The 72,089-nt window shown below is 45.9% G+C and overlaps 1 long non-coding RNA gene across 1 annotated transcript; it reads left to right on the top strand.

Annotated features, from left to right (window-relative positions):
* Positions 1–41,893: 41,893 nt before the first annotated feature.
* LOC142028759 (uncharacterized) lies at positions 41,894–69,507 on the top strand. Its single transcript, XR_012649686.1, has 3 exons — positions 41,894–42,040; positions 47,993–48,106; positions 69,450–69,507. It is a non-coding gene; the product is annotated as an uncharacterized LOC142028759 (long non-coding RNA).
* Positions 69,508–72,089: the final 2,582 nt, after the last annotated feature.

The following is a 72,089-nucleotide window of genomic DNA, read 5'->3' as shown; positions in this document are numbered from 1 at the left end:
CTCCTACAAGTTCACATCCCATCCAAGGGGACCTTCTTGGCTTAGCTCCCTGCCTAGCCCTAACCTTATTGCTGAATATTTAGCCAGAAACAAAGCAAAACAAAAAATTAATCCATGCCATGCCTTGATTAGGGATTAGAAATGTTAACCGGCCAGTGCCTTTTTCTGCAGGGGTATGCAGCCCCTATACCTTTAATTAGAGTAGCCTGTGGTACTTGCCATAAAGCTGATAAGTAATAAATAGCTGCCTTTGTCACATGCAAGTTCAGCATTGTGAAACGGCACACGGACGGCTTTAAAAAGCCTTTGATTAAACCCAGCACTACAGTAAATCTACAAACACAGAGGAAAGAAAAGAAGCTATTTAGTCTGTGCCAGTTCCCGGCATTAAGTATGCAAATTTCTCGGTGTCTTCAGCTCCCAAGAACAGCAGGCACTGAATGCAGCAGCAGCAGCAAGCGGCACGACATCATTCATTTCAATCATTAAAACAAAAGCGGGATAAATCGCTACCTAATTTGTAAAATATGCTTATCATATAGGCTCTTTGGTCTTTAAGAAAAGCACCAGCTGAATGAGAATCACTGAATTATTTTGGAAAAAAAAATGCTTGAATCAATTCTGGTTTTCCCCCTTCTCCCAATGATTGTTCTTTTCTTTCTTTTTCCTTTCTTTTTCCTTTCTTTTTCCTTTCTTTTCCTTTCTTTTCCTTTCTTTTCCTTTCTTTTTCCTTTCTTTCTCCTTCCCTTCCCTTCCCTTCCCTTCCCTTCCCTTCCACTTTGCCTTTTTTCCTTTTCCCTTTCCCTTCCCCTTCCCAGTTTCAGGTGAAACCTATCTGTAGCCTTCCCTCAAGCTCACACCCCAAGCCACAGGAATACCAGAATCTTTTTTCCAAACATGCACAACTCAACATTCCCAGGTCTTTCTTCTCTCTCTGTCTTTCAAAAAAAAAGCAGGGTAACACCAACCAAAGCCCAGCCAGGGGCTCCCTGCTGAGCATCACCCATCACCCCACTTCCACCGTGCCGGCCAGCAGCCCCCGCTGCCCTCCTTGTGCAGTCGATCAGCAATCTCCATTCCTCCCTGCATGGCGAAATACATATCCAAATAGCCTGATCCTGCAACCTGCCGAGGGAGCCCAGCTGGGTGGTGTTTGTCACCCCTGCACAGAGAGATGAGGCACCATCACTCTTTTTACAAACAGCGGCAGTGAAGGTTATTGCTACACAGGGAGCATCATCACTGGATCCCTGAACAGGTTAAATTCTACCCCATCTGAATGCATGGGGGCCTGCAGCTAACTTATTTTTCCAGTTAGACTGTTCTTTTCACATGAACCAATTCGCCAGCTTCTCGTCAGCTCGTGGCTACTTGGGGTGCAGAGGACGCGAACGCTCTCGCTGAGGCTGTCCCTATAACATGTCGTCGCCTACGTGGTCCCTCTGCCTCCGCTTCACGATGCGTGTGCGACGAGAAGCCGGGCCAACAGCCCTGCTCTTCTATGAAAAGTGTCCTTCGATGATTTACCAGCTGTTCAGCCATTCAGCTGTTAAAGGATAGTGCCTCTGGCAGTACAGCTCCCCACTGTTGTTATGCTGGGGCGTCAGCAGATGGAGCATATCATGGTTATTGAAGTTGGATACAGTGACTGTCAGAAGCCTTACATTGCCTGGCATATGCAAATAGATCCCAGGCATCTGGTTCTGTCTTGGGCTGGCCACATTAAGAAATATTAAAAGAAACCTATTGGTTAGGGAGACCCACTGGCCGTAGCTTGGATGTTACCGTGCAATAGTTCCCATCCAGTTCGTGACGTGGTAGATAAGCCAGGGAAGGAGGAGTTTTCAAAAGTAGTAGGTGAATGACTGGCCATGCAAAATGCACACCCGATGGCAGGCCTGGGTGTTGCTGGGACTGGATGGGTGCGATAGCACAGCCACGGCTGGGTCCAGCACCCACAAGCTGCCGCAGTGCCTGGGGGTTGTTATCAGCATAGGGGTTCGAATTAAATACTTGAGGCACCTCGGATGTTTGTGCCACCTTTTACTTCACTTTGGTTTTGATTTATTTCATCGTTGGCAGAACACTCAAGAAAGGGGAATTAAATGTTAGCTTATCTCCAGCGTTCTTCACCCACTCGGTTAGCAGGTGAACAAGCCAAGTGCATGAAAAATCCAGCCCAAATTGGCGTAGTTTGCTTCTAAGAGTAAACTCCACACCTCTGTACATGGACCTCTTAGTCCTGCCACAATTTCTACCAATTTCATGTGTTCTTCTACATCCAGGCCTTATAACTCTCCAGTTGAGTCTGAGAAAAGATTTTCAGCCTCAGTGCCTGTAGGATGGTGACTCTTAACATTGCTGTGTTGAACAGCATTGGAGATGTCCTTGCATTAAACAGCATCATTGCAAACCGCCTACAAACCACGGCTTGTCGCTAGAGTGTTGCACTCGGATATATGATAAGGGACCACTGAGATCAAATATTGTGATGGACAGGTATCCCCGGTGTCAGTACCCCAGAGCTATCCCATGACCTGGCAGATGCAGCAGAGTATAACCCCACTCTTCTTCCATTGGGGCGAGTTGAGAAAATGATGTTTTCTTTCCATCCCCAGCAAAGCCTGGCATTACAGAACAGCTACCCAGAGAGTTTTCTTTGCTTCTCTTCTGGAGATGAAACATGTTCTCCTCTCCTCCTGCCTGCTCTGCTTTGTCCTGGCTCTGCGGAGGGTGTGAGTGGAACCAGAGTGTCCCAGCGTGCGGTGCAGCGAAGGGATGTCTCGGGCTCTGGTGTGGCACATCAAATCTCCTCTTCTTGGCCCGGCAGTCTCCTGGCACTTTTTACCGTGCAAATGCCTCTCCTAGCTCCTGTGCTCCATCCTTGGCTCCTTTCACAACATCAGAGGAACATAAAATTGAGGAGGGGAGAGAAAGGACATCCTGAATATCGTGCCTTCTAATTAGGCTGGCGGTGATCAAACTTTTGATCAAAAAAGCTTTTCAGGAGCGCACCATGTTAGGCTGGCTGGGACAGGGCTTTCCAGCCATGTGGGTTATTTCTAGGGGAAAAACAAGCTCCATCCTCGTGGAAGCACCCATGATCTTCTGGGGTCACAGAACAGCTTTAACTGATCTAGAAAAACCCGGAGAAAGAAGTTGAAATCCAGTTTCTTTCTCTGTCTTTGGTTACGGTGTCCTTACTGTAAAGGGACTTGTAGAAACTTCAGCAGCACAAGCTGTTCCTGCTATGTTGTTGTATAAATATGTTTTATGTATAAATATGCATTTGAATCCATGTTTGGACTCAAACCTGTCTGTTCATCCAGCTGTCGAGTAACCTCTGCAAACAGCAGGGTCCTTCGTGACAGATTGAAACCAAGAAAACCACTGCCTGTTCTGCAAAACATATTTAATTTGTTAAAGAGATGGGAACTTTGTTGAATTAATAAGATGTGCTAGAGAAGGGAGCCACTCTCTGAAGAGCTGAATCCTGGTTACAAGTGCAGTTTGCAGCTTGCTGGTAATCCTGCAATTAAAGCTACAGTACCAGTGTATCACAAAAATGGGATTTGCATAATTTGAAATTTGAGGAAAATCTCTAAATACTTTAATTTTGATAGAAACTGTTTCCACTGCTGACATGTGTCTACACCTATAATTTCAGTTGATAAATTGCTGTAATTTCTCCTCCATTTCATGTTCTTTCTAACATTAATTGTCAGTTGTAGAGTAAAACAGTAGGAAGAGAGAGAGAGGGAGAGAATAATGTCATTGTGCTTTTGTGGTGTGAATAGCCTTCTGAGGAATGATTATCTTCCACACAGATGCAAATAAAAAAAAAGAGAGAGAGAGAGAGACCTCTTGGCTTGCACAAAACTACCGCGATGGGCATCAATGTCCCACTGCGAGATAGGGAAGCAAGGGGTTAAAGCTACAGAAAGGTAGCCGGGAGTGAATGTGGCTATTTCCCAGGCTGCTGGAAGGAAAGACGGACTTTCCACTGGGATGTGGAGCTGTGGAGGATGCATGGTGATGCACAGCCGGGCAGGAGGAGGCCTGAGCTGCAGGGTCCCAGGGGCTGAATCCTCTGGTCCTGTCGTCTCCTGCCCCAAGCAAGACCCTCGCAGAGCCACCAGCAGTGATGGACTCACCTGGTCGGGTTCCCCCGGCCAGGTGGTGAGAAGGAGGTTGCCCAAATCGAGGGGGATAAAGGCAGGCGGAGAGTCCCTGCATGGTGCAGCCTTGCAGTGCCTCCTCCACCCTGGGTCTGCTCCCCGCCCCACCTCCCCAAACGCCACTTTTCAAGCTACTTTTAAATAAAATACCCTTTCAAACAGAGGGCTAGTCGTACTAAATTATTCTATTAATTTATTATTCATGATGAAAAATTATTCTAATAAACGGTGAAAAATTATTCTAATAACATTCTATCCTATTAATATTCTGCAGCCGAGCAGTTAAACTCACTTCCTGTGACTGCTCCCCTCCTTAGCGCTGATCTATTTCTTACAGAGTTTATTGAAATTAAAATCTGCTTCTTTGGAAATGTGCTGCATTTAACAAAACCAGTGGGGGGAGATGAGCTGTGAGCGAGGAGAGAACCAGGCACTGATTTTTTCCCTGCTGCTGATAGAGCAAGGGGTTGCACGGGGCGGTGCGAGCAGAGCGAATCCGTACAGCAGCAGGCAGGAGACAGTCCAGCCTGGGTCATTTGGGTGCTGTCACCCTGTAGACCATCAACTTTTAGCCCCTGGTATTGCTAATCCAGCATCTCCCTGCATTTCCCAGTGCAGGGAGATGGCTCCTTGCTTGTCCCTTTCCCTTGGCCAGTGTCCTGCAAGCTCCACTCCTGCACCTACCTCGAAACCCGCAGCTCGCATCTCTTCTCACGCCTGTTTCTCGCTGTGCAGAAACCTCCCTAAAAGCCCAAGGACCTGCACCACGTAGCCTGAACATCAACCTCCACAGGAACGAGCGGAGCTTGTAGCCAAATCAAGGATGAGGCTGGGGACCCTGCTGTCACCCAGACCTCGGGGCCGGTCCCGGCAGCATCTTGCCGCCCCTCCTCCCCGCAGCCTCCCCGTGCACTGGCACCACACGCTTGCCAGGCTTGGTGCCAGAGATATTTTCCTAATGGTTCCTCTGCCTGCTTTGCTTGCCGCTCTCCTCGCCTGCCAGCTGGCTGGTGTGGTCCTGCGCCGTTGCAGGCAGCTGGGGAGGGGTTTCATGGGTATGCGGGGCGCGGGAGCCCTGCGTACAGGTGGCAGAGCATCCTCGGCACCCACCGCAAGGTCCCTCGGGAGCCCACTGCTCCCCAGCAGGACCCAGAGCACTTTTTGGGTCCCCACTCAGGGCAAAGGGATGTGGGAGGCTGTGACAGGGGAATTCCTGGTCCCCAGAGCTTGCACAGCCGTCAGAGATGCGTCGAGGAAGCGTCCTACAGGCGCGTTGCAGAGAGGTGTCTCGAGGGCGGTAGATGACTCAGGGTTTCTCTTGCAACCGGGTGCACTGTTTGAATTATTTTGGAGGGTGGCCAGCAGATGAGCAGGTACCTCTGGGCACTTCTGAACCTGCCTGACCAGTCACTAAGGTGCCGTATCATCTGGCTTTGCTCTCCCAGTCATCTGTACGACTTAGAGGAAACAAATCTCTAACTTTGCAAAGGAGCAGCACATCCACGACTCTGGGTCTGTTGGCCATAGGTGTTGCTTTCCCCAAAGCTTCTCTGATCATCCTTGATTCTGTCTGCACAATATCTACTCCATGCCAGAGCCAGATCCTCTTCTGACCTGTTCTTTTTCCCATCTTTTTTCTGATTGCCTCTACAAACCTAATAATTCCTTGCACAAATACATCAACTTTTACCTGCCCCTCCCCAACTGGCACAGGTAGTTATGCCAATTGCATGGCAAATTAGATGCACAAGTGTGTGTTAAATGTTCCTGTGACTCTAAGTCCTAATATAAAAGCTAACCTCCAGGTGACATTATTACAGCTTTAACAAGTAAAGTACCTTAGTAAAAGGACTTCATCTTAAAGGACTTTCACTGAAGCCATCTTCTTCTTTGTGTGTTCCTCCCTCGCAGCGTGGGTAATTAAAGGACCAGCCACAGCTCAGAAGATTCCTTAGCTTTTGTGTTTGAGGATATCTTTCACTCTATTTCTTCCCTCTTCTCTGATGGCATATTAGATCAAGCCATTAAGCAACATCCTCTGTTTCTCCTGAGAATATTCATCAATAATAATGAATAGTACCTGCTCCAGGGCTGCCCCCTCCTTGCCCAGGAATACGGCTGGTACATGATACAATGCTGTTGAAATAACTCTGGCATTTGTTTTTATTTCTGAGATGCATTTAACGTGTGATTTTTTTTTTTTTCTCTCCGGGACTGTGGAGGCCCCGCTTTGTTCTGGGTTTGGAAGCAGACAGTCGGCTGAAGCTGAGATTTTATCTGATCCAGTGGGGAAAAGGGTTTACATCAAAGTAATGCACAAGTGGAAACTCCTTAATACCAATTGACTGCACGGCTGTACAACTGCCTTACCCTAGTTACACATGGACTCAGCTGTATCGATGCATTTCTCTTTTTGCCCCAGAACTATATACTTACTTAGCAGGCTTGCATGACAGCAGAACGAAACCAAAATATTTTAAACAGTATCTTGATATTGGGTTATTTGTCTGAAACCCAGATGGCAATCTGAGAGCCACGCACTGCGCAGCCTGTAAAGGGGCTTCTCTGAGTAACTGTCCTGCTCCTGTTCAACAGATGATGGATGAAACCTCGAAATAATAATTCAGTGAGTAAAATAAAGGTTTGGATTCAGGAGATGTGGACAGTGCTCCAGAATTCGGAACAGGAGCACATGTCTAGAGCCTCTTTGAGCACCAGAGAAGCTTGTGCTGGTCTAAATCTCTGCACACCAATCTTCTTTGCCCTGGTGATTTTCTAGATTCAGTCAGACTATGAGCAACGTAAAACTTGCTTTGCGCCCTTCCAGCTTGCCTGTTGCATAAGGGAATTTCAGGGAAGTAACTATATCAACTAAATAAAGGAAAATTATTGTAGACAGTACCTTAAGCACCATTCGCCTCATACCGCTTATTTCTTCCTTCTCCGAGAAGTTAATCAAGAGGTTTAATTCATTCACATTGGTAAAGGTTTTCAGCCGACCTAGAACGTGTGCAGCCGCCCAGTCCTGCCCCACTCCATCACCGGGACGGTCCCCGTTACTCATGGACTTGAAGGCATGAGGGGTGCAACCACCGCGTCAACCCCAGTAGAAACCTGCTTGCGCACGTAACTGAGAAATTCTTGTTCGTGAGCTCCCGCGTTCATCCCGGTCCCTGTTTGCCCATGGTATTGTATGAGCTGCTGCTTTGCAACCCTCCGCGCTCGTTGCAAACAAGTGACTCCACCGCTCCCAGCCTTGTTCGCTAACTGGGATCAGGCACTTCAGGGCTCTCTGGGTTTTCTTTAGGTTGTTCTTTTGGCATTATGTTTTTTTCAAGTGTGATTTTAACTTTGGCAAGGTGAGCACTTGTTGCCGAGATGATTATCGCAGCGGTGAAGGGCAGAAGGCCCCTTTGGTGCCGGAGACTCCCTCGCTGCTCTCGAGAGCCTTTGCACATCCCTCCTTGCTGTACCGCTTTCATGCAGCACGCTGCCTCTTGATGTGGGGATGTTTATCTTCTCTCAGTTCTTACCCATTGGTGCGTCTCTCAGCAGAAGTGCTTTTACTCAGATTGTGAAACCCACTGTAGTCCTGTCTTTGTTAAGAAAATAAGCTACAGCAGGAAAGCAGCAGCAGCAAAAAAAAAAAAAAAAAATTCCTCTGGCGTGTTATATCTTTTTCTCCCAAGGAATATCACACAACTTGGACAGCTACTGTAATGCTAATATACAAATCAAAACTCTGAGGAGCAAAATAGAAACATCTAACCATATTAAATAAGTTCTTTTGTGTGTTTGAAAACTTACAAAAAATCTGGATATTAAATTGGTGTCCTGGCACTTGTGCAGTGTAACGGGCAGATTCAATTAAAAGAAGAAAATATGTCCATCCTGTAGTGTGGGCTAAGCAGCAATAAAAAGGCAAATCAATTTTTCAGGAGTTTCAAAGCCTGGTGCAGATTTCCAGAAGGCAGAAGCCAAAAATATATTTATTAAAAAAGACCCTAGGGGCTCAACAGTGTCATTTTAACCAAACTACTGCACCTTCAATATGATGAACTGTCACGATATTTTGAGATATACTTTGAAAATAATCCATTTATATGTATAGATAGAACATGTTATATATGTATAAATAAGTGCATATGCTTATGTTGCATATATTCAATGTCGTTGACTATTTGGTAGAGGTGCAATGGTTTATTTGATAGAGGTGCAATGGTCTACTGCAAAAAACCCACAGATCAAGCTAAGCTATAGTCATTTGTGTTTGCAGATACCCAGTGTAACAGTAGCATGTGGTTTTCTACATAGCATTAAATTAGAGAACTGTATATGTATATATATACACGTATATACATGTGAGTGTGTATATATAGTGTGTGTATATATATGTATATGTATGTATGCACGCACATACATTTAGATACATGTGTGGATGGATTATCTGCAGAATATTCCAGATGTAACTATACCAAAACTCCTGCTTTGGGGTTCTTAGTTTTGTCGTCATCGTTTCTGTAATTGAAAGCTGCATACGGTGCTGCTCAATGTGCAGGACTGAAATCAGAGTTTATTTAGCCAGTCCAGTGCAGAACCAGGAACGGCAGATCAAACTTCTTTACTTTCCTCCAGTCACACACAGCAACCTTTAGAAATCAAAGGGTGGCGGAGTCCCCACCTCGTTTTTACTTTTTAATACTATTCTAGCAAGAAATTGTCAGCAGCCAAAGCACAGTTGTGGCCTCATTGAAATCAACTGCAAAACTCCTGGGTGAATAGAAGAAGGGTTTCCGCCAAAAAAAATATTTTAAGGGATTCATTTGAGCTTTTGGTCACTAGTTAGCTGGATCAAATCTAGAAATCAGGAATAGCAAATCCTGCTGCCAGCCATGGACTCAACCTGCTTGTGGTTAATCCCTAACAACTTCTTCTGCATGCTCGTCTTTCCGTTGCGACAACAGGGAGGCTCTGCCATCCAGCCAGCTTCTAACACTTGCATGAGGGATTTTTAGTGTCTCTTTTCTCTCCCCCTTTGTTTTTGTCACCGTTGTTGCTAGAAACAGGTGATCATAATATGTTTCACTGTGTTCAGGCAGCAAACTGAGAAAAAATAATTTTCTCTTGTTACACTGAGCCACAGATTTATTTCCCTGAAGAAACCCAAGTGTGACTGCAAAGATAACAAAAAAAAAGAGGGGTAAGCAGCACGGTGGTGATGATTAAGGTGCCCTTCCAAGAAATAAATAAATAACCCCAACCTCCTGGCACCTTTGCATAGGTCTGCATTGCACCCTCTGTCAACACTGGCTCTTTGCATAATCAAGACGGGAAAGAGCTCAGCAGAGTGAGGACCTCCCATTTCAGACCCTCAGTGCTAGAGACAATATATACCCAGCTGGCAGGATGGATGTGTTTTTTATTTAAAACACAGACAAACATGCACACAGAGGGAAAGAAACCCTGCAAAGCCAAATTTGCTTCTAAATCTATTTACGTTTTGCGAGACTCAAGATCACCTTGAACCATCTTTGCTGTTTCCTTTCCTTTTTCCTTTGAAGTTGCGAGTTCTACATAAGCCCTTCAGAAAAAAAAGGGAAGAAAAAAACAACAGAGAAGGAAAGGGAAAAGAAGGAAGTATATACAGCAGCTATTTGTGATATGTATTTTTTAATACTGACATTTTAAAAGGTTGAAATGTTATGGCGTCTTTTGCAAAGTTATGCCATTTAAACAAGATAACATGGCATTTTACCATTAAAGAAAAGACCCTCTTTTTTACTTGTACCTTTGAACAGTTTATCATTTTGCAATAATATCCTTCAGCTATGTAGCTCTCTGTTCTTTTTCAAATGGAGGAGGGCATCTCTTCTAATTGTGCTTATGATACCAACTAGCATTGGGGTTTTCTGCTTTTATTAATAAACAGCCTTTCTAAGAGCACCATGGCTATCCTAAATATTTTTTCTCCTTTATGGGATTCAGAAGAAATCGTAATTAATTCCTCTTTCAGTGAAAAAGCAAAGCTATTTTTAAATTGCGTGCCTGATCGAATTAACAAAGTGTTAGACAATTAACAGTCTTTCTTTTTATTTTTATGTTCTTTAAAATGCAGATTCAGTTTAATACTGTTTTTCCCTTCATCCTTTTCATGTGTCCTAATTGTTAGCTAAGTAGTGTCAGGACTGCGTGTTATCGGCCAAGGCAGGTGTCAGGTTTAATATTATTAAAGATGCAATTACTCCTTTCTCAAGCGCAGCTTGTCAGTTTAGCTCATCAATGTATATATCAATATATTTTTAAATGAAAAAAAAAAAATCTCTGTTTCCCATCCATAATTATCTCCTTGGTATCTTGCCCCTTGTTTTGGAAATGTCGCTCTAACCTTAGTGCGCAGGAGTCCTGGGGAGTATAATGAGGTCTGACAGTCTGAAGGAGCTGCACAGCCAAATCCTCCAACTTAGAATCATAGAATCATTTAGGTTGGAAAAGACCCATAAGATCATCCCAGAACCCAGCCTGCGAGACTCCGAGGATGCTCTCTTCTGCGTCATCTCCCGAGGCTGCCGCTTTGAACGAGGGCACCTGGGAAAGCTTGGGGGGAAAAACCAGTAACTGAGGAGCTGACTGATCTCTTGCCATTGCACCTGCGTCACGTAAGGGTGACGCTAGGGCAGTTGTAAGGGAAAATGGTGGGTGATGGTGCCAACACCCATAAAAGAGACAAGAACGAAGGGCTGGGAGTTCGCGTGCTGCCGAGCAGAGCTCCGAGTGTCTGCTCTGGAAGCATCGCAGGGGAAACCCTCCGAGTTACGTGGAGCCAGGAGCTGAATTCCTCCTCCTCTGTCCTTGGAAAGCCGGTGAGTTCGAAATGCCACCATCCCCGACTGCCACTTCTGGATTCGGGGTTTTCCCCAACCACCATTGCAACTGACTGTCCCAGAGAATGTGCTGGCTGGATGGTTTAGTCGCTAAAAGTAGGGTTCAGCATTAATCAAAACTGTTCACTAAATATGGCTTGAATTCATAAATTATTTTAACTAGCAAAGGTGAAAACATTGTAATAGGTTTCTTTTAGAAATTTCCTTAATTATATGCTTCCAAAATTTCAAACTCCTGTTTCCTTTTCAGCTCTGGCTAAATTTTATTTTAAAGGTTTAGGAATCAGACATTTCGCTTTGGGTTGAACAACATGCTCCGTTTGACCCAAAATGAAGTACAGATGCACACATCTCTGCAATTTGGCCACCACTCAAAAAATCAATTATTCTCAAAGCTTACACTGTGCCCCTTGAGGGAAATTGTTCTCTGACCATTCCTGGTCAGATGAACCATGTCCTGAAGGGTATATAAGCCATGAACAGATAACAGTTTAACAGATCAAGTTATGGTTTATTCACACATCTTCCAGCATCAGCACACCAAAGGTATTTTCTCTCTGACAATTGCCTTTCCTATTAGTCTACAGCAAGTTCTTTTCGAGATGGGTGCCCAGAAAATCCACAGTCCATATTTATTACCCTCCCAGCCTGTATCTTGCAGACCGGTCATTTCAGCATAAGGATGATGCACATTGCCAAACCAGCTTCCATTTACTCTGGAACTTTGCAGATATTCTTTGCTGCGGGACCTAATCTGCGGCCAAAGAGCTTCTGAGCTGAGAGGTCTCCAGTTTAGAAAAATATATAAAATGCAATGGGCTGTTTTACTGAAATCTAAATGTTTGTGGGAAATATACGCTCCTTCACTGTTTTCTCTCAGGATGTCATGATCAAAAAGCATTTTCAGCAAAGGAAACTTTGAAAATAATTGGCTAAATGTGTGAAAAAATAGCTAATGCCCCTCTCCTCTGCCAATTCCTCCTGCTTTCCATGGATGAAAACTAAAATGCAAAAGCCTCCCCTGGCACGACGCTGCTTCAGCACGTGCCGTTCCCTCCAGCCCGGCAATGCCGCGACAAGTTTCGGTGCCGCGGCTGGAAATCAGTTCATCCGCTTGGCCGTGTTGTGCATCAGCCGGCTGCTTTTGGGCTGGAAGCAGAGCAGGAAAAGCTGAGGTTTGGGATCGTTACTCGGTTATTTCCAGGTATCCTTGATAAATGACAGTGGTTCCTTGCTCCGGTGGGTCACACGTGTCCTCGCGTGGGCTCTCCACGCTCCTGCGAGCATGCCGGTGGCTGCACGGGAGCCAGGTCACTCTCGGAGCGGCCGTGGGATCCTCCGGCTGCTGGCTCGGCGGTGCACGGCTGGAGACTGACAACTAATGGTTAGTTTGCAAATAGCTGCATAAAAGATCAGAGCATAATGTGCGAGGGGCAGGGAAAGGAGAAGGAAGGAAGGGGAATGACTGGTAGTACTTAAAGAAAATTGATTCCCGTTTACTTTTTAGTTAGTTCGATATTAATTCTCTACAATAGGGCTCTTAATGCAGAATTTCGTCCAGCTTTCACGCAGTTTCAGGATCTGGTGGGGTGGTAGAAACTGACTGTAATTAAGAGGGCCACATATTCATCTCAAACTCAACTTTGCCAGGCTTAATTCTCTTCTCAACCCAGGACAGATCAGAAATAATTTCATTTCCATTAGTACATTTCCCAGGTGTGTGAATCTGATGGAACAGCATGGGCCTTCAAGTCCTCCATCCCCTGTTAAAGGGAAGACATTACGTGTGCCACAGCATTACTGAGAATTGGAAATATGAGATCATGAGATCAAAGTGATGGAGCTTTGTGTTTTAAGTTTTTGAGAGAGAAAAAGTAAAAAAGAGAGCGAGTGAGACCCTTTTAATGAGAGGCTTTTAAAGACAGGGCAACTTGGGAAAACTTACCTTTGTGCAAGTAGAAACTCTGATCGGTTCTCATATTGTTATAGACAAGAAGGGAAGAAAAGGGAAGAGCAGGAGGTCTCCAAGGGGAGGTCTCCATTGCTCCTTGCATGCTGCCCGGGATGTGAGAGCACCTGTGTGCCCTCACAGGTTGGCCAGAGCCTTCAAGCCTGTCACCTCCAACCTCTTCCCCAGAGATGCTGCAGGAAAAGCTCCTGGATGTACCACGGCTCGGCCATCTCCCAGGAGGTCACATCTGACCACCTGCATCTGCAGGTGGCACTGGGGAGAGGGTGGGGAGTCTCCAGTGGAAAAGCCTGTAAAGTGACATTTTGGGGAGAGCGTAGGTCATATTTGGGGAGATGGGGCAGGAGGAACAAGAGGTCCTGTGTCCGTGGGCTGGTAACAGAGACTCCGTGTCCAGGGAGGGTAATGGAGAGGGTAGAAAAGGGGGGACCTGCTGCCTGGAGACCCTCCGAGCTTCTGCACCTGAGGCTGAGAACAACAGCCCTGTGAGTGCTGCGAGGAGGAACGTGGAGAACGAGGCTCCGAGACACCGAAAGCGTTCAATTCCATGAGACCTACCTGGCTACGCCCTTTTCTCACCTTTGCAACTCAGCCCTTGTGAATTTTAGCTCTGAAATCTGCTGTCACGAGGCAGTCGTGTTACTACTCTGCTATAAGACCCTTTGCGTTATATTGGCAATAGCATTTGATTGTTGCACTTTGATATAACTGAATAGGTAATCAGACCACTCTTTATTTTAGCCTGAGGATATGCCTTTGATTTGTAGAGGTTGGCCATTTCTTATCTGAGTTTGAAAATGGGTTTATTTAAATGTGTATTGATGTTTTTCATGTGGTCTAACTGTGCAGTTCAACATGGTAATTCAACTCATAGCTATACCAGATTGTTATCTAATCTGATAAGATATGAACAGCACAAAGCCGAGATGATGAAACAATCAGGATTGTTGACTCACTGGGGTCCTGCTAAATCCAGTCTGCTTTCATACTTAATTATCCTGTCAAGTTCCTCGAATCTTAGCTCCTCCAGCACTGCGATGGCAAGAACGGTGGTAGTGACACCACTTGGTGAATACATAAGTTGATCAAAATAATTTCAGCAGATACAATGGCTATTTATGCCTTAACCGCAATATGAAAAGCTACTGATTCAAATACCCTAGACTGCAAAATTGGCCCTCTTAGCATTTCTAGGATCACCGAAGGCCGTTATTAAAGGCCTCTGGAAGTTAATGTTTTGCTAACATGAGCTGCCACCTGACTATCTCATACCAGAAGGGGAAAAAGAGCAAGTGAAAATTCAGCCTTCCTAATTTTCTTCCTAAGCTGGTCTTTTCTAGCTGCCTGCACCAGGCACTTTACCCGAGCCTGAAAACTTTGCTGGAAATCTACAGCCCATTCCTCCTGATGCTGCTTACATCATATTTTATTCTTATTGTGACTGCCACTTTTATTAAAAGGTAATTAAGCTGTATTAATTAGATCTAAAAGATAAATTTTAAAGGCTCTCCCCACCGCTTGCAAATAGCTCATATTTTCAGTCTTTTTTCTTGATCATCTATGGGAGTAATCACAAGAGTAAGTGTTGTATCACAAGAGGTGATGGCAGAGGTAATGGTGTCTATAGAGGTGAAAACAGGTATTTCAGGGATTCAAGAAAACGAGCATTAAGGATCAAGCAGAAGGAGTGGAAATATTTTAATGGTCTGAATTGAAATCATACTCCTGCAAGTTTTACAGGGGTCTTTGCTGTTAATCCGAGGTCAGCTTTTTGCTATCGGGCAGGATTTCGTTGTAGAGTAATTTGGGTATGAAGGAGACCCATTGATGGTGATGTTTTAAATGGTCAGAGAAGGAAAAAAGGGCCCATAAGTGTTCACACGAATCCCAAAGATCAAAATATCACTGGGTCAAGCATCTTTTGCTGATTAACTCACTGGCAGGTTCACCTGTGGATGTATCTGGAACAATTGTTAAGAGCTTTGTTATGGTATAGAGCAGCCAGTCAAGCATCCTTGTATTTAAAATTGACACTAAAAAATATTCAGATATTGAAAGATGCTGCTTTATCTATCTAGTAGGTGTGTTTTAAAGGGAAAACCACTGCTTCAGTTAAAAGCATTATCAGCTGTTGAGACTGAGTGATTTAGATCAAAGCTGTTAGTGTTCCCTTCGAGAGGCAGGACCAGGTAAAAATACCTGATTTTCAGAGAGCTGAGCCATGAAGATTGGTACTACCACGCTTCTCAGCATCTAGACCGTGGAAACTTCTGGCCACAAATGGTACGGAAGCCTTGATCCACTAGACTTTCATGTTGGTCCTCTTGAAAATTGTAGCTATTATGTTTAAATTAATCATGCTATTTTCTGTTGAAATTGCAGAGTGCTGTGTGAGAGAACCTTGCCCAGCCCCAGTACACACGGGGTGACAGGAGACCCTGCCCTGGTCTTTCAGAAAGGCTGTAATTAGCATGGAAAGGAAAGACCAACTGTTGTTTGAAAATGTTAATGCTAAAGGTCTCATTTAAGCCAGCGTCTCTCGTATAACCCATGTCCCTCATAAAAGATGATGAAAAAAAAAGGTTACTTTTCTGCCCTGGCTTTTTCCTTCCCCGCTGTGGGGAACTGTGCCTTTCAGGTGCTCTCAGAGGTGGGTTAGAGCATACCCTTCCACTCAGCCTCCTCCCCTGCTCCATCCGTACCATTTCTCCAGCTTTCCCAGCCCATTTCCATGCAGCCGCAATGCCAGGAGCCTTTCCGAACCCTTGCTGCTGACCATCTCTCTTCCATCCCCTCCTCAGTCCCGCTTCGTCCTTCCACCAAGACACCCCACCAGTGAAGGATGCAGCTTAAAGCCAAGCTAATCTCATGGCAAAAATCAGTGGGGATTGATCAATAGTTGCTCTGTAAAAAAAATAAGACGATGGGAAACCTCCCTGCCTGGGCACATACTGAAGCTGTGTGCCACCCCTCCGCTTGAGACTGGCACCGCTGATGGGATCCCAACCTTATGTTTGTCCATAAAGTTATAAACACGCGTTCAACACCGCAGACAGACAGACAGCAGAGCAGACTGATGCCGCGGCTGCAGAAGAGTGTGTTTCCTCCATGCTGTCTCTGGGGATTACAGCCTAGGAAACGCAGTTACGTGCACGTATATGACAAGGTTTCTGAACTGGATGAGAGAAGGTGTGTGAGAGGACAGGGTTAGAGACATGCTTTTTTCCGCTTGTTCATATTCTTTGCCTTTGAAAGCTTGGGGTTGTTCAGTGCAGGACCCAGGTCCTTAAGTATATTTTGATGTAACAGAACTATGCAAGCTCATAACCCTTGAGCATCCATCCCTTACACCTTCCTGACTTGCAGATAGGCGCAGAGCATCAGACCTCGGGGTCCCCATTAGTGTCCCGGCTGACCAAACCTTGCTCATTTGGGAAAGCACCGAGTATTTCTTTTCCTTTTTGTAAATATAAGCCTTCTCCTCATTGGACTCATCTTCCACCCAAAGAGCTCCTTTGTGTGGCTGCCGCCTCGCAGGGCTGCTGTCACGTTCCCCCCGTGCACGTGGACCTGGTGGTGACCCTCATTCCCAAGCACACCTGGGCTTGCTGATGAGGTTCAGAATGCCTTAAAATAGGTTAATTTGTAGGAAAGTGACAGAAATAAATTGCTGGCACTTTTGTGTGCTGATAAGTTTAACCTTTTTTTTTCCCCGAGCAGCTAAATTGCCAATCATCCGGAAACACACTGGAGTTCACCCATTACATAAAGGAAGCTGTTAGTCTCATTTAAAACAATATTGACCTTTTTCCCATCCTTTCCATTTTGACTAAATTACAGGGTACATTTTTTGAAATGTGGCTTTTGTCTGACTGTAACCAGGTGACCCTGATTTTTCCTCTTTTTTTTTTTCTCACTTACAGCTTTCAACCTTTCCTTTCTACTTCTAACTCAGTTCTTAGTTTAACCGCTGAGATTTTCCAATCCAGAGATATTTAAAAAAGAGTTTGCATGATACATATATTTTCCAGTTACAAATATCTACACCTGGAAACTAAAGAAAGCTTAGCTGGTGCACACTGAAATACATGGTGTGGGAGTAGCAGGGGGCATTTTAAAAACGACTGAGAAGTGTCTCCGTTCTTCCAAATTCAGATCAGTGAGTGTGTATGAGTTTTCAGTTTCATTCAAAATTAATTTCAGATGCAACATTAACAACAGGTTATCTTCTGGGAGGTGAAATATTCCTGCTAGCAAAGAATAGTTTTTTTCCTTGTTTTTATCTTTAAATCGGACTGTGAGTACATATGGCTCCATGTAAAACCAATATAACTCATTCTGAGAGATTTTTTCCTGCACAGAAACATTCTTTAGTTCATCTGGGGCCTTGGGCTGAGCCTCCGATGTCAGCTTCTGAGGACATTACAACACAAGAGTGAAGCTTGAGTTGTTTTTCTTGTACCCAAGCCCTCTGACAACAGCGTGGCCTTACAGATATATTCTACTTATGTTTCCTTCTTTATTTCCTGAAGAAATACAAAGAGATGAAGTCTCCCTGCTCCGGCTTCCTTCCTTCCTTCCTTCCTTCCTTCCTTCCTTCCTTCCCTCCTTCCTTCCTTCCTTCCTTCCTTCCTTCCTTCCTTTCTTCCTTCCCAGTTAGTGCCTAGTGGCCACTTGGCATCAATAGTATTTCCATAGGCTGAGCTGAAGCCTCAGCTGGGGTAAATCCCTGTATCTCCATTGCAACAAATGGTGGAGGCTTAGTTCCATCAGCTGAGGATCTGAACCATCCTCCTCTACATTCATGAATGTGCTTATGGCATGTGTTTCTTGTATTAACTTTTCTGGATAAAAAACCTAAAAATATTCCCTTGTACGTTCTGCTAGCTCTTGGCTCGTATAGAAATGTGTCTTCTAATGCCAAACTTAAATTAATACAAGCAATTTTTAATTCAGACGTATGTTGGTTCTTTATATTATTTTTTCTAACTCACTGAAGTGTGTTTTTTTTCCCCAGTCCATCCTATTTTAGTAGTTCCAGTGCTTTTTGCAGGTATCCTGAGATGTAGGAAGCTTTAGGAAGCTTTAGGATTCCCTGGCAAGGGAATCATTCACACTGCCATTAAACTTACAAAATACAGGCCTCTTCCATGGGAGTGTTTATCCCACAGGTTCGATGCCACAATACTGAAAGCCCAAAGAGAACATGGTATCTTCCAGCTTTAACCCTGTCTCTTCAATATTTGATTAATCTGAATCAGTGACATTGAAAATGGCTTGAAATGTTTAATTGTCGTCTCTAGGAAAGAGATACCCAGAAGCTAAAGGCCCTTTCAAATCAAACTGCCAGCAGAGAAAATCATTTCTTCAAATTGCTTACTGGTACAATGTTCAACCCATCTGTGAAAATATTTGGGTCGCATTGCTGGGATTTGATTGACTCTCCTGCCAACACCAAAATTTTAATAAGCTATGAAGGGGACAAATTATTCCAACCACCCTATCTACATTTTGTGACCAGGCTTTGGGAGGAGAATGAAACGCTTGCACTTGATTGCAGGTGCAACTCCGTGGCTGCGACGGCTACGTGGGCTGCAGGCAAACCAGTTCCCGGGTTAAGTAGCGTGTGCTCCTGCGGTGCGTCCGTCCCTCCGCTTCTCCTCCTCTTTCTCCTTCCTAGGAGAGGAGCAGCCCAAATCCTCCTCCTTCCTCCGCGGGTCAGAAGCATCACATTTTCCCTTTGGGCTGGCAGAGCTGCAAGGCTGCTGCCTTGCCAAAGGTTTCAGGGTTTGTGTTTAGTTCTAGGAATGCTGGTAGAGCGATTTCTTGTCTTTTGGTTCTACTTTAGAGCATAGGATCCAAACATCCTTTTAGAAGTGCACGATGCAATGATGTGCACACTGGGTTTATACAGTGATAGGAATAAAATAATCCTACCTGCTGTACGCAGCCTTTAGATTATCTGGTTTTACTCAGCATTAGTATGTGCCTGCATGTAAAATTGCCCCGCACAATTATTCAATCTCATGACAACTATGCAGTTTGCAAAGCAAAAATAATCATGTGATTACCCTGTAATTAGCTGATAGTTACTAATCAATTACATCTGCAGAGTTTGCCTTCCATCGAGGAGGTGCGTTGTGGTGATTTACGGGGAAGGCACGGTGCCTGCCCCGAGCGGCTTACAGACAATCCCGCTTGGCTTTACTTAACGGCTGAGCAGTTGCTGTGGCTGGAGGAAGAAATACGGGACCGAACTCTTCATCGGAGCTGAACGGCAGGAGCCAGGCATCTCACGTACCGGCCACAGTGTCAGCAGGGTCTGGGTAGGACGTGCGTAATCTCGTTATGGGGGGATTAACGCTGCACAGGTTGGCTGCAAAAGTGTGTTTGAATGAGACCTGAGCGAAGAAAGCAAATACGTTCCCAAAACATCTGGATATTCCTGTTGTCACTTGTCTTCTGCAGGTTTAGCACAGCCAGGGCTGCTTCTTTCACTGGGGCAGTTTGGCACCCCTGCAGTAAAAAAAAGCACAAAGTAATGTGTATTCTACAGGAATTTCTTTATTTTGATATTCCTCCTTTCCTGAAGGGATGAGCGTTACAGTCTACACATGGGCAAAAAGTAAATTTTAGTATATACGTTGGCAGTGCGGGTTTGCTCTTCTGGTGTGCAGCTAGAAATAAGGCTCACCTGTCCCTTCCCCACTCAGCAACGGTGTCCGAGTCTGGAATATTTGCAATTAGTGAAAAAATGGGATTAGCAAATCTGGTAGAGTCCCTAATCTCTGAACATGGACTCACAAAACTCTCCCAGAACATCCTTGGGTCGAGCTTGAATGTTCATTCGGCACACGGAGGAAGGGATGATTTTGCAATATAAGAAGCAGTGCTGGGAAAACTGAAGGGAGAAGTGAAGCTACCAGCAGGTTTGAAGAACAGTTTGATAAATATTTCTGCTGTGAAAGAAGGGAGGAAGACATGACAAGAATAGAGATGTGTCTGTGAGAAGTTAGGCAGGAGTTTAAAGGGAAGGCTGAAAAGCTTGAGCTTGATGCTGCAGGGAGAAGCTTATTTTTGAGAGAGATGGGGGAAAAGGGTGAAAATATGATGGAAGAGGGAGAGGGACAAACCCTGAGGCTACAAATCAGAAAGAGCCATGCTTGAGGGAGCAAGAGGGGGGAGGCTTGAGGACCTTGGGGCAGAAAAATGTGTAGTCGGGTGCAAAAACTTGTCACCTGCCCAGCCAGTCATGAAGCCTGGCAGGACCGTGCCGTGGTCCTGCCGCTCTGATCCCGGGCGGCTGCTTCCAGCGAGGACCGCGGTCCGGCCGGGAAGAACCTCGCTGCCGGGAACCGTCCCCTCGCACCTGCACGGCGTTGGGGAAATTCATCGTCCTCACCCGCGCTTTTCTCCCTCCCTTTCTATCATCCGAACCTCCTATTAAGAAAGATCCCGACAACACCATTAAAATGTCTTGCGTGGCTTGAAAATTCATTGTTCGCTAAAAGCTAATCAAAGCGCGGGTAAACACAATGGCCCCCTTTTCCCCCAGCCTGACGTTTCATTTACACAAGAGCTCAAGCCGTCGCACCGGCGTTCTGCCATGCAGCCGTCAAGCATTGATTGTGCTATTCAGCAGGATGGCTCAATAATTACAGCCCCCGATCTCCAAACCACACCAAAGAGCAGGCTTACCACTGCTAGCCTTTGTTACTAATTGTCCTTCAGGATACTTGAGATGAATTACCGTGGCTTACATTTTCCTGTTTTTCCTTTCTCTTCTATTGGGTTAAAAAAAAAAACGAGAAATCTTTCCACTTAGCGGAGCTGGACGGATCAGACAAGTGTAGCGTTGACTGTTGACAGCACTTCATAAGAAAACCCTCTGACTGCAAACTGTCTTATTGATATGTTCAGCTTGACACATGGGATTGATTTTTGATTGTTTTACAAAGCTCGCTTGTGCATGTTTTCATTATCAAGGCTGGGCAGTTTTCATACTAACACTTACAAAATGTTAGAGCTATTAATATAAATTGATATCATCTATACTGCATCTAATTGTAGCAAGTAATCCAACAAATTAAGCCTCTTTCACCAAAGCTCTCCAGAATGGATTGCACTTCTGATTATTCTTTTAGTTTGTTTTGTTTTGGGGGCGCTTGAAACAGTAGCAAAATTATTTTACTTTTAACTTTTTAATCCTGCTAGTCATGAAGACAGAATTAGAGCTGAAAAGTTTTAAATTCAAGACAGGTGAATGCGATCAGCACCAAATCCGTGCTTATTCCCAGCAACTTCATCGGGAACTGGAGCGGCTCCCATGCAAACTGTGCCGGGCTCCGGTTTGGGAGGTGGTGGCACGCTCAGGGAAAGGACGTTGTCGAACGTTCCCCACACACGTGGACGGGTTGGATCGATGCTTGTCCTTCATTTTTTAAATCTGTGGTCCCCAACCATCCCTGCACTCACCCCCACAATGCCATTGCCCATGCCCAGCCTCCAGGCTCTGATCCACCCTTCCCCTTGCTCTTTCTCATCTTTCTTGGACAATCCTAGTTCATCGTAAGCCGCTCTGACCCTCCAGAAATCCCAGAAATGAGGTGTGAGGTTGCTTGATCTTTCCCATACAATCACTGTGCTCCTGCTGCTGACCCCAATGAGAGTTTTTGCGCAGAGAGCCGATCCGAACTCCCCCAGAAATTTAGGAGGAACTTTCCTTCCTCCTAAGACAGATTGAAGACACGGGTTATGGTTGAGTAACATGACTGCTGTGGGTAGCTGGCCCACACAGAGAATAAGCTCCTTCTGCTAGTCCTGTTTAGCAGTTACCCCTTGGAAAAAATACTGCCTGCGCTGCCTTTGCCTTTTTTTAAATGCGGTATGTAAAAAGGAGGAAGGAAACCATCTAAGCTGAATTTTAGAAGAAGGAGGCCCACAGTCCATATGCGAAGCTGTAGCTGGTTTTGCTCCCGCGTTTCCTTCATCTGTGCACGCAGCCGGCACGATCACCCACTCGGGGAGCTGAGCAGCGCACAGTGACCAGGCGTCCTATATTTCACAAGATTGTCCTTTTTTTCTCCAACCACAGGAGAAAAAAAAAATAATTTCCCATCACTTTTCCCCCCTTTTTTTCCCCAAGAAATGAGAATTTAATATTCCTTGGTGCCACACGTCATTTTTCTGAACCCGAGATACGATTACCCCAGTTTCCATCAGCTGAGCAGGGTCTGGGAATTTCCACTCATGAACAAATGCCCGTCTTGGTTTTCTTTTTATAAAAAAGCATGGCCCTAAATAGTGTGTAAGCACTCTCCTGCGACTGTACACCCTCTTCATAACCCTTCCACTCGAACAAAGTGATTGTCTGAACTGAAATCGCTTCACTGAGATGATTAAATTAGTTCCTACATGCCAGAGATGTACAGAGGTCTTGACATTTATATTTGGGTACTAGAGTCTGACATTCAAATGTATTCATGTTTGAAAACAGCGTAATTTAAAAAGTAGCATAAAATCCATTAATATAATAGGAAGAGAGGGCGACGCTTTAATTTGTTTGGGGCTGAGCAAAATGATCATTTCCAGGGGCTGCAGCGAGGGCAGACCGGCGCTGGCTGCGTTGGTGCAGGCAGGGGAGACGTGCTCTCCCCAGCGTCCCCCAGACCCACCAACACCCCGTGTGCGGGGTGAATTATTAAACCCAGGGAAGCCGGGGTAAAATCAGCCTTGGTCTGCACACGGCTGAGATGCCTCTCATCGCAATAGGATTATTTTGACGTTATACAATCCACTTTTTCTTCCTGCAGCTTGAAGTACACCTGTGGCTGGGCTGTCAAACCAACAAGCACACACGGACTAGATCTCCAAAAAAAGCAAACCAAACAACTAATGACATTCTCAGTGATCCCAGCAAGTGAAAAGCATCAAAACATATGCAAGCAGCTTATTCCAAATTTACCCGACACCCCTACAAAGAGAATCTGACCCGACGTTAAGTTCTGTATTATGTGACGAGGATGCTGTGGACTGTTGGTTGGCATTATTTAGAAACCAGAATCCTGTGGGTTTTGAAATTATTTTTGGCCCAATGGTACACTTATTTAACATGTATATTAAATACCTCTATCAGAATCCAATTCCCATTGTTTTATCATGGCTTGGATACCCAAGCAGACGCTCTTTTTTGCCTGGAAATATGATTTTTTACTTTAACACAGAGCAGCATCACCACTTTTCAATGTTATTTTGAATGAGTGAATGCAAATGACATGATTCAATTTGCAGAAGCGGTTTCATTCATGATGTGACATTAGCATCTGGTACCTAAAGGAAACACTCTTCACCAACTAAAATAAAAAAAGTCTGATTGATAAATTCCTGAGAACAAATTCCCTGCTATGTCAGCAGTGAAGCAACCCAGTAGTTTCATTCTTTTGCATCAAAACATAACTCTCGGTTGGGATATTCGTGGTTTTCCCAGGATGTCCCTCGAACGTGGGGAAAAAAAACTTTAAAGATCTGGGCTGGAGCACACGAATGCGCACGACCCAGTGGAAAGGAAGAAGGAGCCGGTGATAAACATGCGTGCCCACATTTTGCTGGTGTGTGTCTGCACATATTTATTATTCTCATCTGCAATATTGATGACCAAGGACCGATCTCACTGCACATGCGTCTTTCTCCCCGCATCCCTTTTCCTCGACTTGCACAGCTGAAAAACGCTTGGATTTTTTTGTTGCTGTTTTGTTTTTAAGCAGTGAACGAAATGCCCTGATGTTAATGCCAATTCATTTTCCCAGGTGAAAAAAAAAAAAAAAAGAAAGAAAAGAAACAAATCAAACCAGCAAATAGAGGAATGGGGGCAGGCCATTGCAATCAATAGCGAACAGGGCTGGGAGACGTTGTTTCAGCCGTTGGGAGCAGGTCAGTAGAGAGGAATATATTGTGAGAGCTAAATATGAGGATTTTATTATGCAGGGGAACCCTCATTTTAAAGGAGCAGGATAAAACCGCATTCAGGATCAAGATCAGTCTTCAAAATAGTGAAAATCACTCGCATGGCTAAGACGACTGGTATCTCTTTTTTGGAAAAACAACTCTTAATTAATTGGGAAAAAATTGGCACAAGAATAAGTGCGAATATACATATGTATACATGGGTGTGTGTACATATACATAATACACTTATTTATTATGCACGTGCTGGAGTGCGTATATGAGTGTGTGTACGTATGATAAGAATAATGAGCTATAACAAAAATGAGGGGACAATTATTCTGATCTTTTGTAACCCATCTCGGCTGTGCAAATTATCATTTTGAGCAGTCTGAAAACAGAAAACTAAGCATAATAGACTACAGGGAGGCATATTTAAAAAATAAATTAAGGAATAAAATGCACAGAGACAGAATGCCATGTTTTGTTATGTCATTCCCTGCCTGCCTTTCTTCAGGAGAGAGATTTCAAATTAAATTCAAAGACTCTACTTTTAAATAAACAATGAAAATTGAAAATAGGCTTCCTTGTTAAAATATATATCTCTCTATTTCCTCTCTTTTTTTTTTTAAAGTAACACAGTACTGTGCAACGGTACAAAAAAAAAAAAAAAAAAAAAGGAGGGCATTAGGTATTAGGATTCCAAACGGGATAGTACATCTTTAATGATACATATGATAATTAAAGAATACAATAAACACAATTAGCATATGTTTTAAACAGTTTATTAGTGAAGCTTACCATAAAATCAGAATATATAGAGCTCCAGGGTTTGTTGGGATAACAGCTTCTAATCCTTAGAGTCATAAAATCCCTGGCTTGGAAGAAATGGGCATCTTTAAAATGATTGAATCAGCAGGCCTCGAGTGAAAACACACAAATTAGCAAACTCCAGCAGTTGGGCACTGTGGAATGCTGCAATGCACGGAGGTGAAGTCATCGCTGACACTGCCCCAGCAGCTCTGATAGAGCACAGCGGGGATGTGGTGCTGCTGTGGACATCCGAGGAGATAATTACTTTAACTCCTTCCAGACCAGGGATACCCAAAAAAAATAAAATAATAATAAATAAAAATAAACAAATGCGGCCTTTATTTTGCAAATAGCCGTCACGAGGAGAAACGAATGCCTGAATAAGCGATGGGTATAAAGGCGATCGCGGACTTCAAAAGAGAAGGGGGGCTTGCTGGGTTTGGTCTGTCCTCCCTCCCTCCCAGCCCTCCGAGGACACGGCGGCATTTCTGCAAGGCAGAGCGCAGCGCCGTGGAGGGGGCCCGCGGGTGGGTGGCCTCCCCCCAGGTGTGGGAGCCCAGGGGACTCGCCGCAGGAATTACTGGGAGTTTAAAAGTTGAATCGTCTAGTTAACCAGTCCGGACAGGGCTCTAACAGCGCTCTTGCCCAGCGGACAAATAATACTCTTGGCGGCGGCACTTTGTATTTCTTGCTCTTGCCTCTTTTCTTTGCCCGATGTCCATATTCTTCCTTTATCTCTCCCTTTCTTTCCTTCTGGCTTCAGGGCGGTGTGAGCAGTTGGGATTTTTTTTTTTTTTTTCTGCTAATGATTAACATATAAGCTCTTTACATTCATCGCTCCACCGTAGAGATAATTTCTTCCTTCTTTTGTTATTTGTTTGTTTGTTTGGAGGGGGCGAGGATGGGTTTAATCCTGCAGTTCAGATATTTTAGGTTTCTTAAAAGCAGCAGGGAAGGCTTCGGATGAGAGTCGGTGTGGGCTGAAAGGAACGAAGCTCTGCTGAGTTTTTTTGAAGGGAAGGGGCAAATTGTCAACTTTATAATGAATCCTCATCAGACGTGATGACTTCCCAGCTCTGCATCAAGGGAGAAGAATAGCAGTCAAGCGGTGTTTGAACACATTCTTATGGGGAAATTGGAGTGTTTGGATCCTGAAATTAGATCTGAAGACAGCCAAACATCTCCATAAAAATGGGAGCTTCACTCAAATGAAGGCATTTCAAGTTTGCTCAGCTCCTGGTCTAATCTGAACAAATTCAATCACAGCTCAGCACAGAGCGAGCGTTTTGCTTTTCCTGCTGTATGGCAGAATTGGTGGGCACGGCGCTGCTTTGCATGAAAGAGGCTGCCTGCTAATTTGGGTGGTTGGGAACAAATTCTTCTGAGTCATCTTAAACATGCAAGGAATACTGAAAACACACGGCATATGTGCATGCATGAAGACAGTACGTTGCTTTAGATTTATCCCATAGCTGGAAATTTGTGCCGACACTATTTTCCTTAACTTCTGCCTGAGCCCTCAAGTCCAGGAGATGGATGCACTACGTAGTAGCAACTCAAATGCACAGCCTAAGCCTCGTTTTGCCCCATAGATATTAGTCTGGGTTTGCCCCATATTAGTCTAAATACAAAAGAAATGAGCTGGAGGAGAAATGAAGGTCCAAAAAGATGAAGTGACTTCCCCAAGGTCAAACAGCAGGACGGTGGCAAAGGCAGGAATATAAACATGAATTATATTGTCACTCTGCTAGAGGAAAAGGTTGAAAAGCAGCTCATTTTTTTTCCTGTGCTTTAGACCCAGCTTGACATATTTGACCTCTATTCAGCTGGCCAAGGTCCAGGGAAAGAAATATGAAAAGTAGGATTCTCTGTCTACTCTGGGGAAAGGGATGAAGGTAAACTGACGTGTATTATGGGTTAACTCAACGGCATTGCCTGGTTTAAGCAAGCCAAGGGGTGAGTCAGGGTCTAGTCAACTGGTTTTTCTATTGACTTCATTGGGTTTGAGTTACATTTGGAGAGAGAAAGAAATTTGGTCCAGCAAGCTGGGTAGAGGGGAGGGAATGTGACTGCACCCATTTTTTATTGTAATGTTTCACTATTGACATTCCCACGCTGATTCATAGCCGGCGGTGCTCGCCAGACACGAGAGTCAGCGCAGTACAAGGAGGTTTGATCGCAAGACCTGATTTTTAGCTCCATCTCCAGTTTTTAGCAGAGGAATTCAGCATCTAGTGGAGCATTCACAGCAAATTGGCAGGGAAGCGCAGAGCAAAAGCAGCTTGGTGTTCTGCTTAGGGTGGTTATTTCAGCCTGTAAAACCCTCACCCAGGGCTCGCCCTTACCTGGAAGAAGGTTCTGCAGACCTCCATCCCTGCCGTGGCTTTACACGCTCCTTTTGGGGAAGATTTTATCATCTCGGAGGTGTAACGTCGTATGCCGTTGTCTGATTACGGCACGTAAAGCCTGCTGGCACACAAGTGTTAAAGAATAATAAATATAGGTGCCAGACGTAACTCAACCGGAGCTGGGTGCGCTGGAGGGTACCAGTCGCTGCTCCCTCGTGCCAGTTGCCCACCGACATCCCCTGCGATGGGTAAAGGGGCACTGGGGTAAATTTGCAATACTCGGGAGCAGAAGATCCTTCAGAAATGAGGAGTTGTTACATCAGTAGGAATTCCTCTCGATCAAAATCAGAAACAAAATTTAGTGTCAGCTAGCCCCCTCTGTTCTCACCGTTACGGAGAAGGCCACAACATTTTCTAAACCTGAGATTTTAAAGAAAACATTTTAAATAACAATGTGTGCACTGTTCACTTTTTCATTCAGGTGTAAGCATTAACGCACTTTATTTTTTTAACCAACTAAACACATGGCACAAGCATTTGTGCACTTTGAATATAAGGTGAATTTACCATACGCAGAATATTTTCCTGTTCATTTGCCATTAGCATTTTCTATTTATTAGTGAGAAACTCAGAAATGGTGGATACTGAATTCAGCTAAAAACTAATTCTGCACTGAATATTTGACTAAGATATTTAAACTGTGTTAGTTATTTTTATAGGTATTCTAAAAATAATACCACAGGGTTTATTACCTAACCCATATCACACATAATTTGACATTTGAACGTTGAGGTCTCATATGTGTGTTCAAACAGTGAGAAAATATGCACAGAAATTTTTCAAGACCTCTTTAAAATAAAAATTAAAAAATCAGATATCTATTACGTGCCCCAACTACATTGCAAACTGAAAAATTGACAGTAGTGGGTAGCCTATACACCGACATTTATCAGCTCGGTTCCTCTGCACAGACTTTTAGGATGCTCTATCACGGATTAATGTCTCTCAGCAAAGAATGTGCTATAAAAAAATAAGGAATGCAGCTGATAAAATTAATGAAACAAATCATTGTTGAAAAGCATTTGGTGAGGTGTGAATTTGAAAGCTAGTTTCCTAAAACAATATTTGTAAAATAAACAGAAATTAATATCCATTAATATTAACATAATTATCTTAACTGAGAATGTTGAACTGTTGCCTGTTTTGTTCTTTTCAACTGCAGCATCTCAGTACAACTGTTTTTGTAGCTGGGGAATAATCTGCTTGTGTGTGCTGTAATGACACAAGAAATAAAACGTAATAAAAGGAATAAAATCTGAATTCCCATCTCAGCAAAGAGTAATTCCACAATCCATATATTTTTTGGTGGCTTTCCTGTAAGGTGAATACTTCCGCATGGCTTTATTTCCTAGACCCATTTCCACTGCCACCTTGAGTCGGGCTCACAGGCGAAACTCATTCTGCTTAATACAAAAACCTTTCCCCAGATTTTCAAATAGCTCCGAGTGATCCTAAATTTCCGAAAGCCTCGGAGAGCGATGTGAGCTCAGGAGCTGCGAGTTCCCGCTGTAGCGGTGGCCCCACCGTGGGACAGCCCCTTCTCTCGGCCTTTCCCACCAAGGAGGATGGGTTTCCAGGTGGGCATCCCAACTTTTGCAGGCACATCAGAAGCAAACTTCAGATCTTCACAGCTCTGCGCACAAAAATGTGACATTTTTCCATGAGAAATGACTTATTTTTAGTCCTGCAGATACCGCAGTAGCTTGCTAGTGAAACCAGGCACGATGTGGACTGAAGTAAAAATACCAATACCTCGCAAAGTTAAACCACAGGCAGAAAAAAGGGAATTTGTTCTTTTAATCACCAAAGCAGTATGACGCACGCTCGCATCCCAATAAATTGTTAGCTTGCGATTTGCCAAATGCAAACAACGCGGTGCCAGATGGTGGCACCACCATGAAGGGACAAGGGGACTCGGACAGTCCAGGAGGCAAGACAAGCCGAATCCATCCCTTTGAGTTTCAGACATCTCGGTGCTAAAATCAGCCAGCTTTATCACGAGGAAGCCCCAGCAGGCAGGATGGGAGAGTTTCAGCTTTGGCTTCAACAAGACTTCGGCTCTGATTTGCAGTTTGTTAGGTCCCGCGTTAGTGTTTGCACGCCTGCCCACACAAAGGGGGTACCGTATGGTTTAGATGGGATCCTTTCTTTGAAGCGAAATGAAATGCTAAAGAGTTTCTTAGCAAATATCTCCTTTCAAAAGCTACCCAGGTTCATCTCATGCAGAGTTAGTGTCTGTCCACTGCACTGCCACTAATGGTTGTGTAAGGTGTCCACCAGATCTGATCCAGAGAGACTGGAGTTATGGGAATAACCGACTTTTCAACTCATTGGCTCAGCATCCTCATTAATTTGGCCATAATCAAAATATTTCATCCAACCTGAAAAAAAGAAAAAAGTTATGTTTTACCTAGACATTCCTTAACGACCTCTATTATTACTATCAAGACTTTAAATGTTGTGTTGAGGAAAAAAAGCTCTGAAACATTTCAGTTTGGAAGCGTGGAAGTGAAACTTTTTTTAGTCTCTTTTCCAGCCTGCCACGCTGCCATATTTACCACGGCGCTAACAGTTGTCAGAGATTATCTGGCTGAGTCACAGTTTTTATGGGCTCGACTCCGGTACTAGAGACGCGAAGCAGCTCCTCTGCAACCCAAGGTTTATGTTGGCATAAGCAAGATCAGAATTCGCCCTTCTGTTTACCATTTAGCTGAATCACCCCATCACAGACCAACTGTCATCTGTCACTCCATACTTTTAATGGTACATTGCACTGATGTTGTCTATTTTTTCCCCTTCCTAGCAGCCCTGTCACTCTGGTATGTGCTAATCTCTTCTTCCAGGCTTCTGTTGGATCTCTTAATGATGATGCCACTGCAATTTTGTTGGTTTTTTTTAAAAAAAAAAAAGGCAAGAGAGACTTTGGGGAGCTAGAGGCAGAATCAGATTTGCCCTGTAACTCAGGCTGCAGACTAAATGGACCTCAATCTTTTGAAAAGTGCCTCCTAAGACATGTTTTATCCGTACAGTCCCAGGCATCGTTTTAGCTAGGGAGCGGAGGAGGTCCCCCTCCCACAGTCAGAACGGGGCTGCGTCTCTCCAACTAAGTGCATTGCAGAGAATTAATTAATTTTAAAATTACATTCTGTTCTTAATGCTAGGGCCTCGCTGCAGCTCTGTATTCCTATGGCCAGTGGACCAGAAATCTTTACCCAGTGCCTGGCTTCCTTGGGGCCCCAGTGGTGACAGCACTTCAATGCTTATTAACCCGTGCGGTGACAAAGGACTCGCGGGGTCCTGGCAAGCGCCTTCGCACAACGTCTAGCGCCCGGCTCGCATCTCCAGATGGGGAGGTACTTTTCTAACATCTGCAAGACGAATCACGTCTTCTTTTTGTATTGCAATAAGCAAAACGGGGAGAGCAACGCCTTGCAAAAGGCAATTCAGCTGTGGGAGGAGCTGCCCACCCAGGGCAATAAAAAATATTGCAAGATTTTAATATTATTTCCTGCCCTCACAGGGGTATATGTGGGTGTGGGTGTTGGGGGAATTCAAGCTACAGCAATCTTCAGCGAGTTTTTCTACCCATTTTCCATTTGTATACAGTTAGATTGTTCATCTAATAATTTTAGCCTTTTTTTTAATTTTTGCAAACATCTACAAAAAATTCTGAAGTTTGTTCGTGACCTTTCCAAAATTACCCATATGTATGTGAAACAAATATTAACACTGAGCAGTGAATTTAGTGTGAACTATCACTTAGCTATTGCGGGTAACGCCTGTGAAGATTAACCCATTTGGGGGTCCACGCGTTTTTATGTTGGCAAAGGTTTTTGTCCCTGCAAAATGCAAGTTAACATATGCACCATTTTGATGAGTCCAAGTTCAGGATAAAAATGGTTTCGCTAGTTCAATTGCTATATGTATGCGACGTATAGTATACATAACTTGTAGAGGTCCATCTGGTAAGAGAAATAATACTGTGTCATTGCATAATATGTGTCTGGGTGTGCGTGTATTTCTCTGTACTCCTTCTTTGTCATGATTCCACAGTTTAATTTAAATACGTGTTTCACTTCTCTCCATATTTCAGGTTTATTACAGAGTATGAAAATCAGGAAGCTTTTTGTTCACTTCATACATCTCTTCCAACAAAGCCAGACATCAGAACCCAGCACAGACTCCAGAGTGATTATTGTTACACATGATCTATGGAGCAGATAAATTACAGCTTGATTTTTATAAGGTATATTGAGCCTGCAGGCTTCAGCAGAAACAAAAACAAAACAAAACACAAAACCTTGGTTTAACTAGTAATTTGAGGAAATATGACAAACCTGACATGGAAGTCACAGAGCAAATAAATATGCACATCCATCATTTTGTAAAATAATGCCTTCGCTAGAGAGACCTCTGCTTGCTGCAGTCTGCAGTGTAAAATTTCAGATCCTGCTACATGAAGAATCAAGTTAGTTATAGTTGAAAGAAACAATTGTGTGTATAAGAAAACCAGTGCCGTACATTAAATTGTGCAAATATCAATCTGTGTGAGTCAAAACTAAATTGGTTTTAGGACATATTATAATATTCCTGGAACGTTTAGATGTGGTTTTTCTTCATAATATGATTCCTAAAATACCGATCAGAGAGTCTTTTCTTTTATTGTAAAATAATCTAGTTCCTAGAAATACAATCACCCAGTGGTTATTGCAGATATAAAATCCTACTTCATACAAAATACAACAAAAGGCAGTTTCAGAGTCATCTTCTGAGCACAATAGTTTTGTTGGTGCACTGGAAAGAAATTACATACGCAATTCTCACTTCAGGAGTCAGCTTTTGGTACTTACTTTTTTTTTTTTTTTTTGCAGCTTGCCAATATTTGGAAGGTTTTGTGTGATGCTGGGAACACCGTCAGTGCCCTTTATGCGAGATCTGCCTCTCAAACAGTCCCATCCCTGTGGAGTCAGGGAACTGCAGTTATCTCTGAGTTTGAGTTCACAACACAGCAAAACGTACCTGCTCAAAGAGGAGGCTGTAGCATGGCACTGATGGGGACGTCGCCTTTGACATTGGGAGGAGGGTTTTACTCAGAGTTTAAGGGTTAAATCTAACAATTTATGTCAAACTGCCTCTGGATAAAGCACAAAACAGAACCAAATGCTCCACTCCTAAAGAAGTGTCTTCATCAAAGCCATGACCCCGTTCATGCTCCGTTCCTGATCCAATGAGTCCTTAGGATTTTCTCCATCTCCAGGGATGCTTCTTGAACAGGCAGGATGGAGAGGAGCCAGATCACCACCACACATACACACGCACGTGTCCAAAATACCCACCAAACTAGAAAAGGAGACGCTGCCACATGCAGGGAGGTGGGTCTGGGTGCTCGCAGGCAGCGGCAGGACCTAGATCGCCAGCGCCCTGCGCCTGGTCTCCACCACGTTCAGAGAAATCCCAGTGGATGGTGCCTGGAAGAGGATGGAAGAGCCTCTGTGTGCAAGTTCTCAATGGGGCAGAAGTACAAACCACAACCTGAGTGGCTCAGCCATGTCAAAACTGCCATGACTCTGGGGATACACAGAATTATTGCTGTAGGTATCCGAGAGCTCTAGCATCCAAAGCTGGAGTGCCAAGAAGTAAAGGATTTCAGGTTAATAGGTTGGGAAGTAGGGCTGAAGCTCCTTTTGAGGTGTTTGCCTCCTTTGTTAGCTATGATCCGCATAACCTGGCTGGGAGGTCTGCAGGAAACTCTAAATTGGACTACGAACCTCGTATCTTCCACTCGTAACCACAAGACCACCCTAAGTATACAACAAAGGCGGTGGTCAGCAAAATAAGTCTAAGTTTGACCTCCACAGCAGCTGTTTTGGTCTGATCTTGTAGGTTTTGGTCCGTAGGTGTGATCCTATGTTTTGGTCTGATCCTGCAGTTCTTGGTCAGGCAAACCTTACCTGAGCCAGTTGGAGCACAGCTTATGTGAAGAGTCCATCATCTTTTCCACTGCGTCTTCCAAGTCGCATCTTGCAATTGAAAAGCCAAATGCATGTTCAGTACTCTTAGCATTGCAAAGTCAAAATAACTGGTTTGTGCTTCATCCATAAAATTGCCAGCTAAATATTCATTCTGGAGTCATTACTCCAGGTGTTTGTCAAGGAAGATGTACAAAGCAGACAGAACATGTTTAGCATTTCATATAGCAGGTTGAGCTGCCGGAGTGACAGGTTGAAAAATCTTGTTTGGACTCATAGACTGAAACCGTTTAATATAGAAGTCACTGGTGGACTATAAATACGGAAAACCAATGTGCCATATTTTTATAGAATCCCCATTCTGCATGTCTTTTAAACATATTAGTACTTTAGAGAAGCTGTAGAAGCTGAACTCACCAATTTTTGCTTTGGACATCTACAATTCTTCAATGGGTGAAACTTCAGAAGCCCAAATGCCTGCACAATATACAATTCATTTGAATGTGCATTTATATTAACTGACCCCGCAAAAGCCAACTGTGTTCATTTAGGCTAGGAATTACCCAATTTGCTCACATAATCTCAGCAATTACATGTTCATCTTGTTTAAATATCAGACCTATGGTGTCATTTACGTAGTATCTGATCTTTTTACTTAACCTCAAAGATATTAATCTTTATTAAAGGGGATGAGAGGCAAAGAGGAGGAAGAGATGCTGGTGACATATTCTGACAGCTAGGAAAAGTCATTTATAAAGTGAACATCAGTAAACATTAGGGGTGACATATTGATATCAGCAGCAAGTAAACGGATAGCCAAGCTAGGATGAGGTATTACACCTGAAATTGTGGCAACTATTTTTTTTCCCAAGGTTGATCTTTTATATTTTTTAAAGAGAAATTTACTATTATGCCTCCTGCTTCCCCTATGGTAAAATGTGAGAAATTTGACTGAGATTTACTTAAAGTGACAGCAATGCCCCATTTTGTCCAAGAAAGATGATTACTAAATGTCACGTCTATCTACTCTCATGTGGATCACTTATTTGACATGTTCGTGTCTAAGCTTCATAGCAGTTTGCAACATGTTTCCTGGTGCTCTAAGGCAATTTGAAACCTTTGTGGTGAAAATATGAGCTGGCCAACGGCAGTTCATTAAAATAAATAAATAATAAAGTTGGGATTTGTTCCTCTCAATCCCAAGGGTGTCAGGCCAGAATTAGGCACAAAAAGCCCTTACAAAATGAGACGAAGAGCGTATGTTTCTGGTCAGGCTGCGAGAAGGTCATTGCTGGTGGGATGCTCTTACCATCTCAGCTGAAGTAGAAGCACACCAAAAAGAAAACACTGGTGTTTAAACACAGAAAATAACCTCATACCATTTGCTATTTTTATTTTTTTAGAGATCTGCGAAATGGTACAAAAACCTGAAACAGGGAAGAGCGTGGGTTCTCCCACTTTGCTGCAGAACCAGCTTCTTTTTTTCCCCCACTTTGCTCAGTTCCTGGAGGGGGAGATGCAAAACCCAGCTGGGCGCAGACGAACCGCCGGAGTCACGAGCACGAGCTCCTGCGGTGGGGAGTCCATTTAAATCCGCTTTGCTGAGCCTCAGAAGTGACCTAAGGAAAGCAAGGTAGAAGGCTTTTTGCACAAAATGGAACCGTGGTCATGAATAATTAATGGATTTCTACCTTCTCTGCCATTTTAGCTCGTCTTTCTTAGTAGTTATTGCCTTCCAGTCCGAAAGTGTGTCTGTAGATTGACAAATTAATGCATGCGTGTTTTGGAGACCATAATGCAGCAGCCTGAAGAGTCAAGAATTAAGGTGTGTGCTGGAGATGCGACCTCCCACCGGACCCAGCTTTCTTCGGCAGTCCCCATGGTCCGGAGGGAGGGATTGCTCTCACACAGAACCAGGCTCTGGGACCCTTTTAGCAAGGCCAAATGCTCTTTTTCCCATCCTCTTTTAAAAATCCCTATCAGTCCTGTTCAAATACAGCGGCGAATAATAAAAAAGAGGACTTACGTTCTGAATGCAAGGACGTAAATACATCTAATGAGAATTATACACCTTTGTATCTGTTTTAGCACCAGAGATTCAGCCAACCTGTGCAGATGCCCATGTATTTATGAATTTTGAGGTGCAAATACTAGGGTCACAAAATATAGCAACAATATTGAGTCACGGCTTATCCTGTTGACTGCCCTGTGCTATCTGTGCAGTCATAACCTCAGTCATGTTTGCATGATCACCCTATCCCAGACTAATGGCAGCTCTATAAAATTTTAAGCTTTTTCTTGCAGAGATGCCTTTAGATGCCCAGTTGCCAGCTCACACATCGGCACTCACTTTAGTCACAGTTTAACTCCCAGAAAACCTGCAGGAGCAACAAAACCAGCTCTAAATGTATCCTATGTAATATGAAAAGAGGGGCTTTTTTAGCATATGGTGGAAGATTAAAGCCATTCTAAATGAAAGTAGAGTGTGTAACTGGATACAAGATTTCTAAATAGGTGGCACATGTCAGCAGGCATTACAACAGTGTCTTTAGGTGAGCCTTTGATATAGACTGCTGAATAGTTCAGTGAGATAGATGCAACCATGAGAGAGTTTCACAGCCTTGATTTGTTTTCCAGCTAAAATAAATCTGAATAGAATAGACTTAAATTACCTGTGATTTTTCTGTCTTTAAAAGGACACATAAAAGCTCACGAGATCACTGCATGCCCTAGGAAAAAAAGGGAAAGGAAAAAAAAAAAAACCAGGAAAACTATGAAAGATTCATTTTAATGGAATCCAGGTTTAGCTGCTTCATATTTAATAATCTTTAATATTTCATTTACTACTGGGGACTCACCTTTTTCAGAAGAATGTAAGATTCAAGGCACTACCATGCATTAAGATTTTATGTCTGACTGTAGCAATATTGTAAGGGTTGGCATTGGAGCTGCTGAAGCCCGGTGCAGAGAGCCTGGAAGCAACAAGGTTTCCTTCTTTTTTCCTACAGCCAAAATAGGAGCCGAAGCCCCGGGAAGCGGTGGGGTATAGCTGTGAATCCTAGCAACAGGCGGAGAGAGAACTGTACGTTTCTTCACGTCCTCCAAGTGTTGGTGCCTTCTGGTACGTGATTTACAGGGAGCAACAGAGACCTTGGAAAGGCCCTTCATGCTGTTGCATCAAGAAAAAGCAGGAAAGGACAGAGTTTTTCCAGTGGGGTGGGTGAGTTATTACAGTCTGGGGGGGAAAGCAAACAAAGCAACACTCCAGAGTTCATACTGTTGTTGCTATTGCACTTTCCTTCATTATAACGCAATGCCTATTGGTGTGGGGCTTTTTCAATTTTCTGTGCTCTTAATCTTTTTTAAGCCCTTCTGAGCAATAATGTGGGCTTTTCTTTTTAAGCAAATGAAAACTTACTTACACTCAAAAGTGTGAGTGTAGACTTCTGCAAGAAAAATCCATAAATCTGCCGTCTGCAATGAAATCATGAGCATTAAAAGCTATGACCTGCATTTTGCAGAAAGGAAACTGAGACCTGAGCACATATTTCCTGGAAGGAGAGGCTCCTTTTAAATATGCAGCAGGTCTTGCCTTGCCAATATTAAACTAGCTTTTCTTCCTGGACAGTCTGTCAATACAGTTTGACCTGTCTCTATGGATATTCCTCAGAGCCTGAAGCGCTCAGATAATCTAAAAGGGTCCCCCGACACCATCCTAGGAAGGTGGTTTTCAGTCAACTGGCTCCCACGGAGCCTGGGACAAAGAGCAAGATGGGACCTCCAGACTCCTTGGTCCCATCACCCCATTCAGAAATGTACTATTTCCCAGCTGATGCCACTTTGTTAGTTTTTGCCACTAGTTTTCCTACTGGAAGAAGCTTGCAGACTCTTAGGAGTTTTGCCTGGATGCAAACTGTGAGAAGAGGGGCATTGAGAAGAGCTGGGATGGAGGGCATTTCATTGTGCAACAGAGACTGCTGCTTCTGTTAAAGGATTAATTTTGTAGTAAGTAGCACTAGTGGGTTGCTGCCTTGGACTGGACCAGCTGCTGCAAAGATGAAGCACAGACTCAGACAGAGGGTTGCAGCAGAAGCGAAGGATTTGGCTCCCAGCTAGCACCGAAGCTGAAGAAAGGTCCTATAAGACCTTCTGCCTAGGGGGGCATGTTCAAAATGCACTCCCCTCCTGGAGCAGCTCCCTTCAAGGTTTTCTAAGAAGATTTATTGCTAGGAGAGGGCAAGCTTTTTTTTTTTGTGTGCTAGCAATTTCAGTTTCAGATCTCATCCAGGGGCTCTGGCATTTGCATAACTTCCCACGGAAACTGAATCAATGTTTGACATCATGGAACAGAATCTCAGGCGTGATTTAGCATTAGTAAGCCACTAGTCATCAGCATACTGTCATTCCCCTATATCTGACATCTTAATATAGTCAGCCCCATGCACACACATGTTCAGCAGCAGCAAATTCTTATGCTGTCGCCATGCATGAGTTGTTTAACATGGGCTTGCACATACGAACATCCAAAAGACACTTGTCCAATATGATCAATTTTCAGTGCTCAAAATGCATTTTCCTTTTAGGTAAGAAGGGAATTTTAAGTCCTCTTAAATAATTGAAGATACTACTGATACAATCAAAAGTCAAGCTCCCCAAGATGAAAATGTCTAGATGATGAATAAGTTAATGGAACTAAAATCCCAGTCGTAGCTGATTAGGGGACCAGGAGAGTTTATCAGAGATGGGAATGTACAAGCCCAGTCACAGCCTGACCTTGTAACGAATGAGAGCTGAAAAGCAATTAATTGAGAAATTATCAGGGAAAAGCGAAGTTGTATGGTTGGTTAGGTAAAGCAATATGTCAATGGGCCAGGGATTGATTTGGCTGGAATACCTCAAGGTCTCTGTTCTGATGATTCAGGACTTGAAGGAACTGGCCCGAGCCAAGCAATAAAAATAAAACAGGGTCAGCAGAGGGAGTCATCACTCAGCACGGTAGATCAGTGTTCATGTATTATTTAGCTGATAGTTAAGGGAAGTTATCAAACAAGAGCAGTCTTTAAATTCAACTTTTTCCCCCAGGGGAGGGGAAACGAAGGGAAAGAAAAGAAGATGCTCTGTTGTGCCAACACTCCCTGTCCTCAGCTAAAACACCAAGCTAGGAGATGGGTCCTGGAACAAGAGTTGCCATGAGGGCGTGTTCACGGCGAGGGGTGGTCGGTCTTGCTTGGGGCTGCAGTGAGGCACTGGCAAAGACCCCCCCAGACTCTCAGCCCAACTCTCCATGCACAGCCACTGAATCCCAGAAGTCAGCCCTGCACCAGCTTCTTCCCTTGGCTTTTTCTTCCTCCCTTTGCCTGCCAGCTGACTTTCTGCTGCGCGTTAGAATACAGGCAAATCTAGATGCGGTTCTTCAACCTCTGCTCTGCTTTGGTTTGACAGTGGGCATCATTTTCTGCCGTGATGTTTTCCTCCTTCCTGCTGCCAACAGGCTGCACAGGACTTCTACTCCCATCTCCAGCAGATATCAGGGCCTCTCCCAGGCCACCAAACTAACAGCGACCTCCTGTCCCCTTGTATCTTAATTGCATCAACTCATCCACACGTCAGCCTCCCACGTCCTACACATTTGGGAAGCTATTGCTGAGACCAGGACTTTAGCATGTTGATCGGAGCTGCAAAATGTGGCTGGAAACACAGTTCCTCTCCTTCACAAGATGTTTTAGGATCTGAATGTGAAACAACCTGAATGAGAATGTAGTACCCTGTAGCTCAGGAGAACAGCAAAGCAAAACAAACGATATATAAAGTCTTCTAGAAAGATCAGTGGGTTGGGTGAGAATAGCTGTCTCTTTGCTTGTCTTGTGACAATTCACTAAATAACACTAAACTATGTCTCTCTCTCTCTCTCTCTGAAGGCAGGAGAAAACCCCCGCAGAACCAGCCAGCACAAGTTTCATGGCAGGATCAGGGCCTCAGACACCACAAACTGTTCCTTTTTGGGATCAAGATCCTGAGATGCTGCAGAAAATTTGGGCTGAAAGTTTGCTGGAAAACTACAGCTAGCTTTCCCAGCAGGACAATATTTAAAGTTCTGCTTTTTGGAGAAAGGCTTCCTAAATATTTCAGATTTGATACTGGATCTTTTTGTCATTTCCTTGACAAAACCTAAATGACAGCCGCCTCTGTGGCTGAAAATAGGAACGTCATTAACATCATAGCTAGAGCAGGGCAAGAGACAAAGGTTTGGCAGATAAATATAAAATGTCCAGTGATGCAGTTATAGGGTGGGCACTTTAATGTCAAGGCTAAGAGGTGCTGCCTGGAGATAATAAAATAAAGGAAGATTATAGCACGCAGAGAAACTTGCATATCCCCATCACAGCAGAGGTAAGTTGCACTGGGCTCTGCTCTTTGCCCTGCGAGGTTGTGGGTGGGGAGGGTGGCTGAGATGCGCGTGGACCTGATTTGGTTGTGGGTGTCTTGTGAGGGGGGACCCCAAATGGGGAGCTGAAGGAATGGAAGGGAACTAAACTGCTCCCCATGGGAAAAGTTTCCTTGCTGGGACTGGTCTCTGACTGCAGGGAATGGTCAGAGTCCAGGAACACTGAAGACAGGGAGCTAAAAACCCCACTAACCAAATAAGAACAAAGCTGTGATTTTAGCTTGTTAAATCTCAATATGTAACAAATACAAGAAACTCCAATATTTCACTGCAAGTAGCCATTGTTGCTGCAAACACAGGTTTTTAGAAGGAAATTCCAGCAGCAACTTGGAGATAAAGGAACAACTTTATCCCACTGCCTGTGGACATATCTCAACACGCACTCATTTCTGGGACTCACAGTATGTCACGCTCCATGTAACGCATTTTCCATTTGTCCTGACCTGAGAGCTTTGCATTCAAGGAGCAGATCCCCCAAGTGAATTCATCAGGAGGAATAATAACCAATGCACGAGCTTGGAGTTGCTGGGCCAGCAGATCCATCCTGCAGTTGTCAGTATGCTGAATTTCAGGGTAGCATAAATGCAGACTCCCTTACTTAAGGACCAGAAGGACACAGCAGTATTTTTTTCCAGCCTATTTTATTGAAATGAGAGAGAAATAAACATGAAGTCTAAGCAGCAGCAAACAAGACTAACTAGCAGTGCCCAGCAAGGGGGTCATTAAACTGAATATCTTTTGTGAATGAAGGAAAAAGGTTTAAATGGTTTCTCTCATTCCAGCAGATCCTCTCAGTGATGCACAGGACAGCAGATGTGATCCACCTGGGGGATGTGAAGACACCTGGTATGGGATCCGCAACCCGATCAGACGGGATGGGACAGGTGACCATCACGTTCTTTCATTTTTTCCTGACTTTGGGAGCTATGTGCAGTCTTGGCTGTGTAAATCAGAAAAGTTTCCTTGGATCTGTACCATTTTATGCCGGGTTAGCATTCAATCTGATGATCAGCTTGGGAGAAACGTATGCCCTTTCTAGGGTGATTGATTTACTGCCTTACCTCCCTGAGCATTGCCACATAGGTGAATAAGACAGACACTACTTACTATTAACAGTGGATCACTCTGAGAAAGGAAAATGGGATTTGCCCCACTATGAGCCACATTGTCTTTTCTCCTTTGCTTCCTTTTTGGGATTGCATCATTCCTCTCCTCTGAGGCTGAGCTGCTGCGCAGTCTCAGTACAGCATCTGAGAGTTTATGAGGTGGTAGTGGAAGTGCTGGCATGTCCCGGCACTAATCACTTATTATCACCTTATGATAATTATCAAAGCTGATTCCAAATGAATCCTCTTTGGAGAAGGTCCTTGGCCTGCCCTCTGCTCTGCAAAATGCACGAGGTACCGCTTGTGCAAACACAACAATCACCAGAAGTAAAATCAGTGAAATCCAAAATGTGACATTACATTGCATGAAGCAGCTACCTAGATATTATCACTGAGACATAATAAATTCATGTCATTATGGTAGGAATCAGGAAACATTTGTAGATACATATAAAAATTCTGTCTGAAAGAATTCTGTGATCTTCTGAAGGTTTGCATGTGCACTTCATAGTTGGTGGCATGATCTTATTAATATGGGTTTGTGCATTTGCAAGCTGTGTAGCTGCAAAAACCCAGAGACCAGTTCCTTGCATGATTTTTTTTTTAACTTAAAATACCAATACCTGAAATTCTTTTGTACTCCAAATACCACTAGAAATAAGACAACAAAGGCAAAGCAGAGTACAAACAGAAGATTCATGGCTTTTGAAACATCCTGCTCCATAGAAGGTGTGCTGGACTGCACTCTGATCTCACATAGCTGGGATGAAATTCATAGATTTGGCCTCTTTATTTTCTTTATTGTTTTCACTGATGGTCAAAGACTTTCAGTATAAAGGCTTAGCGATGTGCTAAGATTGTCACAATGTGCAAGGGCAGGAAACTGCCCCGTTTGGAGTCTGACGTAGTTTCCATTAGAAACTAAATTAAGAAAGCCCATCAAATGCATGGGACACTTCACACCAGTAGCAGACCTGTGTGTACTGGTGTATGCATGGGACCACCAAGGGAGGGAAGGGTGGCCAGGTATCACTGACCCCTGTCTAGGACTCAAAAGAAGTGCGATGTGTTCCGAACTCTCCCATAGATTTCTTATACGGGTTCAGACAAGCCATTCAGCTCCTCTTTTTCCTTCAAGTCTTGTAAAATGTGGAATTATCATATTTTCATTCCTAGCATCCGCCAAAGCCCTGATGGAGGTGGAATGATGATTCCAGGCACCACTGGAGCGGGGGTCTCTGGGCCCACTGGTGTATTTGCCCTCTACGTTTGTAACAACAAATCAACTTATATTTGTGATTCTCTGAGGAGAAGGAAATCCTTCAAGCAGGTAGGCTCTAGGTGTCCAAGGGGACCCACATTTCAAAATATTGTGTGCTAGACTCAAACAGAGCTTGGTATGAGAGACAGGCTTAGTTAAATCCGTAAATCTCCCGTTTAGGCTTGTTGTTGTTGTTCTTGCAAAGGGTTAACAGACACTGCAAAACATTTCTAGGATGAAGTGCTAAGATTTAGTGTACTGAATTAATTCTTAAATTAGAACAGGGGATTTGCACATGATTTCTAAGGGAAATTATCTTCTGGGTAAAATTAATACAGGAGATGTTTCAACATCTGGGATGGCATTATTATGAGCAATGATTACCCAGACATTGCCAAAAGAAAGAGATCACAGTAGACTCTTTCTTTTCCTAACGAAAATAAGCCACTCAGCCTGAAGGAAGAAGACTATTTGCAGAAGGACTGGCTGATTTGGAAATGCACAAGGAGTAAATTCTCCATGAAAAAAAGCTACATGCTTTGCTAATGGACGGTTGGGAAACAGAACTGCAGACAGCGAAGGTACCCATTTATACGTGGGCTCCGGGCGTCAGTCTGCCTCGCCTTTGAGCTCTTCATCAAAAAAAGGTGCTTAATGCGGTGCTACAGCTGTCCAGGTGTTTAATCTTCGGAGGTTAAAGAGGAAACGCACTGGCAGATGTGACCTGGAAAACCTTAAAAAGGGACAGTTGGTCCGTCTGCTCCCCGCCCAGAGACCACAAAATTCATCTGAACGCCTCATCTTCCTCCAGCCTTTAAAGGGCTGGTTTTGCCCTGCCCAAAATTTAAATAGGGCAGAGAGTAAAGCCAAAGCAACCTGCTCGAGTTGTTTTGTCAAAACAACCGCACACCAGGAGGAGCTTATAAATATTTATTTTGCTTCAGAGTATTTCATTTTGTCAAGAAAAGAGGAGGGCGCTTGAGTGGGAAAAAGAAGACCGGTGGCACGCCGGCCCCTGCTCCTTTCAAAGGAAAAAACACCTATGTTTAATTTAAAAGGGCATAAATGGAAGAGAAATGCCTCTTTACTTTCATGTTAGTAGCTGGCTATTAAATTACATCACAAGTGCTACGTGTGGGACTAGGCGAGTGCATGGTTATTTCTGTCTTCTAAACCAGAGTGCAAGTCTCAACGTAATTACTTTGGATCCAAGTGTAATTACCAACTGATCTGCAGGAACATACACAGTAGTGACATCCATTCGAGGCAGCATTAGAGCCTGATGATAACACAGCATCATTAACACAGCTTAGCACTTCCGTACGTGGCTACAGGCCACGGTTTTCCTCGGGAAAGGGCTCGCGGTTCGGCGACTGAGCCTGGAGATCTCGGCAGAAGTCACCTGAGATCCTGCCCCTGGTCATCACGTCTGCGCGCGCGGGTATGTGTGAACAAATCGGTGCAGACAATAGCAAACATGATATCCTAATCATGGGAAATTAAGCCAGAACAGACTTTTTTCCAAGATATATCTCCTTGTATTTCCAGAACCTGCCTTTTTTTTTTTTTTTTTCCCCAAAGCATTGACCCCCCTGAAAAGAAGGAGGGTGCTGAGTCCTGCTGCCTCCCCTGGGGTCACTACCTTTTTGTTTAGCTTTTCTCTGCTTTACTTTACTGTGAGGGCATCATGCTTAGATTTTGGAATATTTTCTCTTGAGCTCACACCTCATCTGTCTCCTTTTGGAAGACAGCAGGTATAGGGATTTTCTTTTCTTTATTCTCTTCTCTTTTTTTTTTTCCAAGGCTGCAAGCATCACAGTAAACAACCCATTTATTCTGATGGTCTTGAAAGCTTTCTCTACACCTCCAAGAAGGTCAGAGAAAAGCTTCAGAAAGTGAAAAGGAGAAAAAAAATCCTCCTTTCTTTAGAAAATTGCCTGGTTTGTTACCACACCTTCCTGGCAATACAGTGCTCCAAAGAGAACGCAATAGATCAATGTTAGAAATTAAGACATATTAAAGAAAAACAAAATACCTTTTTTTTTAAAGTTAGTCTTTTCAGGTACCTTTAGTTGTGCCAGTTCTAGCTCATAAATACAAACAAATGAAAAGATGACAAAACACAGCTTGACATAATTTCCCATAAGAAGTATGGGACATAAGATTATACAAACAAGCAAGAAAATATCTCCCAGCTCCTGTGGGTAACAATGCATTCGCACACAGCTCAGGTTCAGTGATGTTAAAGTGAGATTGACAGGGTAACTAACCCCTGAAGGAGGTTTTCCATTTTGGGCAGTCCTGCTAAACCATGCTTGATGCTTTGAATGAGCTCAGTTGCGCAGAGATATCTTTTTTCCCCTAGTTTTGCTTATAAGCTGGTTTTATCAGAGCAACTCCGCAGATGTCAGTGAGACACATTTTGTTTTCAGTTACAGCAGTGTAAATCACAACTGATCTAGTGAACTCAGAGATACCCACTTTACAGTGATATCTGTGACATTAAGAGTTTGGTGCCATGGTATTATGACAGCTTAAAGCCCCTCCATGAAGAAACAAAGTCAGGCTCAGCACTGTCCTGGAACGCATTACAAAGCGTGTTTGTTATTGCAAAGGAGACAGCATTTGCCTTGGCTGTGAAAAAGAAAACCAGATCTATAACAGCTAGGATTTCATCTCTACCATTTATCCAATGAGATTTCCAATCCTCTTGCACAGATACCCTGCTGCTAACATAGCAGTCAAGATCAGAGCACTTAATCAATCATTCACTGAGGACAAATATGCGTAATCTAAATTAGAACAAACCAAGGCATATTTTATATGACAGCCGTACAGATTTTTAAGAAAAAGCATTGGCAAGAAAATTGCATGAAAACAAAATTGTCTTGTGTTTATGCTTAAAGTGGTAGATTTCCTAAAAGCTTCTGCGGAACTAGGTAGCCTTGAATACACAGGGGCAAATTCTCCTCTCACTGCTTTCATTTCCACATTTTCCTTAATAAACTAGAGTTGCATTTGGCCCCTCTGGTTCTGAAGCAGAAAGCCTGCTACAGACCTCAATATGATGTAGAGTCCTTCTTAAAAACCTTTCATATTTTATGATCACTGTCGATTCTCTTATGATCAGTGTTGGTTCAGGCTCTCATGAATCAAAAATCAGCTCGTGGCATGCATCTTAGAGCAACCTATTTGTCTGCAGATAGCAAAGGAAAGTGGCACTTTGAAGAATAAAAACCCTCTGCCTTCAGAACGAAGCATGGGCTGCATGGAAGGCTGGAGCACGAGCCAGCAACTTAGACCTCCTATTCAGGCTCAGCTTTAGGCATTCTGGGTGACCTTGTGTTCTCCCACTTTCCTCTAGGTGAGATATTATTTATCCTTGATAATAAAATACAGGATTCTTCATCTACAACTCATGGTTTAATCTATTGTGTCAACTTGCACAAGCTCCCTTGGAAAAAAAAAATCAGAGGCATTAAAAGGAGTAAAAACCCAAGTATCTTTAACTGAAGCCACGCAACTTTCATCAGAGGTCAGGCCCTTGTTCCCCTGACTCTGCAGAGTGAGTTCTCCATAGAAGAGCATTCCAGCGATGGCCTTAGAGAGTGGATGATAGCTACTGCACAGCCCACAGCGCCCGTCGTTTTTGGATACCCTTCAACATTAGGTACAAACCCAACAAGCAGCAGGAAGGCTTGAGCCCAGCCAAGCCACTAACAGGGCAGCCAGCACTGCCTCCTGAAAGGAGAACTTTCGCAAACATGCTGAAAATATCCCTGCAAACATCCTTTTCCCACGTCCCTCTGCAGAGTGGGCTCTAAATAGTTGCTGTGTCTTAGTTCTGCCTCTGCTTCTCTGGAAGGAGCAAATGCTCCCACGGAAGTTCACACATCACCAAAGCCTCCCGTGGGGCGCGAATTGCAGTTTATTGCCATGTTTGGGGACTTTTAAATAAGCATTTCGGTTCCTGCATGAAAGCTGGTCTGATCTGGTGTGCAGCAGGGCTCATTTTCTCTCCTCTGACTCTTGGTTTTGGAGGGACCTGTGAGGTTTTTCAGGGACAACTGTGAAGACGTCAAAGTCTTCTACCATCCAGCTTGCTGAGGCGAGGCATTGCTGTCAGTGCTGCTGACATGGGCAGGTTTGATCAAATCGGTTAGGGAGATGTTGGTAGAATCAATGACCCAACTTTGCTTGAATTAAAGGCAATGGTGAATGCCCCAGAAAAGCCTGGAAAAACAAAGTCAGGGCAATACTGAGGACTTTGGAAAGCTTTATCTTGGGTGTCTAAGCAGGAATTTGTATGCCTACTCACTTATTTTTGCGTCCAAAGGCCAGATACAGATTTTACTAAGTTTCTTTATGCTTAATGATGAGACAGAGCCTTCATTTTGGTCTAAGTTCATCTCAGTGTTGAGAGAAACCTTTGCTTCTCTGAAGCCTCCTAGACTTAAACCCCAAAGCGCAGATACCTTCCCGTTAGCACAGACACGCTCCGCAAAATGTGAAAATTCTCTCTCTCTTTTGTCTCCAGTAAATAAAAGAACCTCTGCCCCTTCCCATCCAAAACCCATATATTTTTTAAAGTGCTGACTTCTTCCTTGTTTGCATCAGTTTCAGTCCGCCAGCTCCTGACAGCTCCAATCAAACGTCTGTCCAAACCTAGATGGCCCAAGCAACTGGCATGGTTGAGGCACGGTTTAGAGCGGTTGGAACGATATGGTTAGCATCACATCTTGGATTCACCAGCCTGATTTATTAGGTACCACTGACAGCCCAGAGGACTGGGGGATGCACGAGTCCAAACTGACACCATCTCCCTGGAAAAAAAAAAAAAAATCACCGTGCCCTTGTCAGTGTTGGGCCTTTGCCTTATTGTTCTCCCTCCATTTCATGGAGCGTTTATGCAGGCTGGAGCCAACTATCCAAAGCAGAGAGGAAAAAAACAGGCTCTGCAGGTACCAGGGACCTGGGAGCAGTGCTTCCACTTTTAAGGATTCATACGATTTCCAAAAATCACTTTGAACTCCATTTTAAACTTAGAAGCTCAGTTAATCCTCCCACAAATCCCTGCTAAAGCACCTCAATGCGTGGCCTGGCTTATTTTTTTAACTTAGCCTTATTTTTTTTAACTTCTCAAGTATTGACTCAGTCACTTGAATGGGAGGCTGCCGTGTGAAGGTGCATGAGGATGGACTGGAGCATCTAAATGGAGGGCCCCAAACATGAGCGTTTTTCCCTTAACCTTCCCGCACCATTGGGAATAATAATTCCTCGCAGGGCTGTTGCACAGCTTGATTCATTAAGGCTTATGAAGTGCTTTTAGCTGCGGCACTGGAAGGCTCTGCGCAAGTTATTTTGGACTGCTCAGGTGTTAGGAGGAGAGGCACTGCAGAAGGAATACAAATAAATCAAGAAGAGAAACTGCCCCTTTCCTCCATCCAGCCCCTGCCCCCCACTGTTCTCCATCACTGTTGGTGTCAAACAGTTAATTTACAAGCCCAGCACTTTACAAAGCCCCTGGAGCACCAATTGTCCCTTTCTCATGCAACATCAGCTCCTCAAAAAAGCCAGCTGAGTCTCCGGGGGTCACCCTGCTCCTGCCCTTCCCAAGGCAACTTCAGCTCCTATCCAAAATTGCCTGGCTATTTATTTTCGGACAAGTCGGGTCCAGCATCACCCCCTTGCAGCCCGATGCTGAAAGCACTGAAATAACCCCGGGGTGCAGGATGGCTGCTCTTGGGGCTCTGAAACGTGCCCTGTGCCTGGCCAGGGAGGGAATATTCAGTTGGTGAAGGTGACCCAGATGTCTCACCCAACCCACCACCCATGAGCGCAGCATCCCCTCGCCCCGCACCAGACCCACGTAGGGACAGGGGAACGCTCAGTCTGGCAGGACAAACTGGGAGAGCAATAGGTGAAGAAACGGGCTTGGGAAGGTAAAGGCAGTGGATGTCTCACATGGCTTTTTTTTTTTTTTTTTCCCCTCCCTCGCTCTGTCTCCCTCCCCTCCTCCAGTCTGTTGCACGGGAGCTGTCGGCCATGCTGTTCCAGTTCAGGGGCTCCTGCAACAGAAAAGATCAGCTGTTGGAGAACCCATGGAAAGCCCTGGGGGAGAGCCATGGCCGCAAGGTAATCAGCAGGCAAAGTTATTACCATTATGCTGCTAATTAATTCCCAGCTCATTACGTTTCCTGTGGCTAATTTGTACTCGCCGCTGATTTGATTAAACTCATCTCTATGCTAATAAATGTGTTTTCCATTTGTTTTAGCGACTGTAGGAAGAGAGCCCGGTATTTACATATTTTGACGTTTATCAAATAAAACGCGGCGCCTGAATTAATTCTGCTCTGATTTATAAGTGGGGGGGGGGGGGGGGAAGGGGAGCGAGGGGATGCTGAGGGTCAGGCGTACGTCGCGTGTGCGGCGGGGAGGGGGCTGCGCGGATGGGCGATGCTCCTGGGCATTTAATCCCCACCGGCCCCATCCTGCCCAGGGATGGCTCCTGCAAGGTGTGTGCCACCTCGTCGGCTGCTCCCCTGCCATTTATTTCCCCTTCCCAGCTAAGTTTCGAGACGCGGGGCTTTGATTTGTAGGTAAATCGTACGGTTCACCAACACCTCGTCAGGTGGATTTTTCTTTGTCTTTCAGAAATTGCTGTGAATGAAGATTAGATTTACACTGCAGCACCTAATTATTAGCAGTGACTTTGTTTCCCAGTTCCTTTTGGTAGGACTCGCTACAGTAATATCGGACAGCTTGGATTTCTAATCAGATAGGGAGGCACAGACACCTCGCAATGCATACATAAATATATATATTTTAGGCACGCGTTTTACCCTCTCTCTCCTGGTAAACAACAGGGCAGAAAGCTCTGTCTGGCCCTCAAGCAGCTGCCTTTTAAACCCAAGACTAAATCTTCAGGGCAGATCTTCAGCAAGTGAAATTCCATTCAAAACTGTCATCCTGTTTCCTGTAGTTTACTGTTGCAGTATCAGTCTCCTCTTCATTTGGGGCAAATCCTAACAGAAAAATACTCTCAGAGAGTAAGTCAGTCAGCGGGATTTGTGCTTTTACAGCACTTAAGGATTTGTGAAATCCAGTCTTTCCTTTTCCTAGGAAAACTGGCAATTGTCACCAAGCACATCCTCTATCTCTGTGTGTGCATGTTCACATGTATCATGTTATGTTGGTGCACATATATATATATATATATATATATATCTATCACACAGGACGGAGGCCAGATCCTCTGCACGCAGCATGGCTCAGGGAGGGCTGGGATGGAGGCGAGGCAGGGAAATGCTCCTCTTCTGGTGCTGGAAAAGGCACGCCGGCTCAGCAGGGATGCCTGGGAGCCCAGGGTAGGTCTGTCCTGTCCCAGTCCTCCTCCCTGGTTTTGTCTGGAAGTTTGGCTCAACCCAAAAGGGATTTTCTTTCCCTCTACATCCTGGCTTTCCGCCGGTTTCTCTAGTTTCTCCCCCAGGTGCTTCATGTTTGCATGCCACACCAGCGGTCCCCCGGGGCAGCCCACAGCTTTCATTCACACCCCCAGCAAAAGTTTCCCACCAAAGAGGAGCCCCGACGATGCCACTTCTCACTCTGGCAGTAAGACACCTTCCACTGCCGCTGCTTCACCCCAGGCGATCTGGAAACAGCTTGATTGCTTAAGTAACAATTAACAGCCTTGTCTTTTGGGAGTGCTTCTGGTGCGCAGCGTGCGTATCCCCTGCTCCCGGAGCCTGCGCTCTCCTACCGTCTTACCCAAACTGTGGACATCCCCCAGCTCCTTCCCACTCCTCATCCTTCCATGTGGAAGGGTGATGGTGGGCTGCACCGTGCTGCCGAGCCCATCCCAGGCTCCGCTGCAGCCACGATGATGATTTCTCCCCTCCTGACCTTGCTCTGAGGCTGCACAGACGTACTCGTGCTGCTGCCCGGGATGCGTAGGATAAGGGCATCCCACCGGCAATGCCGCACGGGTCCCTCGTAGGGTCGGATCCAGCTGCGCTGCCAGACCATGGCAGCAGCTCCCTGGGCTGTTTTTAAACCAGGTCCTCGAAGAGAACCTGGAAAAACCCTGTCTGGAGCGATGCGGTGCTCAGCTCCCGGCGTGTGCCCGAGCGATGGGGCCATGCCTGATCCTGAGCACCACCTTGGCTGCGCATCCAGAGTCCGAGGCGTTACACAGTATTGTCTCGCTATCGCTAGAAAAACCAGCTAAGCCATGCGGCAGTGCAATTGCTGGACTTTTCTCTTCCTATAAAAGGTTTTAAGCCTTTGCAAAACCGGGAAGTATTACCGAGGAAAAAAAAACCTGCCTTGTTTCGCATTAACAGTCTTTGCTTTTCCTGGCGAAGGTGGGACAATAGCCACACGCTGCATGGTATCAGTGTCACAAAGAACGGACCCAAAAGGCTTCAGCTCAGGACAAATAAAAGTAACATTGATTCCTTTTTATTTTTCTTTTTTTTTTTTTTTTTTTTTTCCAGCTGGTATCAATACATTAAACAGCCACACTGGAAAAGTGAAATTGATTCAAGGCCTTCAGTGCTCCCTGCCAAAAAAGCCTCCTGCAAGGATCTATTCTGTCTTGAATTACAGTCTGGAAAAGTTCAATAGGTTATTGTACAAACAGAGAGCAAAAGCCCGTCAACAATGGAGCCAAAGTGATTGTGCGGCTCCTTTGTGTTTGCCAGCCCCACGCCCCTCGCAAGCTCGGATGTTAAATCAGTTTAATTAAAATGGTGGGCTTCAAATGCTTCGCATTTTTTTAATGCACGTCCCTGTGTAAAGACACGTAGGCTGAGAGGTTTAAACCTGCTTGCCTGCACTGACAGCCCCCCCCGCCCGGGTCCCTTTCTTGGTCCCTAAATTGCAGCGGATTTTTACAGCTGCTGAGCACTTTAGGCAGAAACCTCGGTCTCAGCTGTGTCCAGAATTGCTCCGTGCTCCCCTGCGAGAAGAGGTGGTCCCAGGGCTGGTCACGTCTCCCTTTAGCAGAAGGTGTTGGTGAGACGTGGCACCTGCAAAGGGGGGACACGCGTGGGGTGGGCACCCGAGGTGCGTGACCCTTTGGGAAGTTCTTGTCCCCGCAGGCTGGAGCCGTGCTTTGGGGCTGTACGGGTGTAGGTGACTTGGCGGTGGGACCCTCCAGAGCCCGTGTCATCCCTGGGGGGACTGAGTGCTCCCCAGGGAGCGGCAGCGGGGTGAGGTCCCCGATGCTGCGGTGGGTTTGTCACGAGTCCTGCCGGAGGGTCTCCTCCTCCAAGCAGGGGGGAGAAAAGCACGGCGTTGCGCTACATCACGGTTTCTAAGTCCCCCTCTCCATCTCTAATTAAGATTCGAATTGAGTATGGGCATCGTGTGTAAGTAAGATGCTAATTATGAAAGTCCTTGATCTCCCAGACAATAAAGCAGGCTCACTTTTCTGGCCTGCCCGTATTTTGAGGTAGCTCTGAACCCTCACAGTCGTAAACACCCCGGATATCTGGAAGCCACATTTGAGAAGTGTGTAAATGATCGATTTTGCAGGGAGGTGAAGTCCCCATCTTGCTTTGAACAAAACCTCTTTACAGCATTTCCAGCCCCAGCTGACCCTGGCCACACATCTGGCTCTCTTGATAACTCAGCTCCCCGTAATGACATGCATTAAACTTTCTTACCCCGCCTCGCTGGACATCTGCCTGATGCCCTCGTCCATGCTGCACCATTGCATTTATTTTCTCATTGGAGTAACCAGGATTTACCGCTCCGCGTGCACTCGGTGGCTTCTCGTGCTGATTTCCCGTGCTCCAGCTCAGGGTCACCCAGGAGGAGGGGGCCAGCGTTTCCTGGGGGGTACAAGCCATTTGGGATACGCGGTCCCCAGAAGCACCTATAGACAATGTACGCGCACGGCTGCGCACACACGAGCGCAGTGCTTTCTGGAGAGGCAGCACTTGCCATTCCTGAGCGCGTGGAGCCCGTAGCCACCACCCCAGCACCCGTGGCCGTGGCCACTGACCCGTCGGGCTGCCGTGCCCCCACAGCTACACGGGGAGCGGGCACGTTTCTCCTGGGCTGGCAGGCAGGTTCAGAGCTCCTGCTCCGACTGGAAACCCCGTAGCCCTTCTCCTCTAGCCGTAAAAATAACCCCAGGAACAGAGAGCGTGTTTGGAGAGACCGGGGCTCGGCAGGTGCCCTTGCGAGGATGCTGTCTGTCTGTCTGTCTGTCTGTCCCTCTCCGCTCCAAAGCTGTCCCCACGGTCAGGGTGAAGGGACGCAGCACAGGCTGCAGGCGCAGGGCTGAGCGGGTTTGTTCATGAGCCATATAGCGAACGCACAGGGCAGGATGCATCAAGGTTTCGTTCCCTCGTCCCCAAATTTGACAACCTTCATGGCTGAACATCCTACCTAGGAGTCACGGGGCTTGGGAAAAAGGTGCGCGTAGTTTGAAAAAATATATGAAAAAGTGGCTGAAAAACCACAGGGAGAGAATATTATAAGGAAAGCAGAGCACAACCAGTACGGGGCCAGGCTGCGAGGTAGGAGGGCAAAGCCGCAAACTGGGAGGGTGAAGGTGGCCGGTGCTTTAGTGGCCGCAGCATGGGTAGATTCAAGAGAAAGAAAAGGCTTGGGCTGCAGAAGAGAGGGATGCTAGCCTGGAAACACAAAGTGCAGTACCACACTGCACCAAAACGCTGGAATTAACATCAAAGCAATCCTGGAGCAAATGAGATTACAGTATGCATGTTAATGAGGCAGCAGCGCTAATCAGCAAGGATGCCTCGCTAGGAGGGCTGCACTGCCAACTTGTGATTTTTGTTGTCAGGCTGGACTGGGCTTCCATTTGGAGCGAAGATTTTGTTTGGTTTAAAAACAATCAGTATTTTTGCAGGGTTTCTGGCAGTCTCGGATTTGATTTGATTTCCTCAAGTAGATGTCTGGCCCTCCAGGGTACAGAGAAGAACTTGGAAATGGGATTGAAGTGCTCCCCAGAGCCAAACTGAAAACCACTCCAAAGCCAAGGAGCGGATGAAAGTTGCCCAAAATGTATTTTACTCTATTTTTTAAACCTCATTATTTTGAAGCCAATCTCACCAGCTTGCAGAGAGCTGAATACATGGCTTTTGCACAGTGTGTTTGTGTGTTAAGCTTTCCTAAGGAATATGAAGCCACTCAAAATGCAAGGGGTCCAGCTCTGCTCACGCTCGTAGCAGGTTTTTTTCCGGTACCACAACGCCAATGTCAGAGTTATACTTCACCACTGAGCTCCAAAACTGGAGCTTTTTAAAGTCAAGAGCTCTAAAAAAAGCACTTGCTTGGGAGTCATGTGGCTTCAAGCAAAAAGCTCTAAAAGGGGCAGCCCCCTCCCCAGGGAGGTTTAGCTGGGCTGGGAAAAAGGATAGCAGGAAGGTTAGGGTAAGAAGGGCATCATGAAGAAGGAAAGGATTGAGATAAGGAAAGGCAGATAAGCCGCTCGCAAGAATTAAAAGGGCAGGACCCACGGCAGAGGATAGGCGTGAGCCATATCTCTGCTACCCCCGAGCTGCCTGAAACGTGAGATGTTCCCAGAGGCCAGGGAGCAGATTCATCTTGGTCAGAGAAGCTTTGGAGCAGGGTCAGGAAAATGGAAACCTTTCTGGAGCTTTTCATCTGTCTCTGTAGCCAACTAACCCCTTGGGAGCCAGAGGAAGGTGGAGAACAGCCACACCAGGGGATGGGAATGCTGCAGCCTGTGCCACGAGGGTGCAAACCACCCTGGGGAATAGGCCCCAGCCTCCTCACGGTCCCTCTCGAACCCTTTTTATGGAAAATGCCATTCTGATTAACTGCCTTCGCAAAGAAACGAGGCTTGTTTTGATCTGTTTTTCAAAAAGCCTTTCTTCTTGATTGGACAAATTGGCTTAAATGGGTCTCTTTCCCTTTTCTGAAGCAAGGCTGCAATTCATTTCTGCTTCCTTCTCTTTTCACTGATAATCTCCTTTGCTGAAATTGTGAATAAAACAGAATTTGGGATATTTGAGTGTTTATAGAGCATAACAACATGGTTTACATCTAAGTTTGCAATGCAAATGTGCATCTCCTGCAGGTGAGGCGCAGTGGTGGGCACCAGGAGAGCTGATACTCCGTTCCCAGCTCTCGTCCACCCCTAAGAAAACATCTTCTCTCTTTTCACTTCAGAGAGGGCAAGGATGCGGCTCAGCTTCACAGAAACCTTGCATGCCCCAATGCAGAGGTGCTGCAGGAAGAGGTTCCCCGAGCTGCATTTCACTCACTGCGTCTCCCAAGGGAATAGATCTGGGCAGGGGAATGGGGGAGGAACCAAAGAGGGACCTGAGAAGGTGCAGATGTACCTCCCTTCTGCTGCAGATTTACATGGCTGGGAAAAGAAGCTGTTCAGTAGTGCTTTCCATGCCAGGGAAATCATTAACAAATTAATCATTTACTAATTAAACGGCATGATACCCATGTAAAGGGAGTGTGATTATCCTCTTTTGTAAGTCAGGAAACTAAACGGCGTTTCTGATTTTAGACCAAATTTGCCCTTCTTGCAACCTCACAGCTTCTGCTGCCACAACCTTTGCTCTGTGGCCAAAACAGCTTCTTTAGAGCACCCATCTCTGCACACCAGTGGGAGAAACCACCCTGATTTGCACCGTGTCAAGCACCATTGCTGCCTGGTGGCTGTTCCTAGGCTCCTTTTGGAAAGGGATGGAGGCTTGGCTGGTTTTTTTGCATGTCCTTTCGATGTAGTGAGGATGCCAGACAACTGGAAGAGCCAGACAAGGAGATGAGGCTGCATTCTCGCCGGGCATCACGAGGGCTTGCTGGGTGCGCGCACACCCTTTGCCACCCCTCCAGATGAATCACAGTCTGCAAAAATTATCCGCAGACTCAGGATAAGTGAGAGCAAAATGAGAGCCAAAGTCTGATCTGCTTCTTTTCACTCTTCTCATTTTATTTAGATCACGCACATGAGATTAAACGTCTGCTTTATCCCAAATGAGTAGCCTCTGGCAACAGGCGGGATAGGTGAAACTTCATCTGCGGCATATGAGCATAAATTTATTTAAGAAGTGAGAAGGAGTGAAATTGGGAAGGCAGAGCAGTGGCGGTGCTGTTCAGTGAAGACCATGGAAGTACCTTCCTCATTGCATGTTTGAAGCAAGTCTTCGGGATGTGGTGAAAGAAAATCTATAATCGAAATGCCAAGTTATTGCATCGCAGGAACGTTTGTCCTTGCTAAGACTTCTCATACCACTCCTGCCACAATGCTTTCCCATGAAGTGCTCAGATATAGCAGAAGCTCCCCAGAACTCAAGTCAAAATGCTTCCCCTTACTTTGTGATCACGAGGTGTCCAGCACGCAACGGCTGACACGGCGCAGCAGTCCGAGCCCTGTGCACCTACATGGAGTTGTCACAGGTATTTACTTTTCCTAAGTGCAGCTCATTATTATTGCCATCTCTGGAGCTGTAGCGCAATGAAAATTAATTCCCCACGGCCTCGCCCAATAACTTTTGGAACAATATATTTTCCAGTTTTCTTTACTTTGTGTTATGGTTTCATATACTCAATCAATTGCGGATGTCATACAGTGAAGCGGTCCTACCTGCTGCAGAGGGAAAAGCGCGCTGGACTTTGCTGTGCAGTTGTTTGCTTTGTGTTGTGTACACAGAATAAAAGTTAATTCAGGAGCAGCTAGAAAAAAAACCACTGAGATTAGGAGCACAGAGATATAAGAGGCTGCAAACTAAAGTCTTGCTGACTCCAGGAAAGTAAGAGACATCTAAGACAGTTCCTTTCCCCATCATAACTCAATACAAATAAATAGAAGAAGGTGGATGGAAATGGAGTAAATTATTTCACTGCCTAGAGCGACAGATGAGCAAAAACAACTGGGCTGGCTTCTCCAGGCTTTCAACACTTTTGCATGCCTTAAAAAACCCACCATATTTGGCCACCTGCTGCTGAACTTCACGGTAGCCGTCCATCCAAAGGTTTACAATAACCAGGCAGCCCAGTATGGTTTTCCAGCTTGATTTCCTCAGGGGGATTTTGTAGGGATAAGGTGACACAGGGGTGATGTCTGAGAGCCTCCTCTTCCTCACCCATTCACTGCTCCTGGGGACACAAGGAAGTTTTTATCCTTCGGGCACAACAGCAAAGTGCAATTTGAGTTACCCATAAGGAATCGGATTTGGGCTTTTGCTCCTTTCGGAGGCTTCTGCCCGCAGCCCAGCAAGCAGCCTGCCCTGCTGCCGACTGCCTACGCGCGCCGAGAACTAGATCCCTTTTTCTAAGCCAAAGCACATCTCTAATTCAAACACAAAGTGAAAGGATGCTGGAAAGCCACTGGCCTTTATGGTTTATTAAGCTCCTTGTGCAGGCATAATTTTAGATATTTTTTTTTTTTTTTTGAGACTAGACCGTGTCACCGCTGTGTTGCACTTCACAAAACCCACGAAGCCACCATCCCTCCTTCAAAATGATGGAAGAAGTATGGGGAAAATCCCGCCTTTGCTGCTGAACTATTACGTGATTCTCTTTTTTTTAAAAAAGAATAACAGTCACATTTCTAAACAGCTCTTTATTAAACCGTCCAAACATATCATCTGCACTGGAGGATGTAAGGGCTGACACCAGACAAAACCATCAGATTGCTCCGAGAAAATGCATTGGCTTGTCTTGACAATTCAGGACTCTGTGGAATACCCTGTTCATATTTGCTGTTGATTTTAAGACTGAAATTTGCAGTATGAAAACAGACATGCCTAAGAAAGCATTGCTCAGCTTAAACTTAAAAGGACAGAGATGCAAGATTACAGCAGAGAGATGCAGCTCCTGGCTCCGAGCCCTTTCTTAGGAACCAGCTTACACTTTGCCTTGGGCTTTTGGTCTATCAGCATCTAATGAAAGATGACAGTGCAGGCTCCCTTAGGGGCTAACGTGGGCAATTTCAGTTCTGGCATTTTAATTTATCTGCAACCAGCAGTTTTCAAAAGGGTAGAGCTAAAAAAGAACTTGGCTTGGTCACACACAGACAAAAAAAGGGGGAGTTGTGACATAAAATGCATGAGGAGGTTTGCTTCGTTTTAACTCCTTGGGAGCCTGCGACGCAGACGCTGCGCAGCGGAGCCTGTAGCGATGGCTGCGGTCTCTTAACACGTTGGCTTGATGCTGTTAACCCTATACACCAGGTAGCTGGGTTTTCTTTAGGTGAAGTGGATTCCTCCATGGTTTATGGCTGTTGGGTTTAGTGCCGGGCACATCTACTATATTCCTGACAGTTAAGGTCCCGACTTTTCCCGTTTATTAATCCCCAAAGTTGCATTCAGATGCTGTAACGGCAAAAGGTTAGCTTAGGATCAGTAGCGGCCATAAATCCAGAATTAAAGGCCGCGGGTTTGTCTCCAGCCCACCCCGTGGTGCCTAGGTGCTGCGGCGGGGGGGTCGGAGCCTGCTGTGAGCGGGCATGAGCACCCACGCACTCGTCGCACATGTGGAGCTGCCCCTGCAGCATAGCGGGCAGCCTGGGATGCTCAGCCCGTGCTCCAGGGAACAAGGAGCGGCTCCGTCCTCGATCTGCACCTCCCGTGGCATTTTTCTTGCCAATTTTCCTGAGATCCCACGTGCCGGGGTGCGCACGCCGAATGGAAGGGTCTCATGGCAAGCCCCATGCTGACACAGCCCGACGCTGCAGTACCGCTGACGATAGCGCCTGGCTCCGGTTCATAGCCGAACCTCATCGGTAGCATTTGAGGCTGCCGTCTATTTGTTCCCTGGCATGTTCAATATACCCTCTAGGCACCTGGCTAACCTCAGGGCACCCAACACCACCAGTGAGTTCCTGAAGGATGGGTCCAATCCAGCTGCTGCCTGGGCTGGGGGTTGCAAAAACTTCATTCAGGATTGAATGGGTTAAATTTTTTAAATTTTTTTTTTTTTATTATTTTTTTTTTACTTCTTTCCACCGAAGAATTTCACTTTGCCTTTTTTTTCTCCCTGCTGCCTCTAGAGGACCAGGCGATTCAAGGCACAACTCTAGCAGATGGTTTTGGTGATGTAAAGCACAAGGGGATCGCTCCCAAGAGCTGCTGAGGCAGTTAAGTCAAAAATGAAGTGATGCATGCAGCATGCCACAGCCCCTGTCCCGGCCGGCTTCAGACGTTTTCTTCCGCACAGCCAGCTCCGGGCTGTCCCCACGGCCTCCGCAGCGATTTATACGCAGAGCTTTCTCCGCATCTGATCCAAAATCTGCTGGAAGGGACTGATGGGCCCTTTCCTGAGTCGGTTTGAGTCGGAGCAAAGAGCATGTGCCGGTCAAAGGCTCGTACGGCAAGTGAAACCCAAATCAGCAATCCCTTTGCTGATCCTGCCGCGAGAGCTGCGAAAGGTGCTGGGCAATGCAAGCTGCAAACTCGCTGGAGATCAGGAGAAATTTTTTTTAAGGTTTACAAATTGTAATGTAAAACCTTAACCTCTCGTCCATAGCAAATATTGCCAAAGTTGTTAGAGAGTGAGAAAAGCAAATCCATGTTTTGTCAATATTAGTCCGATAAACAAAATTTAAGAACTAAATGCATTCTGTGCTTAGCAAATGAAAATTAATTTCTGATACGTGAGAACTGACTTTCTCTAAACAACATTTCCCTTGCTTTAGTGAGATAATCTAGAGCTATATTAGGAAATACAAACATTTTTCAGAAGAACTATACATAATTTATAGAGAAGCAGATCTGAATTAGCTATAGCAGTGCACTGAGCTTTACTACCGTCCATACGTCCCTCTCCCCTAAAGCCAGGATCTCAGCTGTGCACAGCGAATCTGCTCCATCTCTCTGATGAAACCCTCTCCTAGAAACAGTTAAACACAAGAAACCAGAAATGATCCATAAATTAGGTCTGGCTATAGGTTCAAAATCATAAGTTATGGCCTATTGACCTCATACTCTGAGGGGAAATCAGAAGCATTTTTCTAAAGAGCTACCACTGGAGGAAGGGAGGTTTAATATATGGCACAGCAGAGCACTGATGCAAATAAATACGGCGCTGCATAATTGTAGGGGAAATCAATAAACAGCATGGTGGTTAAAATAAAGATATGCATAGTGAGGTTTCTGGTTTATATGTGTGAACGGCTGTTTCCCCAGAAGTGGAGGAAGATTTTTTTCCTGCATAGAGCCCCTAAATACGACAAAGGTGACGGCTCGTCCACTGCCCCTTTTACGAGGAGCAAGTTTCAGCTATTGTCTTCCTCAGAGCAGCTATCCTGAGTCGTGATTATTAGCATAATTAATAAGTGCAGTTTGCTCATTTGAAAAATTCCAGCGACGTTTGCCGCTCAGGCATCGTCAGCGCAAGACACAAAAAATCACTGTGACAACTGTTTTGCAAGTTAAGGTTTTACTGACGAACACCACAAAGAGATGAAGCCCAGAGCAAGTCCCTTTTCACTTTAATATTTAAACCTCTTTTAAGACAACGTCAATATTAACGCTCATAATTGATGCTGGCAGTTGACTGTCTGACCATAAAAAAGGCAAGGGATATGATTAAAAAAACCCCAATAATAGCAATTGCGATGTGCCAGCCATCGTAGAGGAGGGTACTGGGACGCGGGGATGGGGTGTCCTGCATCCCTGATGCCGTCAAAGCGGAGCTGGTGGTGCTGCCCAGGAATGGATGAGACCCTTTGGGTTCGGCTGATTGCATTTCTCCAGGCAAAGCCCTGGATCTCCCAGCCGAGAAACCCAGCCTTGCTCAGCCTCAAGACCAGCCAATGCTTTTAATAACTAAATACCATTTGTTGCTAGTTAACCTCGGGATTTCCAGCATTAAAGATATTTCCCACAGGAACCAAAGAGCACTAGATGAATAGATAAATGCAAAGTTCATGGAAGTCGATGGGAAAGAGCACACGGAAAATACCCAGCAAGTGCACGGCGCGCCGGGCTCCGAAAACAGTTATTTATTGGATGGAGCTTTTTGACTGCCATTGATCTTATTCTGAGAAATTAGTCAATTGTTTCAGTTTAAAATTTAGGCTAAAAGTAGCCATAATTTGAAACCGAGTTTAAATGCAAAGTGCTAGATAACCTGAGTACGGTTATTGTCGTTGCTCGGTCTATATACAACCAGAAGGAATTGTGCAGTAGATCACCATCTCCATTTTTTTAAATGGAGGTGTAGAGTAGTTTTGCTGGCTTTGAATTGTACTGGTATGCAGTATATGGCGTAAAATCAAAACCGGAGAGATAATGTGGTTATTTAAGCTGATACAGTATTTTGAATTTTGACTTTTTTTTTTCACTTTTTGAAATTAAAGGTGAGGAAACAACTAAAATATCTTGTACCCATTAAAAAATCGAGCTGCGTTCACTAGAGGGAAAAATATTTCATGAACAGCAATTTGGGATTTCTAAAAGGCGAGGTTTAATAAAAAAATTATCGGTGACAACACTTCTCTTTTTCTCCCAATCAGGTTGGATGGCTGCATAGACAGAAATCTTTCTGAACAAACCCAACGCACTTCAGTTAAGCCATTTTATGTACTTCCACTCTGACATTCAGCCTCAAACTAAAACCAGCAAAACTCCTTCTTAGCAACCCTCTCCCTGCAAACACGCTCCTGCTCCGTAGGTATTTAAGGAGGATGTCCCAGCCAGCCCTTTTCTTTATATTCTTGATGTTTTTTTCTCTGTGCTTTGGGGTTCTCCAGGCAGTTTTTACTCCTTCCAGAGGAAGATGCACAACAGAGGAATTGGGATTAAAGAGACAATGAGAAGTCCTAACCGCTGCCGTGCGGCAGAGAGCAGGGTACGGATTTAGCGCTAACAACAGAAAATAGGAGAGCTTTGTAGCAATTAAAGCTGGTCAAAACCCACCAAATGGTAGCGAAAATAAGAAGGGGGGAGGGGGAAATCATTGCGATATTACGAGTCTAAAAAAAAAAAAAAAAAAATCAATATTCTTATTGTTCTCTGCAAGGGTCTCACAAGGAGGGAAGAGCCATGCCCAAGTCTCAGGGCTGGCTGCAAAATGCAAGATTAGCGGTTAGATCCTTATCAAAAATAGCAATGGGAAGCTTTTGTTTAAAAGGTCTACTTAAAAGAAAGCTCTCCTGACCGATTACTGCATTTGTATTTAAAAGAAAGACGACCACTGACATCAACTAGCTGGCCATAAACGAGCGTGCTTTAGATAATTATATTAGTTTCTACAACAAATAATACTAAGTTAAAACTATGTCGGGGTGGACATGTATGTGTGTGCACACACACGTGTGTTAGCAGGTTTCATGCCAAGGAAAAAGGCTGCCGGAGAAAATCTGGTGATAAATGCATCAGCTTCATCTTAGAGGTATTCTTTTTCATTTGGGCATCAGAAGTGAAATATCCTGTGTACTGTAAACTGCTGCTCTGTACAGTAATGCATTTGTTACCACTATGGCTCTTATTTAAGCATCTGACTACAGTAATTGTTTTATACATTAACTATACTCCCTGATGGTTGCTCTATTATCTTTTTTCCAAAATGGTGCTCGCAGATATTAGCAGCCTGATTACTTGTTTTATTAACAATTTCAACACTGTGTCAGTGTTGATTTGGGAAGCGGGGCGGTATTGTCAGCGGCGTGGATGCGACGGTGGCTTTGAGTTTCCGCGATGCTTTGTTATTATTTAGCTTGCTGATCTGCGCTGGCCGCCCTTTCCCCAGCAATCCGGGCTTTGAAGCCTAGAGGAGTCTCGGTTTCGATTCGAGTTGCGTGTTGACGATCCGTACCATCGAGACGCTCCACCGCGGATAAGCATTTGCATTCAGCTGGCCATCAGGGCCAAAGCCGTTGCAAAAGTGATTTGCGGAAAAAAAAAAAAGAAAAAACAGGCAGAGAAATGATGGATTAGAAAGGGGGAGAGGGATGCGCAAAATCGCTGCGAGGCAGCGACGCGCGCTCCCGCGAACGCTGCGTGTGCAAGCGCGGGTTGTCTGCGCGTCTCTGGGTGGGAGCTCAGAAAAGGCAGGACCAAATTTTCTGTGGCTGTGCAGCCGTGCCCTTGATACATCAGCAATTCCCAGTGGCAAGGGGAAGGCGAGGAAGCCGCCGGATCGGGCCCTGGAAGGGGGCAGGGGAGGTTTCTGCAGTGCAAAGCGCTCCCCTGCCTTTGCTCATGCGTCACTTCTGTCACCGAAAGGAAAATCAGAGTCTGACGCCAGTTATTAAATATCTTCATTATAAGGGCATTCCTTCCAGCTGACTTTCAATTTTGTTGTATCTAGGGGCCCTGTGTTAATAACTGCATGCTAAGGACAAGTGTTCTTAAAAAACACTGACTATTTAAATTCTTATAAATAATATGCAGCTTCCCGCTTCTGACTGATAGATATATTGTTCAGCCAAGCCACCATAAAGGCAATAAATATATCTACTGTTATGGGTCATGAGTCTAAAAATTAAATCAAATGCAGAAATTGAGTCTTGACAGAATCTGAAGGGATAATGTCTTAGCTTCTCCAATTACGCAGTTCAACATTTGGATAAATCATATGAAAGTAAGTATTTAGCCCCATTTTTCATAATCACTATTAATGAGAACAAAATGGGAGCTGAGGGCAGAGGGAGAGAGTTCTGACAAGATAAATAGCATATGGGGTGTGTTGTCAGCCACAGAAAATCAAGGCTGTTTAAACCCCCTAAACAGCAGGAAGGAAAAAAGCAGTAAAAAAAAAAAAAAATAGAGAGAATAGTGGTCATGTGTTCTTATCAACGACAGTCACTGTGTCAAGGCGTTTGGGATCTGGCTTTCCAAACACGACCTAGGGCACAGAAGTATCATCTAGAGCACCCCAGGATGGTGTGAATAACTGATATCCAGTGCGTGTGATTTAAATATTGCCTTTTCTCACTCTGTAAGCAGCGCTTAAAACCGTGCTAAAAAACTTCATTTAAAAAAACCACAAATTTTCCCCCTGGACTGGTCCCTGTGGGTCCAGGACAGGCAGCTATACACACCTTCAGTGGCCACCTCTTTGTTTGAGGGCAAGAAGAACATCGAAGAAATTGTTTCATTTGTACCGCGGTTTTCTTCAGCTTTCATGCCAGGACACGCGCAGGATGTGCCGGGCTTAAACGAAGGAGGGGAAGGTATAAATTCTGTAGTCATTTTCCATCATCTTCTCTGTCTTTCCTGCTTTTCATGTTGAAATCACTTTAAGCATCTGCAGTAGAATTATTCTTAGAGAGTCTCTCATGAAATTAGATGTCTCTGAATTGAATTCATTTCCACTCCATTTTGTCAGACGCTAACACAGGGAGAGCTGGATCCTGCTTTAACTGGCTTTGAGACGCCGTCCCTGTTTTGGCACGCAGAAGCCGGGGCTTCACACTTGGGACGAGTTTGTCCCCATCCCGACTTCGTCCCCATCCCGAGTTTGTCCCCATCCCGAGTTCATGCCCTGCTTTTCGGGATGTCAGGGAGCATCCTTTGCACGAAGCAATGCTCGGATGCAGACAGCAGCTGAACCCTGCCGTCAGACATCCTAACGACTCGCTGGGAACCAAGTTATATCAGAATATTCTTACAATATAGAGTACATCGGTCACTTTTTGGCACTGAATTAGAGTTACAATATCCCCGCTAAAGTCAACAGCGGTTTGTGGTATTAGATACACGAATGTATCCTCCGCTGCTCTGAAAATGAGCGTTACGCCGTAAACCTCCGCATTAAGCTATAAATACCCCAGCAGTCCAGGGGAGAAGGGACCATTTTGATGCCTCATGCAACATTAGCAGCTCACAGATTAAGCACGTGGGGCCTGGGAGATCATCTCCTTGAATCAATATAAAGCAGGGAAGCAAACAAACAGCTGGCCGGGTTCCCCCAAAATAAAAGCGTTTGATTGTGGCAAGCTTCAAAGCGACTGGTTGACACGAAATAGGTTGGGTGCCCTCCCCTGCTGTGCCCGAGGAGCAGAGGGTAGCGTGGATATAAATAAACATATAAAAATTACTGCTTACTCCTCCCCCCGCCGACAAACCGCCTCCCAAAGAAAACCAGGGAAGCAACAAAAACCGCCCCAGAACATATGGCGGAATCAAGCGCAGGATCCCCCGTAGGTTTGGGTTGTACAAGTAAATATTAATCTGGGGGGGATACTGGGGGCTGAGATCAAAAGAGCAGCTCCCGTTTCTATAGGGAAAAGGAGCGCTTTGATGTCACAGCGTCTTCCCTGCGCCGCCTAATGAACTGAAATTGTGACACAGTGACATCCTGCAAGGTTTGAAAGCACTTAGCACAATGACACATCTTTGGGGTTTGCTGCTCTCTTTTTCCATCAGCCTCCTTCGCCAGGCAGCCGGCGGCAAGGGCGAGGGGGGGGGACGAGTTCTGCCGGCGAGGGTGGAAGAGCGGCGGAGGAGACGGAGGCGGCTTTTGGGGAACCAGAGGTGAGAGTTTCTCCCTCGGTTACACACAGGGAGACCAAAAGGGGACTCGCTCTGCCGCAAGCCCGGCCGGGCGGCATCAGGTAGAGATGCAATCGGGAGAGAAGCACGGCAGGGTACGTCCCCCCCACGTCCCCCAGCCTTCGTGTCCGTCCAAGGCTGGCGGGACCAGAGTCATCCTCGCGCCGCACCTCCCGCGCTCCGTCCTCCAAGCCCAAGTCACGGCATCCTCACGGGATGATGGACGTGAAATGGGTTTTAGGAAGACGCAGAGGCAGGGGCAGGGTCCCGTGGAGGCAGAACCTCCCCTCGTTCATGTCAGGCCGAGAAAATACCCAGCAGGTAGAAAAACCGTGGCTATAGGCATAGGCTTTTCAGCCTGGTTTTGGCCAAAGAGCCTGAATATTTTACCCAGGCTCCGGAGAAAAAAAAAAAACTGAAACAAAACCCTGTGCCCCCACGCCAGGGAGGGCAGGGGAGAGCGGGGAAGCCCCCGCATGTGATGGTCACAGCTCCCCAAGCCCCCCTCCCCGATGGCACATGCTCTGGGGAGGAAACCAGAGAGAATGAAAATAAGAAAGTCCTAATAAACTGTGCAGCAAAAAACTCCCAGGGCCGCCAGGGAGGGAGAAAAGGAGGTGAAAGTGGGAAGGAGAGATCCTTTTTTTTAAGAAGGATGATTTAATGGAGGGGAAAGGGGTTGGCCTTCGGCTTTCAGGTCTACCCGCTTGCTGAGCAGAAAGGCTCTGTTGATTTTGGATGGATGCCCTCCAGCGTTTCACCAGAAGGCGGTTGACCTGCCGTTGCCTGTGGAGAGTGGGATGGTTTATCGGACTTTTCTGGGAGTATCTCTTTACCCAACCCGTGGCTCGTGGCGAGGACGCAGAGCCCAGCAGACCCCGGGCAACGCCGTCACTCAGGGCTGCACACAGCTGCTCAGGCAGCGCAGGGTTAAATCCAGTTAATCCCAGGGATTTACTCCAGATTAACCCAGCGAATTGAGAGCAGCATTTGGCCCTATGTAAAAGGGTCGGGTTTTCAATGGCAGAGGAAACCCAACGGCATTACCCGCTCGAGGGGGGGTGTTGCAGATCTGGGTGAGAGAGTTGCTGGGGCCAGAAGTTAGAAAATGTAATACAGCAAGACAGAGCCGCTGAACCAGGCGGGGAAAAGAAACTTTATTCAATCATCTGCTTTACTTATTTCATAGCTGAGGAAACTCATCTATTCCTTGGACTTGTTTGTGCTGTGAAAGCTCTGTGTTGTCACGAGGCAAAGAAACTGTTACAGAGAATAAAAAGGGCGACGCTGAGCTGCAACCTGCCTTAAAATGCTGCACTCGGCTAGGAAGAATAAAACCACGAATTAGTGAAAAGAGCCCCACGGCTTTTCCAAAGCCTAGGATGCAGTCTGATCACTCTTCACCAAGTCACTGGGATTAGGAAGGCATTAACGGGAATGACAACTTGACGGGTTTTAGCAAAGCGTCATGACACTGTGACATCGCCTTTCCAAAAAATACCGTATTTGGGTGTGTGTACGCAGAAATACATGCACATACGCAGCCATACGCACAGAAGGAAAGCCTGTAAGGACTCAAGGTGTCATTAGAAAAGCGTGAGCAGGGGACCGAGCTGTCCCAGGAAGGGCTACAGAAATGCACCTGCATAATTTCATCGACTCAAAGGTCCGTGGAGGAGTTTGCTGGGGGGATGCAGCAATAGGGTTCGGGCATCCCGAGACCCCTCTGTCCCCTGAATCGCGGGGAGAAATGCAGGGTGGTTCCCAGCACACATCCAGCCCGTGGGAAATAATAGTTTCTGGAGCAAGGGAAGGGATCGGTCAGACAGAGCTGCTTTTACATGAAAAACTCGCTGCAGCAGCACGAGGATTTGATTGCACGGAGCAGACTGGGGCTGGATGCAGCTCCCAGATGCTGCTGTGTAGAAATATTCAATAATAATAATAATAACAACAACAACAATAATGCAATGGGAAAAGGCTCATCTTGAACTGATCATTGAGGCAAATTAATGCAACTTTGATGTAGCCTTGGGGTAGGCGGCTCCACGCAAGGTCACGATGCAGCGTTGCGATGGCCAGGACAGGGCACCAGCACCCGCGGGCAGCCCCGGCGGCCACCCATCACCTTCCCGCACCCTGCCTGCAGGCAGGGGGGGAAAGCACTGAGCCGGGAAGCGATAAATAACCCACGTCTCACGGAGGGATGGATGCTTCTGCGTGTGAATTAGAGGCCTTGCCTGCTTCCAGCGAGATGCCCCTTGCACAGCGCCGTGGCTCCTATCTAGGGCAGGTTTCCCTTCAGAGCTGTCATTCACCAAATCCCACTCAGCCGTGATTTCAGCTAAGCTGCATTTCATTATTTTTTTTTTTTTCCCCAAATCAGACTTATGCAGATTCCACCCTCTCTGCTAGTTAACCCCTGCAGCGCCAGCACACCCCAAATGTCTTTATGGGCTCGGGGAGGTTTTTGGTCGTGGGAATCCTAAAACTTTATGGCATGACACAGCGCCTTAGTGAGGCCATCTGGCAATTTGCTTAGAAAACCTGCCACGGAAATCTGGGTGCCTTATCAGCCATTTTTCCTATCTTTCTTTTATCACAAAGTCTATATGAGTCAGATTAAAGAAAGGCTGTTTGTATAGCATTAAGGGTGTTGTAGTAGTCTGTATTAAGAATGTAGATGTTTATTGCCATTTTCCTTAGCTCATAGCTGTATTTGACTAGTAAAGTGTGAGTTAACCAACACCCAGTTTATCCATGAACATCTTTAAGTAACTCACAGTTATTTCATGTTTGAGTTGGGCTGATATAGCAGATGTGACCATTCCCTTAGCTGGGCAGAGGGATGGACCAGGGGGCTGCCTTTCTGTGAGCTTCCCTTGCTGTGTCATGATGGATACCCCCATGCTTAAATTAAGGCTACGATGCTTGATTTATAAGTTCAAAATCAGGATGGAAGAGGAAGTTAAGAAATGATGAGAAGCAAGTTGCATCATCGCATCCTGCCAAGTCAGTGACTCAGGCTTGTTTTAGAAGTCCTGAACATGATTTAGGCTTCCTCATAGGGATATGAGGTCTGAATGGGAATCCTGTCCGGAATCCCTGCTTTGCTGCATGGCTAACATGGGAAACTGTGGCCCGACGCCAGCCAGCTCCGAATGATGGTCCTTCCAATGCTGTGACCATGGCATGCAGAGATGTGGGGCTGCTCCTGATGCAGGGCAAAACACCACCTGCCTCTAGCTGACATGAGTGCGACATGGGTGCAAATGGAAAATTAACCCTGTGCAGCTCCAGGCCCTGGCATGGCATTTCCCTGTGCAGGGCAGCCAGGAAGGGATGCTGGTTGCTGAGCAGGGGCTCAGCTCTGGCACTGGAAGTGGGTGTCCTGCATCCAGCCTGCAATCAGCCTGTGTGCTGCCTGCAATCAGCCTATGCGCAGCCTGCACCCTGCCAGCACCCAGCCTGCAATCAGCCTGTGTGCAGCCTGCACCCTGCCAGCATGCTGCCTGCACCCTGCCTGCAATCAGCCTGTGTGCAGCCTGCACCCTGCCAGCACGCTGCCTGCACTCAGCCTGTGCGCAGCCTGCACCCAGCCTGCAATCAACGTGTGCACATCCTGCACCATGCCAGCACCCTGCCAGCATGCTGCCTGCACCCAGCCTGCAATCAGCCTGTGCGTAGCTTGCACCCTGCCTGCACTCAGCCCGCAATCAGCCTGTGCGCAGCCTGCACCCTGCCTGCACGCTGCCTGCACCCAGCCTGCAATCAGCCCCTGCACATCCTGCACCCTGCCAGCAATCAACCTGTGTGCAGCCTGCACCCTGCCACCACCCTGCCAGCACCCTGCCTGCACCCAGCCTGCAATCAACTTGTGTGCAGCCTGCACCCTGCCTGCACCCAGCCTGCACCCAGCCTGCAATCAGCCCCTGCACATCCTGCACCCTGCCTGCAATCAACCTGTGTGCAGCCTGCACCCTGCCAGCACCCTGCCTGCACCCAGCCTGCAATCAACTTGTGTGCAGCCTGCACCCTGCCTGCACCCAGCCTGCAATCAGCCTCTGCACAACCTGCACCCTGCCAGCACCCTGCCTGCACCCAGCCTGCAATCAGCCTCTGCACAGCCTGCACCCAGCCTGCAATCAACCTGTGTGCAGCCTGCACCCTGCCACCACCCTGCCAGCACCCTGCCTGCACCCAGCCTGCAATCAGCCTCTGCACATCCTGCACCCGGCCAGCACCCAGCCTGCAATCAGCCTGTGTGCAGCCTGCACCCTGCTTGCACCCTGCCTGCAATCAGCCTGTGTGCAGCCTGCACCCTGCTTGCACCCTGCCTGCAATCAACCTGTGTGCAGCCTGCACCCTGCCTGCACGCTGCCTGCAATCAGCCCCTGCACACCCAGCCTGTGCCCAGCATGCAATCAACCTGTGTGCAGCCTGCACCCTGCCAGCACCCTGCCAGCACCCTGCCTGCAATCAGCCTGCACCCAGCCTGCAATCAGCCTCTGCACATCCTGCACCCTGCCAGCACCCTGCCTGCACCCTGCCTGCAATCAGCCTGCACCCAGCCTGCAATCAGCCCCTGCACACCCTGGCTGCACCCAGCCTGCAATCAGCCTGTGCGCAGCCTGCACCTTGCCAGCACCCTGCCTGCACCCATCCTGCACCCATCCTGCACCCCCTGCCTGCACCCGCCGGCCCCCCGCCCCGGGCAGGCTCGTACCGGTGCTGCCCCCTGCCGGCAGCGCCCGCCCCCTGCAGCCGGCCCGGCCCGCGGTTGCCGCGGCAACGATCGGGGACGGGGACGGGGAACGGACACGGACGGACACACGGACGGCGACGGGGCTGGGGGGGGGGGGACGGGACCGGGACCCGTCTCCGCCGGGGATGTCCCGCTGCCGGGGCTCCTCCGGAGATGGTGCCGAGCCGGGGGGGGGCTGCAAAGCGGGCTGAGCCGGGGCGGGGGGGGGGAGCCGCTCCGCTATTATTAGTAGTATTATATTATTCTTCTTCTTTTTTAGCTCTTTATTTGGGCAGAAGCCGGCACTCGGAGCGCATTTCCATCCTGCAGCAGCTATTCCGTTGCGGGCAGACGGGGAGACATCACCGCTTCCAACTGCTTTTAGTCGCTGCTGCTCATCCTCCCCCAAACCAGCACCCAGTTTTCCCCCCCAAAAAAATAAGTGCCCAGCCTGGGATTGCCCCTCCTGCCCCATCCGCAGTGTCCCACTCTGCCACGGGGTCTTGGTAGCCCGATAGATTCTTGGTAGCCCACTGGGGTCTTGGTAGCCCGATAGATTCTTGGTAGCCCACTGGGGTCTTGGTAGCCCGATGGCAAGCGGCTCCTGTGCTCCAGCAAGGGGTCTCCCCCTTTTTCTCGCCCAAAATGGGGTGCCTGTCAGTCCCCGTTCCCCCCCCCCAAGCTTCCCATTGCCTGATTAGGATTCACCTCGCATCCAGACGGAGGAGGGCATACGTATCCCGGCATGCACCCGCCCAAAATTGCAGACCATTGCTCGCGCTGCAGCGGCCATCTGGTTGGAAAACAACAGGCCAAACAGTTTCAGCATCACGTCATGTATCCAGCCAGCGAGGAGAATGTGAAGGGGAGGGGGGGGGAACGCAGAAATGCCGGGGAGAAGGAAGGTGGTCGGCGTGGATGGATGCGCGGGAGCGAAAGAGCGGGGAGCGACGGTTCCAGCGAGGCCACGGCCGTGTGCCGCGGATCCCAACCCCGCCGTGCCGGGATGTCCGATCCCACCCGGAGGATTCTGCCGGGGGAACGGTCCCCGCTCCCGTCGCGCACTGCAGAGAAGCATCGCGGTTTGCAAGGATTTCCCCCTCATAAATTAGTATCTTCCAGCTGTTTCCTTCCACATAAAATCTCTTCTATTTCTTCTCTTATTGCTTTATATAAACAAACATGAGAGCGACTCGTTCTAAATAAAGTTATTTGTCTACGTAAATTAATATATCATATTCTCTCCTGAAATATAGAGAGCTATTTGTCTCTAGAGAAATCATGTTAAGAGTGACATAGTATAACCCTATTCATTTGCATATGCAGATATGTCTAATTATTCAACTTGCAATTAAAGGCTTGTGTGTCAGCAAATGAGACTAATTAGATACATTTATCTATGATAATCAGCTTTATTACAAACAAAATAGATTTCCCTTCACTTCCCAGGCAAGTGAGACGTGTTGACTGGAGGTAGCTGGTCAAGGGCCCGTGGACTTAAATCACTGACAGGGTTTCCATCTGCATCAAACCAGGCAGAAGCGCACAGTAGTTCGTTACTTCTTTGTGTCCGAACCACAAACACATAATTTTTCAGCTTTTTTTTTTTCAAACTTTCTTTTGAAAATATCCCACCGGTGCAATCTATTCTTTACTATAGAGCAGGGCATAAATAATTACTAGAAAACAAGCTCTGTCTTCTAAGTGATTTAGGCTCCTATATTAAAATAAGTCATGTGTGTTCTCTCTGTGGGCTGAGATAGCACATAAGGGAGTAGCGAAGATGCAGACATAGCTGTCACCTTCCATTTAGGGCAGGTAAAAGATACTTGAGTTCCTTCAGGTTAAACAAAACGATTGCAGCCCTCGCCCAAAGCACAGACTCATCCCACCACTTTCAGCAAAGGGTTGGCAAGGTGTAGGCTGCAAAACTACAAGCTCTGTGGGTTGGTATTAGGCGGAAAAGTCCGGAGGCATTGAGGGGAAAAGTAGCAAGGATGTGCCAGACACTGAGCAAACCTGGTACTCGGGGCAGAGAGAAGGATGCTCTGGGCTGATTATTCCCTACAAGGGGCTCAAAGCTGCAAAAGCAGAACCTGGTTCCTCCTGGCAGAGTTCTGCTACTTTCAGGAAAACATGATTTTTTTTTGTTTGTTTTGTTTTCTTTTCTGTGGACTGAACCGAAGACACAAAATAATATTCAAGTCCCCCATTTTTTCGGCTAGTTGCTCAGGCCAACAGAACATGAAACACTCGACGCTGATGTCTGCAATAGCTGCAATATAACAAGTTATACTCTTCCTTTCGTATAAGAACGTTGCAACTGTTTTGTTAGATCATCCACCTACTACAGAGCAGTTGTTTTTCACAGTTGCTTGGCCAATATGTGATCTATTGAAAATAACATATAACCTCTCCGGACTGGAGTTAGAGCCAGTAATCCCCAAAAGACAGGAGTGGGTGTTAAAGACAACTTTCTCTGAGCTCCTGCTGTTTCGCCTTGCAGAGTTTCCAGCTCACAGCCTCCTGCTTTTGGGCAGCGTCGGACACAGGCTGCCAGATGCAAAGGAGCAGAGCACGGAGCAGGTCCTGATTTCCTTGCTCTTCTGCCAAATCGTGCTTTCACACATCTTTTACCGGCGCTTTACACTTAAATAACATTAAAGAAGACATCTCAGATAGTACTAGATAGTGATTGGAGGGAAAAACGCACTGTGTCCTGGCATTGTAGCAAGAGGATGGTTAACATGAGAGAGATGTTTAAATGATGCAGTGTCCCCAAACTTTTTAACAGCCTTTTCCCGATTTCCCAGTTACCTGAAGGAAGGCAGCAAGACACCTTCCACGAGCATCAGATCCACTTTTAAACTGTAAAGAGCTGTTGGAAAAGAGTTCAAAATCTGTCCTCGCTACTGACGGC

Source organism: Buteo buteo, chromosome 2 (assembly GCF_964188355.1).
Source record: "Buteo buteo chromosome 2, bButBut1.hap1.1, whole genome shotgun sequence".
Taxonomy (NCBI): domain Eukaryota; kingdom Metazoa; phylum Chordata; class Aves; order Accipitriformes; family Accipitridae; genus Buteo; species Buteo buteo.
Note: the sequence above shows the minus strand (reverse complement) of the source record. Positions and strands in the feature narration are given on the sequence as shown.